Source organism: Thermobia domestica, chromosome 18 (assembly GCF_964235325.1).
Source record: "Thermobia domestica chromosome 18, izTheDome1.hap1.1, whole genome shotgun sequence".
Taxonomy (NCBI): domain Eukaryota; kingdom Metazoa; phylum Arthropoda; class Insecta; order Zygentoma; family Lepismatidae; genus Thermobia; species Thermobia domestica.
The window spans coordinates 173951897-174023985 of record NC_137471.1 but is presented as its reverse complement, the minus strand read 5'-3'; the positions used below and the strand labels follow the sequence as shown (position 1 = coordinate 174023985).

At 36.4% G+C, this 72089-nt stretch overlaps 4 protein-coding genes and 1 long non-coding RNA gene across 7 annotated transcripts; 4 read left to right on the top strand and 1 right to left on the bottom strand.

The window, feature by feature from the left end:
• Positions 1–12839: 12839 nt before the first annotated feature.
• On the top strand, positions 12840–25884 carry LOC145675599 (uncharacterized). Its single transcript, XM_081746132.1, has 2 exons — positions 12840–13744; positions 22529–25884. Exons 1-2 carry the CDS (start codon positions 13380–13382, stop codon positions 23823–23825), a joined length of 1662 nt encoding a protein of 553 aa, XP_081602258.1. The 5' UTR covers positions 12840–13379; the 3' UTR covers positions 23826–25884.
• A 151-nt stretch (positions 25885–26035) lies between these two features.
• LOC145675600 (uncharacterized) lies at positions 26036–39754 on the top strand. Of its 2 annotated transcripts, none has more exons than XM_081746133.1 (2): positions 26036–34762; positions 36287–39754. In XM_081746133.1, the coding sequence occupies exon 2, from the start codon at positions 37316–37318 to the stop codon at positions 37910–37912; it is 597 nt and encodes a 198-aa protein (XP_081602259.1). In that variant the 5' UTR covers positions 26036–34762; positions 36287–37315; the 3' UTR covers positions 37913–39754. Both variants share the same exon structure in this region, with proteins under 2 accessions (XP_081602259.1, XP_081602260.1).
• A 4729-nt stretch (positions 39755–44483) lies between these two features.
• LOC145675402 (uncharacterized) lies at positions 44484–46951 on the top strand. Its single transcript, XM_081745806.1, has 2 exons — positions 44484–44629; positions 45724–46951. The coding sequence occupies exons 1-2, from the start codon at positions 44484–44486 to the stop codon at positions 46949–46951; spliced, it is 1374 nt and encodes a 457-aa protein (XP_081601932.1).
• A 2319-nt stretch (positions 46952–49270) lies between these two features.
• On the bottom strand, positions 49271–49945 carry LOC145675401 (uncharacterized). The gene has a single exon (XM_081745805.1). The coding sequence runs from the start codon at positions 49943–49945 to the stop codon at positions 49271–49273; it is 675 nt and encodes a 224-aa protein (XP_081601931.1).
• Positions 49946–52853: 2908 nt separating this feature from the next.
• Positions 52854–64514, top strand: LOC145674920 (uncharacterized). Of its 2 annotated transcripts, none has more exons than XR_014129073.1 (4): positions 52854–53239; positions 58900–59141; positions 60949–61120; positions 64364–64514. It is a non-coding gene; the product is annotated as an uncharacterized LOC145674920 (long non-coding RNA). The 2 variants fall into 2 exon arrangements; XR_014129072.1 differs by having other exon boundaries at positions 52928–53239.
• The last annotated feature ends 7575 nt before the right edge of the window (positions 64515–72089 follow it).

The following is a 72089-nucleotide window of genomic DNA, read 5'->3' as shown; positions in this document are numbered from 1 at the left end:
CCACAAGAAAGATTATCGTGAATATGAATTGTAATGGCAGCGTATAATGAATGATTCAACGAAAAAAATTGAGTGTGAACAATATATGTGATTATACATTCTGAATGTTCATGATGTACCAATACGGTCCATTAACATAACTAATCTTTTTAGTAAATAACCCTAATATCAATGAAAGTATAGTAAAACATTCGCAGAAACACAAGCATAATGGTGTTAATCTGAATTTATTGGATTATAAGTAATTTGACAGTAAATCCTGCAAAGAGGAAGCGTGAGACAACATAATCCGCATGTAGGGATGAATTCGTAATCGCCGCATTAAGAAGACAAAGCTGCAAGAAATCCTTCTAAACAGAATTATTCCCAGTTCCCCCCCTTGAATCCCCTATAATTGAAGTTTAGTGCACTGATGTATTCACTGAACCAACGTTTGCTAAGCGGTAGTGTATTACCAATCTTAAAATAAGCCAGCAATAATATATTATAGCATTTTCAATTAATCTTACATCATTTTTATATTTTTTTACTATACATATATCGATATGGGCTAAAAGATTTTAAAAATAAATCGAAACAAGTTTATCAACAGAAATATATTTAAAAAGGGTGCACGTAAGTAAATATAGTATGTGAATTAGTTTTGATCAAATAAAATTTATCTTATGTATTTGTTTTGTTTCCAGTTATCTTTTCCGAGTCTCTTGCATGAATCATTACAGGAATTGTTGGTATTATGTACAGGTATTTGTGTGCACTCTGTAAGTATAAAAACTGGCGTGCCAAGGATGGTGGATACGCGCGAGCGCAACCTCAGCTTGAATTTGTTTTGGTTTGTGATTTAATTAGGAGGCTTGCATGATTTTTACTCTAAGAACTACCACCTGCAGAGTGAAGTACTTGTTTGTTCTAACCACTGAGACCCCTTCAAGACGTAAAATTGACACCCCGAAAATTTTAAACCGAACCCAGCCGGTCATAAGAATGGCTTTCCCAAACAGGAACATGCAAACATTGAACCTACTTATTGTTATAAGAATCGCTTCCCGGACAGAAACGCATGAAAATCGAACCCAGTCTGGTTATAAGAATGGCGCCCGAACAGGGACAGAATTCCTGCACCGCTAAATTGAGAGTAGTGATTTATGTTCAGTAACGTAAATACGAAAGGTAAGTCTGACTCGTGTTTAGAATTTTTTAGGCATACAAAATGGATGAAAGTAATGTTAAGTTAGTGCTGGATGCAACTAAAGCAAATAAAGATGAAATGCAAGTTTTCTCGTTGGACAAACTAATAATGTACGCGAATCTCTAGAAAGCTAAATAGAAGAAGTCAATGAATGTTTAGAAAGCAAAATAGAAAAAAGTTAATTAATCTTTAGAAAGCAAAATAGTTGAAGTTAGTGAACAAACTAATAACGTACGCGAATTTTTAGATAATAAAATGGTTGAAATTTCTGAAGCAACAAGAAAACAAATTGACGATACACTCGAGGCAAAATTAGAGTTAGTGAAGAAAGAATTTGGGGATAAATATAAACGAATACATAAGAACGAAAAAATTGAATCGATCGAAGCGCCACTTGAAAATTTTAGTTGTGCAGATGTAGAACAAGGGTTCCAAAAAGATGTACATGATCCAGTTGTTGTTAGCGCTTGCACTGTTAAACATAGTAGTAGTCAGCCAGTGTCAACCAAATGTAAAAGTTTAGTTAGCCAAACTGTTATGTCATGTAGGCCTAATGTTTGTTCGAAGCTTAAACAGCAGATAGATGTGTTGAAAATAAAGTATTTGTCATGTAATGGGAAAATGTGCACTGATAGGTTTTGTGCGTGCAATTGTACTAATGTAGTAATACTAATTAATGGAGGCAAAAAAGTGCGGTCTTTACATATAAGTTACATTCGGAATTCAATGGAGCTTGAATGTGTCCAGAGCACGTTACAAGCAGATAGGTTATCATGTGTTCCAAGTAATTACATTTATTCGTACTTTGTGAACATAGTTTTTATTCATATAGACTATATGTAAAACAGCAGTAACAGTTCCAACTTGGTAGTAACGAATGTACGTGTTACGAACTTCAAGCGCATAAGTTTTCTTTTCTATGTACCCAAGTATGTGTAATGAATGATGAAATAAGTTCAGGCACATGTAACATTAATGAGAATAACGTTCGTGAAACATCTTAGCGCAAATAAATTGAAATTTGTCAAAATAGTTTTGGTAGGCTGGAATACACTTTGGATAAATTTGTTAGGAAGTACAAAAATTGGTCAAGGCGCGGTAAACATAAGCACTGTAAAAAAACAAAAATTGTGTAAACTAAAACGAAAAATAAGAAGCATGCACAGAATTTTGCGATCTTTTGAAGGAATATCAAAATTTGTTCGTAGGAATTTTAAGAAAATTCAAGGTGAGCGCAAAGACAATCTCACGGTCGCGAGCACTAACGAAAAGATCAATGTAATTGTTATAGAGAAACCACAGTCAGAAAAGGTAAGAGAAAAGCAAAGTAAAAAGACAGTATGTAGTAAGTATCGTAAGTTGTTCAAAAAAATAAATGTTAATGCGGAAGGAAACTATATGCTCAAATTTGTCGCTAAAAATCATGATGGTGTCCGTGAGAGATGTAATAATCAGGTGAAAAAACCGTGTTGTAACAAAGCGTCGAAAATTCAAAACAAATGTAACAGGAAAGCTAAAGTTAGGTTAATCAAACGAACTGGCGCTAGATGGTTGAAACATCCGTTTATAGTACCAATGTGTAATCATACAGGGAAAATGAAATACCAGTTCGCTCAGAAAAGTAAATGCTGTGTTTCATTCAAAATCAGGCAGCAAATTTCCTGCAATACAATTTTGAAAGGAAAGAAATACGGTGAACGAAATTACAAAATACGTGGAAATCGCAACTTTGTGAAGCAATGTCGTAAGTCAAAAGTTAAAATTTTTGCTAGTATACAATTTTATGTCATCATTATTGACGGTGAAAAATCATATGCGTATGGAAAGTCAGTGTTTATCAAAGTAAATATTTGTTGCAGAAATCACACAGTTAATTGCGAAGACATGTTTATTAAATGTTTCGGAACAAAATTCAAAATTCTTATTGCGTTCGAGAAACTAGGAATTGGAATAGGATAAAAATATATGTTTGCAACAAAACCGTACTGTGTACATTTTGGAAATTTACCCTTAGCAATATCTAAAATTTCCGAAAATTACAAAAAAAAAGAACTTAAAGTTTATCTTTAGAACCGTATAAGAATTTGAGAAAGTTTTTAAATTGTTAGATCCTTTAACTGGTAAATCGAATGGCTCGCATTCTGCGGACCGACTTAAGGTGTGAGAACCTACGAAACAAACTCGAAAGATTTGGTTAGATTTAGCTGTAAAACATATTTATGAAAAGTATCATGAAGTAATTTCAAGTTAGTTTAAAAATACAGATTTAGAAAGTAGTGTTGAAGCTGTTCTTTGCAATGCATTAACCACAATACCTGTATGTTTGTCTCAAAAGGTTCAGTCAAGAAGTAATAAAAAACGGATAAACAAAATTCTAGAAAAATTATTAAATGTTGATAAATATTTGAATTTTCTGTACTGTAAAAATCTATGTTCATCCGATGTATTGGAATTTGCGTTCGTAAATTTACAAAATCCTTATGTGTTATTGAATGAGCGAGCTCAAGGAATGTAAAAAAGAAGTTGTTTGATATGATGTAAGCAGGCATCTGTGACCAGCGATGCGACTTCCAGATGGCTGTTGATATTTTCTTTTCCATAGTAATGGAAAAAACCAGTAAAGATATATGCCAAGTCATTGAGACGAGGTTCCCCCCATGTATTTTGGGAAATACAATATTTCTTTAAAGCTCTGAGTAAGCAATTTTGGAAAGTCCCATTCTTTATTATTTTAGGTTTTAACCTTATGTTTTATCTTCCGGCCTCATCTCGGGAGAGGAAAACAAATGATTTATTGTGGGTAGGTATCTTCAAAATTTAGTAAGGCAGGCCCTGTCGAGTAGTCAGAGAGAAGCACAACTGAATTATTGTAGTGTAAAAAATTAGCTGTGAATCTTGAATGCGCCGATGAACTTTATTAAATCTCGATAAAAGTATAATACTCAATGCTATGTTGAAAATAAAGTATGTAATGTGTTTTGAAAATGTATTTACTAATAAGAAAATTTATTTCGTATTTTCATGTTACTGTATTATTGCATTATATTTGAAGTTAAATAATAAGTTGATATTAATTCGTTTCAATGATGTATTTTAAATTTTTGAATAATGAAAATAATATTTGATTGAAGGTTATTTTGAAAGTTAGCTATGGGTAAGTGCATAGGCACATAAAAATACTTAATTTGTATGTTGTATTTCATTTTCTTTAAAATGTTGAAAATTAAAAATATTTAGTGTAATATAATAAAAATATTTAGTTTATGATATAATAACACGAGTCAGACACTTCCATATACAATAAAGGAAGGGTAAAATTTTATGATTTATATAATCGTGTACGAGCTATATAAGTCATTTAATATGAATAAATATAATATGAAAATCATATATAGGTTATATAAAATAAAAATATAATATATAATGAATATGTTATTCAATTTGTGTCAAAATATTGTGTTATGAACAAAGATATTATCTTGTGTAAAAAGCCCGTTTAAAATGAATAGCGCATAAAAATAAATAGCCTATCTACGTTTGTGTAAAGTGTTAATGAACCATAATATACCAATAATTCATATTGCAAAAAACACAAAAATAATCATCAGAAAAATGTTTTAGGAAGAGGAATATCTCAAGATTCCAGGATTCTGATAATCTTCGAACAAGATCATCGTCCCTTCCCGCGCCATTTGTGAGCGTGTGTCCTCCCTCAACCCCATTCCATTTGTTTAAATTCCCCAGTCAGCCCCATCTGAAGTGGAATAAGGCTCTTTGCAAAATACGTTAACGGGAACCTTATAATTTGGTGCTGTCTTTTTCAACCTATTGCCAACGCTTTGCCGTGGTGACTTCCATCACGTGCTCAGGAGACAATGGGCTGTGAAGTTGCCGTGATTCTTTGAAAAACTAATTCAGTAATACTAGACGTCATCGACATTCGTTTCTATTGTTTTTGATATTTTAATTGCTTTATTTTAATGGAAAACACATATAAAACTCATTAGTGTGTATATTACATATAAAGGAATATTTTCCCTCAATATTTTGGTGTTGTTCTTCGTGATTAATAGGCGTATGAAGACAGACGCTTTGTCCTAAAAGCGCGAAGATTAGCATTCACGCGGCGCCATGAGGAAAATTAGGAAGCGTTTGGGACGATACTGAAGAAAATCCGTAAAAAGATTGATAATCCTTGACGTTGTGGCGAAATGTATTGAATAAGTAATCTTTCGAGTTAGTGTTGCTCATGGAATTAAAATTTCAGCTTGAATTTGTTTTGGTTTGTGATTTAATTAGGAGGCTTGCATGATTTTTACTCTAAGAACTACCACCTGCAGAGTGAAGTACTTATTTGTTCTAACCACTAAGACCCCTTCAAGATGTAAAATGGTAAACCGAACCTGGCCGGTCATAAGAATGGCTTGCCGAACAGAAACGGACGAGAATCGAACCCAGTCGGGTTATAACGTAATCCAGTTGGTATGCATTACTGAGCAAAATGTGTACGCAGCAGCTGTAGACACCGAACTCAAAACATGTTAGTAAGTATACAGCTAAAGGAAGTTGCTTGCAAGTTTCAGGTAGTCTAAAAATATCGAGGCTTTGTAGGGTAGAATTGAGAGTATGTTAGCTGTGATTAGAAAATATAAACCATATTTGCACCAGTTTAGTCAATGACTTTTTGTCATTTCTTCGGCAACACCGTAATCCCGTTGCTAGAGACATTCTGTAGTTTCTGGTCAAAAATTGTGACACACGGTTTCAACAGATTTCTTTTTAAATCGTAAGTTACACTGCTCTAGGAGTTTTCCAGATATCGAAACAAACAATAGTCTAACAGTGCCATGTCCGTGCTATACGGTAGCAAGACAGCTTTCGGCCAGTTGGTGCGTGTGTGGCTTTAGGCTTTCTACGCTTGCTGTATTATCACGTGCTTTCATACAATTTGCCTTTTGTTGTACTTGCATGCAATATTTTAGATGATACGCAGAGCGTCATAGCATCACTGGCAGTTCATTAGCTTATTGGCTTGCTGCCAGCGTAAAACTCTTGACTCAAGCTTAAATGGAACACTGAATGCAAGGTGTCACCCATGTAACTTTGTTACTGGAAACCAGTTTGTGGTATGCTTGCAGGCTTTCCAGCCAAACCGGATGCAAGCTTACCGATTTCCAATGCAAGTTTACAGTATGCAGTTTGCAAGTTGTCTTTTCTCGTATGGTCATCTATTCTGAACCGAGTTCTCTCAGTTTCTGACAGGTCAAGTATGTAAGCGCAATAATGATGTTAGCCTGGTTTACTACACTCTTGCTGTTGTTAAGTTCCAGCCGTTTAATTTGAATTCCTAGGCACACTCGTATTAAGTGTCGACAATGTCCAAGTCTGTCGTTCTGCCCGAAATCATCAGTTCGTGGTGCAACATACTCTTTCAATTCCACAAAACGCACAGCGTAATCTACCGTGGTGATGTGTAAGCTTTGCCAGAGATTGTAGAACTTCTGGTCTCTTTGACTTCAATCTTTCCCGTATATTGATGTTGTAGGTTATCAGCTTTTCATCACTTGTGATCAACTGTATCAGAAATGGTTCGAATTCGTTACGTTTCAGTAAGATTTTCAGATAAAATTTAATCGTGTATAATTCTTTGAGTCAGCTCATATACCACTAAAGTGTCGTGCTCTTTTTTCTACCTAGCTTTATCCAAATGACTTATTACTATTTGATGATGGATATTAGGTCATTGGTAATGTCATTAGTGCCGATCACATTTCTGGACTTTTCCCAGAATATCATCCACTTTTTCTGTGGTTGGCCGCTCACAGCGAGTTGCATTCTGAACATCAAAATTTCTGAAACGAAAGCGACTGAAGTATGTGTTTATTTTTTTAACGTATCTTGTTCATAAACAACATTAATTTCTTTGCAGGCCTTCGCAGCATTTACATCTTTATCGCAATAAAATCGTAATATGTAATGCAGCTTTGCCGAAAGCACACATACTTTCACGACATATCTTACGTCTGAATGCGAGAATTTCGATACATTTACCATATACCTGCTTCAACCGTCGGCTAACGAATGATGTTAAGCCTTACTCGCTGAGACTCATATACCATGAGATTTGGGATACTCACACCATCTTTTGTGCAAAAGGCTCACTACTTTTGAACTACCTGATAGTGAAAAAATGCCTCTGTTGCATCTTAGGACTTGAGATTCATAACAGCAAATTATTTTACGTCTTCTCTTGGCCCTTTATCAATGCATTTTCTACTACTATACAGCTCAATAAAACGTTTTTTAAAGGAGGAAATGGGAGTACCCCGAGAAAATCCACGGACACGATGTTCTCCACGACAAGGTTACTTGGTCGGGGATGGAACCAAGGACCCTATGCACCAGAGGTATGTGCTCTACCGCTGTGTTTTCCTGTCCCTCATAGCCATGTTCTAATGATCAATGTAGTGGTAGAATATTTTATCAATGTAGTGGTGGATAAAATATGTGGCTCCAGGAGTGCCTGAAGTACATTGCTTAATAAATCTCAAGTGATGTAATGCAAAGTAGATTCAATTTTCTAATACTTAATTTTTTGAAAATATGAAATTCTATGTATCATATTACTTTTGTACTCAAAATGTGAATTATATCTTTTTCATTCCTTTCAGGCAGTGGGGAATTTCGGAATGGATACCATGGACAGTATTGCATGTATCTCAATAACATGCGTGACAGCAGGTTTCCAAAAGAGTACTTTAAAAGAAAGTTGGAAGAAGATTGAATGCGGTGTCCTCTACTCTGTGACTATGGGTATCCGTGTAGAACACTGACGCCAATCGTTAAGTCCGAGAGAGAGAGGCTTAGTGGAGATATAAATAATTATTCACAAGAGGACAACAAATGTAGCCGTGTGATTATTTGGAATGTGAAAAGTAAATCTTCGTATTTTAAGAAGGAGTTGTCTGTATTAGTAGAAACAGTAATTGTAAAGTTTTACATTGTACTAACTTTATAGACTGAAATTGATTTAAACTAGTCGCAGAGTAAACCAATACGCTTATTGAAAGAATATTAACGTGTAACAGATTTGCACTCTTGGCTTCATAGCAAAATATATTATTGTACATTAATTACAACTTGGTAGTGGTGATTATAATGATGAGGCCATGGAAATTGAACGTTTTATGTGAAATATGTTTGGATTGTAAAATAAAAGAGAAATGAAAAATTAGTCTATTGAAATGTATGTAAATGTTATTTTGAATCTTCGAAGTTTGACCTTTTTAAATGGCATTATTTTATTTGATTGTATTGCATTTTTAGTATTCTCATTCTATTCTTCTATCCCGTCGGCTAAGTAAGACGATGGGATATAATGTGAAATAAATGTTCAGAGGCATTACATGATATGCATATTCTATCCTGCAGTTGCTTTAGCTAGCTTTAACATGTTAGACGGCTTTATTTTATTCACACTACTCTTAGGAGAGTGAAATTCTAAATATATATCACAGGCTAACATTAACTACATACAGAACTCTCTGGAATTGTCCATATAGATATCAATATAGGTTTTTTCATATAAATATTTTGAATTTTGGTTGTATGTCATATATGGTGCATTGAGAGCACAAAAGAATCAAGTACTTTGGTTTTTGTTCCTTTTAGATGCAATTCATGTTTGAGATATTTAATTGAAGTTCCTTTCATTGTTTATAGTTTCATATGAAGATATTGTAAATACCTTTTGAATAAAAAAGTTTTGGTTCTAACCATGTACATAAAAGTACCTAGAAACAGGTTTCTCACTTTCTCAGCTTTCTGAAGACTTGATTCCGTTATGCTATGAAAGTCTCATGATATTCGTAAAAGATCACAAAAAACCAATAAATTTATTTGTTCACGAATTATTGTCATAATGATTTGTTTTGGTTAGCGCATGTCCATAACAAAGGTAAATGATGGCACCAGAAAGATCACTGATTATCTTCTGATATATTCTGCTCTCTTATTTTTTTGAGTATTGTGCATCTATTGTGTGCAAATTTATAATATGCATGCATATACACTTAGCTGTATAGCATGAACACTTCAAGAGCGAAAATCACGCACACGACTGCAAGATGCCCAGAAGTGGTTCTTTTTTTATTATTATTATTATTATATCTAGTTCAATTTAAAGCAAAGGGAATTTGACGAACTGAGCTCGGGTGTAATACTAGGAGTAGGCGAGATGAAAATGATAGGTTTATGTGGAAAATAACAAGAGTTTGAGAAACACACCCATACCCAATGGTAGGCGGTCTCAACAAGTAGCTTTGAGTCACAATCGCGTAGGAATGGATCGCACTGCATAAAACCGTTTTTACGATATCAGATGACACATGCTTAAAATGAAGAAGGGGTCCAGTATTTTGAAATTTCCAAGTAAAATCAGTCACGTCACTACAAAAGAGTATGCAGAATAGTTACTTCACTCAGGCGACACAGCTGAAAAGTAATAGTGAAGAACTGACACAGCAAATACGAACACTATGTACAAAGTAATCTTCACAGAAGGAGCAATTGTGGACTGTCAAGGATGAAGTGCTTTTCATTCTTTTCGGAGGTGCTGTTACAGGCTTACAACCTGAAACGTGTCAAGCTAGAAAGGAATAGCAATATTAAGAGAAATTATATAGGTCACTTGAACCATAGAAACGGTTCACTGCTTCTAATTGTAATCAAAACTAGCTTGTAGTGGACACATTTAACAAATTAGTATTTTTTTTCGACATCTTGCACGCGTATACACACCACAGCTAACGTGCCTCTTCTCTATGGACACACACGAGTTGGAGAATAGCACCCTATATATATATATATATATATATATATATATATATATATATATATATATATATATATATATATATAACAGTTCTAAGATATTTGCATCAAATTTTGCCGTTTTTAATAGACGTCAGTCTGTCTCCTCTCTCTGACTCGAATTTCTGAAGAGGAACTCGAACTTACATGTGAATTCACGCATGGAATTTCGAGAAATAGGCAGGAAGAAAAGTCGTGTGTGGCAATGTTACATGCAAAATTAAAAAAAAGGAAAGACATGCAAATATTGTGAACATACATACTTAAGCGCAAATGTTGACAAAATGGTGGGGTATCTGCATTCTGGCAGTTACCCAACCTAAATTTTTTTATAACTAACTAACTCTATGGCCTATGGAACCCGGAGGTTCAGTGCCGCGTTCACAAAAGCTCTCCACTGACTTCTATCCTTAGCTAATTGCATCCAGTTTCTACTTTGTATTCCTATCTCTGCGAGATCCATCTTAATATTATCCTCCCATCTGCGCCTAGGTCTTCCTAATGGTCGTTTTCCTATGGGTCTACCAGTCAAGACTTTGAAAGCGTTTCTACTTTCTTCCATTCTAGCTACATGACCTGCCCACCTAAGCCTCCTAGACTTGATGACCCTCACAATGTTGGGTAAACCGTATAAACTATGTAGTTCCTCGTTATGAAGCTTCCGCCATTCCCCATTCTCGTTCCTCTTGGGCCCGAATATTCTTCTCAGGATCCTGTTCTCAAAAACTTTCAGTCTATGTTCTTCCCTCAGAGTAAGCGACCATGTTTATAACATTTAGAAATTTAATCCGCCTTATGCAAAGTCGTTTTGACAAATGATTAGCGTAATGCTAAACGCCCGACATCTGCAGGAAACATATGTAAGACGAACGCTTTAGTATGGTACTAATCACAAGCCAGAAGGACTCTGCATATGGCCCAGTTTTCTTTATCATCTCTGACGGGTATTATCATTTCTAATTCATTTTCGTACTCATTGATAATTAAATTGCATCAAAGTGTTGCAAATCACTTAACCTTCTGCTCCAACTGATATTTGATTCTTAAATCTGCGCCTTAGTTTGTCTTTTAACAATTCACTTACATGAAGGAGGTTAATGCCAGCAGCCCGCCCCATTTTTTGCACACTGACCTAACACTAATTCGAGCTTACAACGACACACTGACCCGCCAGACTGATCCATCACTCAGCACCTATAACGGGGAATTTAACTGCCAGTGTTTCGAAGGATAGCTGGCGTTGTCGGCGGGGAAGGAGTTTTACACGGGAATGACTTATCATACAGTGTTCAGTACTTAGTCCTGTATAAGTATACCAAGTTTCATGCCGATCATCGCGTTCTAACCGAAGCATGTCCCTTGTTAGAAAAATCATATGACTAGTTATATAAAATACAGTCAACGAATTTTAATTTTTTAAACCTCCAAATTGTTTAAATCCTAGAAGTATATCATAATAAATGAAAATAAAGTAATTTGTCATACTTTTCTTATAATTTGGAAAATAAAATAAAGAAATGGAAATAAATTCCTTCCTGGAAATTGTAATGCAAGAGAACAAAACGGGAATATTCCCGTTTTTTTATTTTCCTTTCCACCGGAAATATTCCCACTGCCTATCACTACTCTTGAATGAGTTGACATTGGTAAAAGTTAACATTTTACAAATACAATAAACGAAAAAAATAACTAGTGCAATTTAATTTACGGTGGAAAACAATAATGATATGAAAACAAAAGTGCAAAGAAAACACCAACCACTTTTCGTTCATTGTTACGCATATTATTATTATTATTATTATTATTATTATTATTAATAATAATATATAAAGTCAGTGGTAGCTCTGCCTTCAACAAGTATACAACAGTGGCTTTAAACACATTATAAATTTCCAATGGTCTATGTCAGGTCGGGCTTTATATTTGTGAAGAAGAAGAAGAAGAACTAATTTTTTTAATAAGCAATTATTCTGTATCATATTAAAACATGATCGTATATTTGAAAGCAAGTACCGTCTATAATTGCCGGGAGAGTATCCTTGAAATATCGAGTAGAGTGGCCGTTATGGCGAGTGCATCGTGCATAGTGTGTCCTGTGATGACGAGAGTTGTGTGGGGTTTTCTATACATATTTAGTAAACTTACACCCTTTTTCTTTCCTTTACACGTTCATACATTCCCTTCTTTTTTCTACACTTTTTCCCAGTCATTTTACACTCCTCACTTTTCTCTACTTCTTGTTCTGTTGAACTTGGTCTTCAGCCCCCTTTGTCTGTTCTAAATTCTCTCCTTATTCTGACCTTTTCCTATTGTACCATACTTCTCTCCAAAAAATCACAGAAGAAACAATTAAAGAGAAAGCGCAGGAAAAGTGGTATGAAGAAGGTGTCAAGAAGAGCAGTTTGAAAGGAATATACACATATAAAAGGCGTTATGAGAAAATAAGTTATATGAAGAATGATTTGCGAAGCATTTTACTTTTCAAAGCCAGGTCAGGGAGCCTTGAAACAGGGGTAAGATTGAAAATTTAAAGAAGTGAACGAAAAATGTCAATTATGTTTTAAAGAAGATGAAACATTAGAACACTTATTGTTAAAATGTGAAGAAACCCTAAAAATCAGGGGAAAATGGAAATGGATCGATGAAATGAAAAAGGAAGGAAATTTGGTTAAATTTGCTTGGAGGCTAGGCTTTAATGTAAATGCAAGGGAACTAAGTGAGAAAGAAATTAGAAAAAACAAAGAACTTCTTGAATTTTGGTGGAAAAAGAAAATGGAAAACTCTAAATGAAAAAGGAGCAGTACTTACTTTCTCTTTTTTTCTCTTTTTCCCGAACCAAACTTCCGAAGAGAAGGAAGGAAAATACCTTGAACCTGAACCTGAACCTGATATTTGACTTTTTCCCGAGTGCGACACTTCTTTTTTCACGTATTTTCGCTTTATCATACTTACTACTTTCTATCTGTTTTATGACTTTGTACACATATTGTTACTTTTTTTTTTATCATTTTTCAACTATTCTAATCTTTACATTTTACACGTTTAATTACCATTCTAAATTGCCGATATTCTTGTTCAATACAGTGATAATGATACTATTCAAAACTTTTGTGATGCTTACTACAAACAAACAATCATCAATCAATTGCCGAGAGAGCAATTGTGGCCAATGAATAAGAATAAGAGGAAGAAGAAAAAGATTGGAAATATAAAGTTGCTTTTGTGAACGTACTTGTAAATGATTTCATTAACACTGGCAACGTAAAATATAAGGGGAGTATAAGAACAGTGTTAAATTCTTATTATATTTTAATTCACAATGGCTGGTAAGGCCTCTGTTAAGTTGGAATTGATGTGCAAAGAAGAAATTGCTTATGACTTACCTCATGATGATCCGCTCGAAGGGAGAGGGTGGACATACGAACTAAAGAATGACAACAAAGAGTTAATATTATCTACAACGGAAGGAGAGGTATCAGTGGACAAACATACTGCTATGTGCTCTTTGGATGTGAAACTAAACGTTGATAGGGTGAAACCAGAATTAGCACTAGAAGAAGATCCTGCATTTGAAAGTAATATAGAAACGCTAAGAAAAATTGTGGTTCAGGAGACTTTTGCGTCGTATTCTAATGACTCCCAACAATTAACAACAAAAAGTTTAAATTCAGTTCGGCCAGAAAGGTAATGTTCAATTTTTCATTAACTAATTTGCTCAGATTGATATTACGGTTACATGGTTTCGGAAATTTTGTTGGTTAAATGCAATACTTCACGACAAATATTTAGATATGGGAGATATCATGAACGTAAAATAGTAGCCTACAATTTGGAAATGACATGAGACACATAGACAAGCTGCATACCAAATAAAAATAATAACAACATAGATACCATCCATACAATTCTTATGTAGTTCATATCTTGATAAAATAATTATTTCTTTATTATTAGTTACACATTTCTCACTAATTGTTTCACATATTTAAAATATGGGTGCTCGACGATATTGTTTTATTTATATAGAGACTTATGTAAAATAACAAATAATGAGAATGGTAATTATCCTAAAATTTTACAAATGTAAACCTGTAATGTATTATATTCGAACATAAACTATGGACGTTTGTGATTTTATTTAGGATTTAGCCCAAATGGGTCTAGCCTCATTTTTCCGGTGGGCTTCGAAAGACATAAGTAAAGTACAAGATAAAGAATATTTTTACCAACAATGGATGTTCATTATTTGTAGAGGTCCATACATCAGTCCAATTCATAGCTGCACTCATTTTTTCAAGGAAGTCGACTTTTTACATTCCCAGGAATCTTTTTTAGGGTATGGACCTGCATTTCTCAATATGGGATCACTTTAAAGGCTTGGTGAACGTACATAATATATAAATTATTGTAAAAACAACGCTAACCAGCATGTGCTAGATGACCGGTAAAAATAAGATTGCTATGCAGATTAGGGCATTACGCAGAATGTGGCTAAACAAGGATAGCGCAAAATTCTGTATTTAGGATGACTTACATGTCTTACGTGTTGAATGTGTTCTTGTACGTTCCTAAGTATTTTACAGGTAACATGCTGAAATGCTTTCTTTGCTTGTATATTTGTGTTCCAAAGTAACACAATACATTAGGGACGTAACTTCTTAATTATATGGATCCCTTCATTCCCAAACATTTTCATAGTTCCATGTTATGATTTGCCACACTAAATTTTGATACTTCATTTCGCTTACAGTGGTTACTAGCTACCTTGACAAGGGGTTACTTTGCACATCGGGCATTACTTCGTACAAAATATGAAGAGAGTTTCACAGTCCTCCGTCAGTAAAACCATGAATTGTATACACGAAGTTTCAACTACCACCTACGATAGAACATGTAACTTTATTTTGGTGTTAATGTTTGGGGTCAGCATCAGTTCTAGTTACAGGGAGAGTTTGTCGTTGTAGTGGTATGGAAAGCAGTCACTGTAAGGACCGCCAAATTTTAAAAGAATATCCGTTAATGTTAAGTCAGTTTCGTTATATTATACAACGTAACTTGCATTATACAACGTAACTAATAACCGTTTGAACATTTTAATACAAATAAATTAGTTAAACGGCGGTTAGGCTTTATGAAGCGCCATTCTGTGCGTAATTATGTTGACAACACAGGTTGTAAGTCATTCATAAAAAATACAGATTAGTGAATTGGATCCTAAAACCAACGGTGCTGACAATCTCTTACAGTTGAGACCTGCAGGGTCCCTGACGATTCGAATGAATCGCTTCTACCCTAAGACCTTACATACCACCCTAGTTGCATGCCTTCGGCATTCAAGTCATGACACATCAGGGTTAATTTCCCAACCCCAATTGGGCTGTCAACATTCAGGCCTTGAGGAGGCATTTTAAGAAAATAAATATAATGAAGAGGACGACAAGAAATACACCCTGGGAGGAGATTTAATGCTACAGCCCCACATTTCAATTCATCAATTTTTTAAGCAATTTTATTACTTCAGGCCCGCTCGTACCTACCAAATTGGTAGGTTTACAAATGTAACCATTTAAAGAGCGCTAGCTAATACTTATGTGTGACTTACTAGCAATTGCATTTATCTTTATCGAGAATAAAGTCACATCCGAGAGCATTTGTCACAATAGTGAAACACAAGATAACAGTAATATTAACTTGTTCATTAAACATTTTTGTTCTTCAGGGCCTTCTCGTACGTAGCAATCTTAATATGTTCTCATAACATAAACCTTGATTTTACCATATACAGTCTAACTGACGTAGGCACTCCGTACTATCGATACATCATATTATCCGGTGTTTATCGTAGTAAAGGGTACCGTGGAATCGTAAACGGGCTTCCCTGTTTCTTTTTCTTTAGATCGGTTTATGATTCCCGGCACAAGAATACAAGAGTTTTTTTCAAACATCAGAAAGAATAACATATGATTTACTTTCTTTAAATCCAAATCAAAACCCTAATTATTTTCTATAAATCCAAATCAAAATTAACTATTATATCAAAATCTAAAATCCGAACATCAATTTTATTACTATTATACTTTTCTCTTATTATGCCAACCTTAAAAGTTAGAACAAAATTTGGAAATTTTAGTCAATTGCCGAATCTGCATATTAGCTGGGACCCAACCAGGCGTCGCACTGGTTTCATCACTTTAATTTTATAACGAAAGTTGGGATGTCCCTAGGGGATGAACTATATTTTAACCTTCAACTCATCTTAACTTATAATATCGCTTTCTCTGAAGTCAATTAACTTCAGTTATCATTAGTCACATTGAATGCACATTGACTTTTCATAGTAGACTGCATATGTATATCGAAACGACGAACAACTCAACGAGCAACTTTATCAAATTCAAGGTTATTGTCAATTACTTTCAATATTATACTAAATTGTGTTTAACTTACAGTATTTTGACGGCCACTTAATCTTACATTACAAATTTCGCATATTTTCTCATTATACAATCACAACATCAGATGAAAAAATTCACTATCTGAAGAGCACATTTTTTTAATTATCCAAAATTTTAACTTTATGATTAATTGTAGTTATTACTAGTACTTCTCTAATTATGTTCGTAATTATCTCTAATTGCCTAACATGTCTCTAAATGCTTGATTGTATGGGGACAGTTAATGTTAATATAAGCATAAAGGAGAATGATTAAAAACTCAAGCAAAATTTGATAATAAAATTTTATTCTGAAGTATGGTTCCCAAAACTGGAAAGACCTGAAAAAAAAATACAAAACTTAAACATCCTAATAAGAATTCGATACTGAAGGTCCGCATCCGAAACGGGACAGCCATACTTTTCAAAACTGGTGCGGTATTATTACAATTTCAAAGTCCGAAATCGCGTTCTAAATCAATTACCTGTTTAAAATTTCCAATGCTGTCTTTCCTCTCCTTTCCACATTCATTCTTCATCTCCAAAAGCTGTAAGGAATCCATAAAACATGACATCTAAGTAAACGTACCTGATTGTAGAGCGATTTTGATGGTTCCTTGGACTGGTGCGTCAGTGGCGGTGGGCACACACTTTGATTCTGAAAAGTAACCTTCGAAATTCGGGGAAATAAACAATAATCCTTTTTTCATAATCTAAAAGTTTAAAAGTTCAAATTCGGTATTTCTGATTTCTCATCTCTTCCGGGGTTTAGCCCGAGTTCGGGTGAAGTTCACGCTTTTTTTGTGCCAAGATTTAAATTTTCCATCTGTGCCGGTTACGCTTGTGAGCTGTAATTTAGCACGGTTACGTGTACTTTTCCAGTTAGTTTGTTTAATTTCGGTACTTTTCTCCTTTTTACAGCGTATTTACTAAACTTCCACGTAATAACACACCATCCTTTACGGCGTTTGGATTTACGCTGCATTGCGATACCTGTCATAAATTTCTTTTTAGGTTTGCTTTTACTATTACTATATTTTGCCATGTAGTTTACTATACAATGTTCGTACGTGTTTTCGCTTAAGCGTTTTAGTGCTCTTCGGAGTCCATATACACTTCTTCCGCATGTTTGACTCGAAATAACCTCGCCTACAGCTCGACTTTAATTTGCATGTAGTTCGTCTTTGACCGAGTTTAGTGCGTTCCGTATTACGCTTACCAAGGCTCTTTCCTTTTATTCTCAACTTATTTCCTACTGCACGCCTAATGTGTGGTTGTGCGTGCTCAGAATACGCTGTACGTGGAGGTCGACGAACATTGTTTTCATCATGAGCTATCAACTTGTCTACATTTTGAGTAGCACTACACTTAAATTTTCGCTCTTTACAATTTCGCAAAAGTGAAGTACTAGCTTGAAAATTCAAACATTTCGGCAACTGAAAATTAATAAATGTTGCATCTGATGTACTGATATGATCACGTCTGATCATTTTAATTCTATTGATTATGCTCCTCGAAATCGAGTTTACGTTAATAATGTATTACGAAAACTCAACTGGGTATCATTGGCAATCTTATTTTCTTCTTAACCTTGCTGTTATATTTCGGTTCTATAACGGAAATATACTTTCGACTACGTGTGCTTTATTGGAAGTGTTACTTTTACGCTTCTTTACGGTAAACATTTCCGACCGATATTTTATATACGAGACCTTCACTACGTAAAACACAATTCGCTTGGCGGGTCTATTGTTAATTTGAAGTCGTTTCCTTATACAATACTCAAAGCTGATAAAGTCGAAATAGATTTACAGCACTAAAATGCAACTTATCTTAGACATACACTGTTACAAAGACAAATTTGAATTTGTTAAGTCGCGCAAAACCATTTGCTGCGACACAAAACCGACAACACTGTAACTTCGTTATCACACAAAATCATCAATTGAACTCTCTAGTCTTCCCTGGCTTTTTCGAGAGGGCGGATACGCGCAACCTGAACGCTACCGCTTATCATGTGTGAAACATCGGTATTCCTTGCCGGCAAAACAATTACATTAGAAACAATTGTCCAGAGGTACGCGTAACGATTCTTCTTTTTTGCTATCTATACACTGCATATTTCCTTTTTCTGACTGTAATCGACTTTCTGGTTTATTTGGCACATATCTTTCCCAACTTGGGCCGCCTTGAATTCAAGAGTATTTACGGTTTCTTTTCGCCGTGCACTCTTTTAATTTGTTGGTTTGCCTACACTCAAACTGTGCCGTTCGCATGTATACATAGAACACAGTGAGACCTTTCTTTCATTCCGCTACACTATTTTTAAACTCAGCAGTTACTGAATCAACATGATTGGCCGCGTTAACTAATTCAGAGCGTACTTCAGTTAAGGAGTTATTTGCTACTTTGATATCATTACGTAAGCTGTCTGCTTTGGCATTCAATTCGCTCTTTCCTATGCTCCCAAATCGTTTCTGTTACGGGGTTTGAAGTTCACCTACTGATTCATGTATTTTTTGTCCTAGACATCCAATATTCATTACCATTTTTGAGCAATGGTTTCTAATTGTTTCTCTAATTCCTCTGTCAACGTTGCTTGAAATTGTTCTAAAACACTAGCCTCCATATTGATATGAATTACGAGCAACTAATTCAAAGTGCAAAAATATAAATGTCTGAGTTTAATACGAAAATAAGAAACATGCACTTAAAACATGAAACACTATGAATTTTGATATTACGACCATTACCAACCAATCCTTCTTTTCACAACTCAGGTTTCACTTTGCGAAGTGCTTCAATATAAAATTAACACAGATATAAACTAGTACCATATATAAAATATTTTCTATAACTATTCTATCAGGCCTTGATTCCATTTTGTACTAATACACAATACCACACTCAGCAAGGCCATGTGATAATATTTGAAAAACAGTATCACGTGACAGTTTGTACACAATAACTGTGTCTTCATCAGACTTCCACTCCTTCTGGCTGCTAGGAGTTGGTCATCACTTATATAGACTGTACGGAGATCAATTTTTATTAGGTTCCGCCCCTTCTTTAAAAAGTAACACTTGTCTGGTTTTACTTTCACTTTTTAGTTGCACACGTGTCCAATTAAAGGTTTACTTTTTTCCGCTGGATGCGTCCTGTCCTCTAATTATCCTTATTTTCCTTGTTATTTTGTTTCTTTTTCTTTCTTCTTCCTTTTTATTCCTTCTTCTTTAAGCAGAATCTTCTCTTACTCCTTATTTATCGAGAATCCTGCATTCCAGTTCATCACTTTGCCTCCTGCTTTCATAATCTCTCTGGCTTCCTTCTATTTTCTCACCAAAGTCGTGTTCTCTACTTTTATGACCTCTGCTCCTTCCCACCCTATCCTGTGGTTTGTTTCTTTCTGATGCTTGTATATCGCATTGTTGTCCATTTTCAATCTTACATCATCCTGGTGCTGTTTAATCCTTTTTTTGCATTTTTTTGTTTCTCCTATGTAAATTTTGTTACACTCCTCGCATCCTACTTTATATATTACTCCCCCTTGATCTTTGTTCGCTATTGCTTTTCTCTTTTTTCTTCTGACTAGTTCAATTATTCTGCTTCTTCTTTTCCTGTACGTCCTAATTCCTGCTTTCCGAAACATTCTCTGTATGTTCTCTGTTTGTTTGCACAGTTATTGTGTTGAAACTGTCACGTGATACTGTTTTCTTTTTACATATTATCAAATAGCCTTGCTCAGTGTGTATTAGTATTAAAACATTTACTGTTATTCATAAATGCACATAAAGGTGCATAGTGTAAAACATGTATTTATGTGTGTATACTCAATCAGCTGTTTGCTATCCACTCACATCTACATAGAATTAAAAATCAACAAGAAAAATTTTTATGAGCTACATTAATCTCTCTGTTGCCCTCAAGGTAAAACATATTTCCTTAACTTACATGAAAAATCTACATTACTCATTTCTTGTTTTTATCTGTCACTCTGCTTTATTTTTAATTAATTGTGTTCGCCGAAGATCTGATGGAAATTGACTGTCGACACTAGGCTAATCAGATTCAAAACTCAACACGTTATCTGTATAACTAATGGTATTGTAAAAGCAGTTGCAGGAAGATTGCTATAATTTAATCCGGAAAACGGTCGCCATGTGCTTGAAATCGTGTTTTTTGGTAGTTGTTAGATTCTTGTAAATATAATCGTAACCTTCACATTGATTTTCGTCTATTTCTCAAGATTTGTCACTTGTTTATTGCATTTATCCCAGCTTTGCTACGGTAGGGGGACGTAATATTGAGGTCTCAAATATTCAGTAATAGTCATAATAATAATAATAGTATAGGTAACAAATTCCGTATGAGGACACATTGTATTAAAGCCTGTAAAATAACCCGTAGCGTAAGGCATAAGTTACAAAATAGTCGGGATTGGAGAGAAGTGTCAGGAGCAACAGCACATACCCTCTCGATACGTTCCTACAACTAGCTACATGTTAAAACGGAAAGTTTCCCTACAACGACCTAAATGTTATAAAGGAAGGTTACATGTTATAACGGAAAGTTTCGAGGTAATTTTCGTGTAGAAAGTAGGGATTCTGAACTCACAAGAGCCGTAATTACAGTTGTTTTTAAGTAATGGTTATGCTGGCTAAGCTACAGAAGATGTCGAAGGGGTTTCGGGAAAGGGGTTACGTACCATCATGAGACACCTCTACAGCTACTCAAATTTAAACGAAAGATTTCCGCTAATATTTCGTGTAGAATATATTCTACTGTACGTTTTCAGGAAAAAAGCTGTAAAAAGAAAGAACTGAATATAATTGAAAACTAAAGCTTGTAATAAACTAACTTGTGAAGTTTGCAGATGTAACTAAAAAAACTTTGCTACAAAAATATATACACAGACCATAATTCAGTGAGCTCTGAAATACAAACTAACAAAATGATGAATAAAACTCTGTCTACAGAGCAATTGTTGCTTACACTATTTCTAGAATCGAGATAAGTTTGAGAAATGTTTACGATAGTTTTGGTCTCGTCTCGATTCTCATCTCCAAAGCATGACTATAGTGTGAGTTAACCTTGTCCCGTTTCGAATGAAAATGTTTCATCCCGATCTTGTTTGGTTTGGTTTAGAATCGAGATGAGAAATTCGTCTTTTCATGGGCAACATTACACAAAACTAAAAATTTTTTTTTTTTTTTTTTTTTGCCTAATATCACGTTTCTGCTTTAATGGTACGACCTGAGCGATAATAAGTTTTTAATTTTTAAATATTCTTCGAGATAAATATTATTATTAGTATTACTCTTGAAAACTTGATATTTCAAGTGCTGAAACAAACGAGTATTCAAATATTTGAATGTAATGAAGCGTGTGTTATCGCCGATCTATTTCCATCAAAATTCCTAAAGTAAAAAAAAAAAAAAAAAAATGCTTGACGTTTATTCGATCGAAGATCCTCGAGATAACTGGTCAAGCTACTAGACCACTGAACCACGATCACAACGCTGTAAATGATTCGTCTTTAGTCTTGTTACTTTAAATTTCTCTGCCTCAGCTTGGAAAGTTGTATGTAATTTTTTAATTGGTTTCAAAACGCCTTTCGTGTTCCTTTTATGATGATATAAGTGAATGATCTTCCGTACAGTTTCTATTAATACGTTGAGTTGTTTTTAAACCTTTGGATCGCAAGTTGTTTTTTTCTCCACACGAAACTACAGATAAGACAGATTTAATTCTCATGCTGTGCATTTGTGTCAAGGCAGCCGACAATACCTGGTCATAGACTTATGTCCGCCATGATATAAATGATAGTTTAATTTGATATAGTGAAACAATCTACAGCAACTTATTTTGAGACAATAGTGATATGGTACTCCATTTCATATTTCTACAATATTTAGTCTAATAAAACATGTAATATAGCGTAACTTTATCATGTAATATAGCGAATGATTACATTTTTTGTTGCTACTTAATCATTATCTCCATTTACATTTCATTGTTTGTTGAATTTGTTACAGGCGCGATAACATCTTTGATTTCCACGGAGAAGGGAATATGTTTACTACATTGAATAAAGCCATCTCTCATTCTTATGGGGAATCTGATACTTCGACGCAGTTTGGCAAAGGATTTCATCGATCACGTTTGACAACAAATATGGTGACGCAGGAGAGTGAAAAGCGTCGTACGTACCATAATAGTGATAAACGCTTTAATCAACGTTCAACTATGTCAAGTGGTGAGTTTGTGCATTCAGGTGAAAAATCTCACATATGTGGAGTATGTGGAAAGGAATTTAGAGTATGTTCAAGTTTGGCCACGCACATGGTGATTCATACAGGAGGGAAACTACACACGTGCCAAGAGTGTGGTAAGACATTTACTCGTCGTTCAGATTTGGCTAGACACATGTTAATCCACACAGGAGAAAGAAGTCACACGTGCCAAGAGTGTGGTAAGGCATTTAAGCATCGTTCACATTTGGCTACACACATGTTAATCCACACAGGAGAAAGAAGTCACACGTGCCAAGAGTGTCGTAAGGCATTTAAGCATAGTTCACATTTGGCTACACACATGTTAATCCACACAGGAGAAAGAAGTCACACGTGCCAAGAGTGTGGTAAGGCATTTAAGCATCGTTCACATTTGGCTACACACATGTTATTCCACACAGGAGAAAAACCTCACACTTGCCAAGAGTGTGGTAAGGCATTTACTCGTCGTTCACATTTGGCTAGACACATGTTAATCCACACCGGAGAAAAACCTCACACTTGCCAAGAGTGTGGTAAGGCATTTCATCTCCGTTCAACTTTAGCTAGACACATGTTAATCCACACAGGAGAAAAACCTCACACTTGCCAAGAGTGTGGTAAGGCATTTACTCGTCGTTCACATTTGGCTATACACATGTTAATCCACACCGGAGAAAAACCTCACACTTGCCAAGAGTGTGGTGAGGCATTTACCTGTCGTTCACATTTGGCTAGACACATGTTAATCCACACAGGAGAAAGAAGTCACATGTGCCAGGAGTGTGGTAAGGCATTTACTCGTCGTTCACATTTGGCTAGACACATGTTAATCCACACCGGAGAAAAACCTCACACTTGCCAAGAGTGTGGTAAGGCATTTACCTGTCGTTCACATTTGGCTAGACACATGTTAATCCACACAGGAGAAAGAAGTCACATGTGCCAGGAGTGTGGTAAGGCATTTACTCAACGTTCACATTTGGCTAAACACATGTTAATCCACACAGGAGAACAACCTGACGCGAGAAAAACATTACACCTTCCAAGAGTGAGGTAAGGCACTTTGTCTTTGTTCATGTTAGTAAACACAGAAGGTACTTACACGTGCCGAGCGTGTGGTAAAGGATTTAGACTACGTTCAATTGTGGCTACATTTATTTAATTCACACAGGAAAAAAAATACACATGCCGAGAGTGTGGTAAGGCATTTAATCGAGGTTCCAGTTTGGCTGCAAACATGTTAATCCAAACACGTGCCAACAGTGTGGTGAAAAATTAATTCAACCTTCAAGTTTGGTTACACACATGTTAATTCTCAGAGGAACAGAATATCACACAATCTACGAGTGTGATGGCGAATTTAAATATCGTTTAAGGTTCGTTACACACATGCTAATTCATACAGGAAAAAAAGGTCACGTTGCTAAGAGTTTGGTTAGAAGTTTAATCGAAGTTCAACTCTGGCTACACATGTTAATATCCATTAGAATATGCATTAATATGCCCTGAGTGTGGTATGTCATTTGATATACGTTGAAGTTTGGCTAGAGACATGTTAATGCACTCAGGAGTAAAACATCATACATGTAAAGAGTGTGGTAAGGCATTTAATCTACGTTCAAAATTGGCTACACATATGTGAATACACACAGTAGCAAAATCTCACCTTGCAAAAATCCTGGAATAGAATTTATTCTACGTTCATACGTGCTGAGCCACACAGGATCAAAACCTCACGCGTGGGAGGTGTGGAAGACGATATAGTCTACGCTCAAAACTTGAAATGCAGTTGAACACAAGGCTGTCACTAAAGAGATGCAAAGTGCTTAGCAAGGCATTTACTCAAGGTTCACATATTGCAAACTAAATGATAATCCACAAAAGACAAAAATCTCACACGTGCGAAGAGTTTATATGAGTTGTCGCACTCTGTTGGAGGAATAGAGATGGTATAATCTAAGCTGTTATTTTTACTCGTGCTATGAAAATTGTACTATTCCAAATTGAGTGCTTGAGTAGAATAGTCGACAAACGGATGTCATTTGTGTCTGACGTTATCCCATGTTTATTGTAGATCCCTATCTAAGCTCAAGTTATAGTCACCAAAATGAGCAACTCTGTCACCTTCTGACAACATCTGGAAATGATTCGTGGCATATTTCAAGTAAACTTTGAGCACTGTTCCTATATGGTCTGCAGAAACACCGGACGGAGATTGTTTTTGGACACACCTCTGCTTTAATAGTTTCACACTCACATACGAGATCATTCTGTGCTCTGCTGCCCCATTAATTTTAATACTACAAACAATCCGCCTCTATGGTCCTGCGGTCTTATTTCTATGTAGAGAATTGGTTGAGAAACGACATTCCACTGTTCCTTATCGATATTTTCAGACATGTTTCGCTCAATACTAAAAAGATATATTTACGGCAGAGTCTGTAAAATTGTTTGTAACACTTTGTACATTTTTGTAGTATAGTTTAAAGGTGGTTTTCTGTTCACTGCACTTTTGAGCAGCATTCTACTGTACATCACCACATTAAACGCAGAATATAAAACATCTGATTTGGCACACTTGTCTAGCGTGGGATCACGTTGTCCTAGTCACTCTCACTCTTTTCTTGCCATCTGAGTTGAACATTGTAAATTATTTTAATTGAGTGTTCTCTACCAATAAATGATAACGATATTTCACTGCATCCCAACTGTCAAACGCAGACTCTAGCCGTTGCCTTACTACTGGGTTCACAATGGAAATGATAAAGTATAGAGATAGCTCAAATATTTTTCGCGAAGCAGTAGCTCGAACTTTAACTTTTCTGCGGTTTGATGCCGTCTTTTTGTATTTTGTGCATAGACGATCCTAAGTACATACAAAGATTTCTTACTGCCAAACTTAACATACAGATTTACAGTGTGGATAGCTTCATTATTCAAAATCTATAAAAAAAACTGTTGACCTTCTAACCAAAAGTATTCCACATACCTTTCATTGTCCGATTACCTAGTCCCACTCTGGAGCTATACCAATGCATAACTTGTCCATATTACAGTAATATATCGAAAAAGTAAATGTCACGTATATCAACAAACGCTTCCAAACTCAGCACCCTTTATTCATGCAATATATACTACCTCATTTTAGACCCCACACCAAATCGCTATCAGCATACTCCTTTTCTCTAATATTTACGCTCTGCCAGTACACTTTACCCTCGTGAGATTCATTGTTTCTTACCGTACCGTAAGGTGAAAAAAATTTTTATGAATGGTAACATTTTGCCTCATGAACCCAGGAACACTTTTGTCTGATAAGATGTGAACTAGGATTTAAATTTGTATTATATTTACAATATTAAATACAAACACCAGACAGTGGATGCGCTTTAGGCGAAACTGTACATTTTTATTGAGGCAATACCTTTCTTGTTAAAATTAAGTTAGATAATTATGTGACTATTTTGTTGCTTAAATACCGGTACTGAAAATAAAATATTTATTAACTAGAAAGATGAAAACCAGGATTTCTCCTAATAGCGGTATATTCACGTTTCAATTCTGCAGCAGTCTCCACACATCATTTTTGCGTGACTTAGGCAAAACCACTTACAGCACTTTTGGCAAGATATCTGGCCTTACTGTGTTTATACATGTAACATCGTCCTCGCTTTCCTACATGAGGAGCTACAGAAGCATCTTCTAGAGTCAGTCCGAAAAACTTGCTGTGTTCGCTGAATGTATAACATTACTATTAGTCGGTTCTACATTTTAGAAGTGATAAAATCACGTTATTTTCCATCGTGTAGTATTTCTTTCTTCGTCATATTCAGTAGGTATCTGGTCTACTATGTCCACCCCACCTTTAGTATCGTTGTAAAATGTGACGATATCTGGCTTTCTGTTATCTCTGGTACTCTTATCTAATTTGACGTCATTGTGCATACTTGAGATCAGCACTAAACACAGATTTTTCTTAGATGCATACGAACCAATGGTGCAGTTCTAATAAAAACCAAATACACTACTGTATTCTTTCCTCCGTTTGGCATTCACAAACGCGGGGGCAACTCTCTTGCTTTTACGAATTGTCCCTATAATAGTTAACTTACTGTCTCATTCCATTTATTTAACCGAATTGCAGCTTGTAAACCGATTATTGTAAAAAGTTTCTTTGCAAGATGAGCCATGAATCTGTTGACATAATCTCTTCACTACTTCTTCAGGTTTGTTATCTATCTGGAACGGGCCTTCTGGTTGTGTTCTCACATACACTTCTATATTTGTTGTGTAGTATAATGTTTCACCAACAAGAATAAAAATTTTAATTCTACATTTTGGAGGTCTTTTAGGCATATAAATATGAAATCCAAATCTTCCCCGGAAACCGACAAGTGTCTCACCCAAAGTTGCTAACATACCAAATAAGAAAACTGATGTTGCAGTTGTTTACAAATAATTCAAAAAAAGTCACGAATTGGGGCTAATCTGGGGCTGAAGGTTATATCTGATTATGTTATTCATTAGCATCTTCCACTTTTTCATCCATCATATCCTGCACAGTAATCACTTTCTGCTCAGTTTGGCTTCTCCGTTTCCCATCGTCACATAGAGATGACCCTACGCAAAAGACACATTCATTTTTCTGATTAACAATACACATGTGTTAACTTGTGCTTCGCACCTCCCCTCATTCTCCGTCCTCGTTATCCCTTTACTCATTTTTTATTTTCTCTAATTGTATTGTATTTATATTGAATCAATCTGTCTATATTAAGTTGTGTTATATATGTTTACTTTCATTATAATGCTAAGGATCAAAGTTCCATACGCCCATTTTTCTTTTTCTTTTTGATTTTTTGTTAGTTTTTATACCGTATAATTGTAAAATTTCGATATAGCACAGATCTCCACTTACGCTTTGTAAATTAATTCTTTTCCATCACTCACGTTAGAGAGGGCGTAACCTTCTCATAGGTTGCTAGCCACTTTGGTTTGCCGGTAAAACGTAGTGCATTCACATACTTTCTCAGCTGGCGCGCATGTAGTGAGGCGTAGCTGCCAAGTCTAGACTCTATTTATTGCACTCATGTGGGCGCACAGTGATGCTAATTCATTAACAGGCGACAGGTTGCAAGAAATTGAGAGTTTTCACGAGCGTACTTGCTGGAGTACACAAGTAGTATAATTTTTGATCATCATTATGATCATTTTCACTCTTATCCTGTTCTCATCTCATAGTTTTGGATACTGTTTCAGTTCGGTTATTAGACCGCATATGATAATTGACGATGGAAAGTCTTTCATACATCCTTTGAAGATAAAATTGCCGGGGTGGCTCAGTTGTAAAGCGTTCACCTCTGATGCATGGGGTCTCGGGTCCAAACCCTGCTCCCGCCAAGTTAACTTTGTGGTGGACAAACACCGTGTGCTTGGGTTTCCTCGGAGTTCTCCAGTTTCCTCCCACTTTCTTCATTACACAATTTCATTCATGCTCAGCATACACTGAACCAAGTTCCCAGAGTTCTCGTTCTCCGATCAGTGGCAACCACCAAGCATTATCAACGAGTTCACCACCATTTAAGAAGCATACAAATGCACATAGCATCTTGAGCTCCGACTCTGACTTCAACCAGCTTATCCTCTGGAGCCTATCTACAGCTTGCTACAGCAAAACTACAATCCAAAGTACTTTAGTTCGAAGGTTTTACTTCTCTAACTTCTCCAGTATCGGCAACGCAAAGATATTTCGGAAATGGTAGAAAGAAAACAATGGATTCATCATTAAATCACAGTCGGCTAACTTCGCAAAATAATTCGTGACAATCCAGTTTCGAAATGTTCAGGAAAACTGAAACTTTAACTTCTCTCAACAACATCCGACACCAGCAACCTCAGCCACATACCATGTCAATAGTATTACGAGGGGTCCCTCTATCTATAACACTTGATATATAGGCTGAACTTCCTGAAGTGGGATACACCTTTAATAATGCATCCGTATTCGGAACAATCAGGGACCAACGTACATAGTTCGAATTCTGAGAACATCACAGGATACTATCAGCGACCTTTTGCATAAACAAATCTTAATTTTCAAGAAGAGACGCCGATTTGAACAATCCTGCTCATTACGACCAATTCCTCTCCCAGGCAGTGTTGACACAGTCCTAGCTCTGGAACGGGCTGAAAAATAGTACCAAATTGGAACAAAAAGGGCTGAATTAATTACTTTATACCAGTGTGATACATGGCTCTATAACACGAAACTAAATGAGGTAAAGTTCTAGAAGACCCCCCCTCTTCCAAGAGTACAAATCAAGACACCTCTTTTTTAAAAATTACTTTTCAAAGGCATCCAAGGAGCTTCTTCGTGGCTAAGCGGTTAGCGTACGCACCTTTTACGTGGGACACCTGGGTTCGATTCCCGGCGGGAGCTCATATGGTTCGAATTCCATGTTAATCAGTAGGTCCATGTCTCATATAGCCTCGCTGCTGAACGGGACGTTAAACTCAAAGTCAACTCAAAGACATCCAAAAAGTAGGGCCCCGAAAAACCGTGGAAGTAAATGAAACTTTTCTCACATGTAGGAAATATAACAGAGGCCGCAAATTAAAAGGGAAAACGCAGTGTCGGATCTACCTAGGTAGAAGGTAAAAATGGGGGCCAGGCAGAACTCAGGCTATGATAAGTAGTTATATGATGAGTTTACTATAAACTTTCAAAAATATATATGTAATAGATTAAATTATTTTTGTCACCTAAAAAAGTGGAGGCTAGGCCCCCGGCATCAGGCTAGATCCGCCACGGTTATCTTCGGTATGTATTGTAAGAAAATCAAACCCGCCTTTGTTTCAAAGTGAAATAAACCAAAGCGGCATTCTGGTCATATATGAAAAATATATATATAAAACGAGGAACAAATTAATCATCTCCGAGTTCGTGTGTAAACAGTACGTTAATATAAAATAATAAAGTATATTTATCCACCGTATTCTCGCTTATGTTAAGACCGAAGGAGGATAATAGACTGTAAGGAGAATATAAGGTAAGTAAACTGACATAATGTAAAACCGGTTAAGGGTCCTAGAACCTTCCCTGAAAGACATCACAACACATTATTAATCATTTTAAGTCACAATGGTATGAGTAACGTGAGCTGTAGGAAAAGTCTTACTGACACTTTTGAAAATGTGACAAGTACTTGTTAAATGGTGCTGAATTGAGTAGAATTGTACCAACTTTTTCACAAAAAGGGCTGAAAATGCCAGCGTGGTACCAACAGGCCGATGAATGAAAAGGGGTTGAATTTGATACAATTGTACCAAGTGTGGCAACACTGCTCTCAGGTAAACGCTGTCAAGAAAACAAAGTACATCCTACTAACAGATGCAACCTATGAACCTGTTATCCTACAAAGAGGTGCACACTTTTCCTTTTCCTATGAAAACTGTCCGAATCTGCAACAAGTTCCAATCTGCAAAACTTGGTATCAATTCCCGCCTCCGAGATAGAGCTACAATTGCAAGTCTCGGCTTGCTCCAGAAGAATTCAGGCCGAAACTTGTAGTACCACTATTGACTCATTATGTTCAAAATCGAAAAGGTGAGACGTGCGTGCACTTTCATGTATCTCCACCCGAAACAACTATTTAACTTCATAGTGATCATGTATCTAGTTATTTGACTATGACTTTTATTTCTATTTCTCAACATTCTCTTGTACTTACCTCATAAACTCATATTTTAACAACTATTACACGAGGAACAATTTGACACATTACTTATCAGTAAAACGCATCTCACTCCCAAACTTAATTGCAAATTTACCGGTTATCAACTCATTCCACACGATATGAAGCTTCCGGCTCGATGCGCCACTAGCGGCGTTACAATACTATTTTATTCTTACACATGTAATATTTTCCATAAGTAGAAGCTTTGCTTTATATATACTTAAACACAAACAAAATATTTGCTGCGCAAAACAGTATATTCACATAAAAATATTACATACGTGTTACAGTTTCGCCAACTAACATTTTGGCTTCATCAGACACTATGAGATACATGAGAAACGTGCAGTCCTATATACACACAAGAGCTGAGATATCTTGCTTCTGATTGGCTCCTAGCAGCAGCCAATCCACTTCAAGTATTCTAATTCGTATTTACCTATACCGAGGCTTCCTATCTGTTGTAAATTACACACACACATCAAAAGGACGATCTTAGCACAAATAATCTAAACTAACAATTAATTGGCATAAATAATTAAATAATATTATAAATATATATAAATACACATAAATAAATAAATATATAAATAAACAGATAAACATACAATTACTCATACGCTTAAAAAGACGACACACACATACAGTATATACTAGTGGTAGGCACAGAAGCCGGTTTTTCGGTTTCCGGTTCCCAAAGAAAACCTAAACCGGTTTTCAAAATTTTCAAAAAACCGGTTTCGGTTTCCGAAAAAACGGTATCGGTTTTCTTCAGAACCCGGTTTCGGTTTTCTTCATTTCCGGCTCGGTTTTCTCCAAAACCGGTTCTTGTATTCTTCAAAAACCGGTACGTTTTTTCTACTGAAACCGATTTCGGTTTTCTTCAAAGCCGGTTCAGTTTTTCATCAAAACCTGTATCAGTTTTTTCAAAACTGGTTCCATTTCTGACCAGAATATTTTTCGTTGTTCTCCGGAGCCCATTTCCTTTCCACAGACAATTTTATGTGTTTTCCAGAACAGTTTTGAGTTTTAGTTTTTACTAAAACCATTGCGATGTTTACCGAATCCAGTATTGGTTCCTTGAGAATCTACATATGTCTTAGATCTTCAAATCGGCTTAGTTTTCAATCAAAATTGGCTTCCGTTTTCATCAAGAACTACCTTTGAGCTTCTACCTTAATCCAGTTTGAACTTTCATCAAAACCCAGTTGGGATTTTTGTTATAACGGTACTTTATTATTATTATTATTATTATTATTATTATTAGTTACGCTTAACAACATGTTTTTCCTTCGATTCAATATTCACTCTTCTGTAAATCTCTAGTTGTTTCAAATACAATTACCTTCCTTATTATCAATAGATTTTCAGAACCTGGATTTATTTTAATTAGACTAGCTTAACCTGCACTCTCTACACAGCGCATCATTCACATATGAGCATGGATCTCCTTGTCATACCTCACAACATCTGTACATGTCCCCTTATAGACACAAATAAAAGACGTCTTGATAAAAATCGGCAAGGGGTACCACAAAGGAGAGATTTTTTCAATATCTCGCACCGTTTGCAAGATTGAGCCTACTTCTGGTTGGAATTTCTAATTCATATATGATCAGTGCTTTCTTTCTTCTTGCATGCAGTATGTAATAAGCAAATATATTACCTACACAATTTATTACAATGCCACTGATATATGGTGTTCATTAGCAAAACATTCTAAATATTAAAGATTCTCCATCACGAGCACGGTGTTTGTCCACCAGAAAGTTCACTTGGCGAGGGCTGGGATCGAACCCGGGACCCCAAGCACCAGAGGTGAACGCTCTACCACTGAGCCACCGCGCCCCCTGGTCATGAAACAAACGCCTGAGAAATATACAACCACTGTATACAAACATGTTGTGTTGGAGTGTATAACTTATAGAATGTGTTATTTTTTAAAATGTCAACACTTCCAGTGTACCCTAAAAAATGTATTAAAGAAATAATGGCCATGCTTTTTAAATATTCAATTGGAACTGGGCCAATCTACACAAAATTTGGAATCGACCAACAAGACTGGCACGATTCTAGCACTTGTGGTTTTCGAGATCTCATTGTCAAAAGGATTGGAGACAAACATATAAACATTTCTTTGCACACAAACATATAAACCTAGCATTTTAATATATAGATATTTATAGTCTCAAGTGATCAATTTAATGGGGAGAATACTGAAATGAAACACTATGCCCTGTATGATAGAGTTGCGTAATATTATGTAGTAGATAGAAGAAATGGTAATACTAGTACAAAGATTGCTTGATTAATGCCTTCACGAATAAAGACAGACGGAGGCATTCCTTTGGAGGCTCATCAACCGCCTTTTCAAAAATTACTGTGTATTGTTTCTTTGAAACAGCTCTTTCTTAGTACCGTTGTTGAATTAATCTACTATAGCGAATTTTTTGCCTTGTTTGAGAACTGGATACCAAAAGTCTGGATAACTATTTACCAGTAAGAAATTGAAATGTATGTAGGTCTATTGGTGTTCATTTCCTGGACTCAGAGTACAAAATTATTGTGTAAATCAATCTTTTCAAGCGCTTTGAGCCCTCATTCACTAGCGGTTTTCGAGCTTGACACAACGTAATATTTGCGTTTAGTTTGCGGTAATGAAAATAAGCATTAATAAATAGCTTTTTCAGTTTTGTATTGTGCTGATGTACGCACATTTTGCTTTGCATGAACACAAATCGCTACCACGCAGTGGTCTCATGCAGTGACACACATCACAAATGGAGTGTTATGTCGAAGCTTCAGATTCTTAAGGATGATCCTATTTCGTTCCTGTACATTTAATGGAGAAATTTTGTCTTCTTTACAGGTCAAGTTGCTATGATAAAAAATACAAGAATTTTAAACCATCTAAAATGTTCTAATTTGGGAGTCATAAAAAGGGGTAAAAGTGGATCTGAAGAGGTAGGAGGACGGTAGGTAGCAGCATGACGTCACGCTTGTTCCCCCTTCCTATATTTCTCCATTGTATTTTTTTTAGGAACTGGGCGACGCCTACATATTTTTTCGAAGTCGGGACGGAGTCCCCCGCGTTTAGAATCTATACCCTAAGTTGCCGTTTATATATATATATATATATATATATATATATATATCAACGCACGAAATATTGATTTAGCCTCTCATCGTCAAACAGTTTTGAACAATGGAATAACAAGGCTCCCTCTACGCGGTATGTTCTTCCTCATATAGGTATTATTTTCTCCCTTAGTGTGATTCTAGGAAAGTGAAGGGCATTTGATTTTAAAAATAGGAAAATTAAAAATAATAAATAAGTAAAATAAAAATATTAGGTTCATTGTAGTTCTAAACTGGCTATGATATGCTATACCACCAGTTACAGTATCAGATTTAATTTCTTGGGGACACAATCGAAGGCTGGATCCATTTTACTTGAGGGAGGTTATACTGAAAAGGTTAATTTCACATTATTTGCGCAATATTAATATATACTACCAGTCTGGGGTGCAGGTATAGCCTACGGGTAGCGCCCGCCTCCTTGGCCCCCTTTGGCAATGTTACTTGTACCAGATTTGATTAACAACTCCAGGTAAGGAAAGTTCTATTAATATTTTATTTTGTTTAAAAGATGTTAGCTTAAAACTAAAATATTGTTGTATTAAAAGATGTTTCGATGTGCACAATAGCTAACATTGTTAAAATATACTGGTAATCAAATGTACGAAAATGTCATTTTCTGTAATATATAAAACAAAATGCTAAACAACGTTTTTGATAACGTATAACGTCCTCAAATGTACTTTATTCTAATTTGAACGTTTTGGAACCTAAAAGTCTTAAGCCTATAATGTGTCGAGCTTTTGATAGTAAACATTTGCAGGTGCATATGGTGCAACGATTGTCAAGGTCAACTGCGCAAACGCACTGAGCAAGCATTTAATATTCATTTCAGTGACCTGCAAGATAAGGGTGAAAGCAGCAATTAAGGTGAAGCAAATCACAATATGTCACGAAGTGAAGTGTGGAAATACTTTGAACGTGCCAAGACTAGAGAAGAAGCTTAATGCTTCTTGTGTAAAAAAGTACTTAGATGCAAAGGAGGATCGACAAGTGCTTTATTATCGCACTTGAGGACTAAACACATGTCTTGTATTAACAAAGTGATTGCACGGAACACTCAATCAGAAGATGATGACGATCCTGGAATCTCTGGTTTTACAAAACACATCACGTTAAGGTAGGAAGATTTAAACACTTTTCTATCTTATGTAATTTGATTCAAGGGATAGATACCGTCGTATGTTTTATCATGTAATATTTCATTTAATATTTAACTTTCGTTATTTTGGACATCCGCTTGGTCTAGTGGCTAACAAGCTTGCCTACGGCACGCGTGGATTCGGTTCCCGGTGGGATACAGTTGAACGGAAAAAGTGGTTCAGATTCCATTATAATCAGTAAGTCCAAGTCTCCTTTAGTCATCATGGCATAACCGTGGGGCGGTAAACTGAAACAAACCAAAACTTTCGTTATTTTATTTTACCTTAAAAGTGGCTTTAAGGGATAGTGTTATGTACAGTAAGGGCAATGTTTAAATTCGTAATATTTCCTTTTTCGAATTCTAACGAGGTTCTTGTAACTTGGACCACGTTCTAAGACTTTTGTTAGTAGAAACATCGTCTTTAGTTTTAGTTAGTTTAATCGTATGTCATTATACTCAACGTTTAATAAAATATCCCAGGATTTCTTCAATTTCTTTGGGGTGACCCTTGCCCCCGCCCTGTACCACATCGAGTTGTGTATTAATGGAAACTACGGCTAAAAATAATAAACATTCTTTTTCCCCCAACTTCGATCCGACATTTCGTTCTCAAGTTATTTATTTATTTTTTTTATTTTATTAATTTTTTTTGCATCTTCCGACAGATTTTTCGCTGGTCATAGTACCGAAAGGAAGTATTTGTACACCCAGGTTGGTCTATACTTTTTGTCTTATCTTGGTGTCAGCAATCTGCTCCCAAACGCTGTCAGTGTTGCTTTGAAACACTGTATATTTCTATCCTGTATATTTCTATCCTTTTTCTGATTAGCTTCTGTCTGCTAAGCACCTTCCAGTTTTCCCAAAACAAACCAAAAGTGAACTACATCCACTTCATCGTCCCCCTCCCCTATGCTTTCTTGTTGTATAATACTTATTAAATATTTATATTGTAGTTGACAGAAATTGAAAATATTGATTAAAATATCTGTTTAAAATGCTAGTAGAGGAACTCTCTCTTTAGTGCAGAAATTCCCTCCTTGTGTCTTACCGCCATTTTAGGCGAGAAGGGATTAGGCAAGATGTGAATTCCCATCTCACCTAAAATAGCTGACATTCTTCTCTTGGAGATATCAGTGACTGATAAATCGTTAGGCGAGATGGAATGGAATCTCCTTTTTTATGGAAGATATTTTTCCTTCTCTGATAACTTACCACAAGGATGCTGGTGACCAGAACGGCATCCAGTTTCCCACCACCCTAATTTCAAGACAGCGGAAGTCCGAACAAATCTCCTGAGGCAAATTTGTCAAAACAACTGTTGCATGCATACCCAATTAGTGGCTTGATGAGTCAAATAGTAATACACTAAAACAAGTTTCAATGCTTATATTCATAATTTCTTTGCTTTTGTCTTTAAAATAAGTTTATATTTAATTTGTTCATAGAATTACATTGTGATTTTTCTTAAACATAATATTGTGTCATTTTCTTTTTCAACAGTACCTTTGTGGAAGCTTCCTATTCGGATAGTTCTGAAGATTCTCCTGGAGAATCAGACTGTGTTGAGGCCACAAATATGTCAGAAGATACTACTGTGAAAGTTTCCTGTCAAACTGTCACCAATGACGAAACGCGTGATGATGTAATTAGAGTTCCTCAAACACAATAAAAAGCGAACGAATGAACGAAGATCAATAGTAAATTATCTTAAAAATAGCCGGCCGTGCACACCGGAACATGAAGAACAGATTGCGTAAAGGATTGCAAACACGATAGTAACAGATCTACTCCCAGGAAAGGGTTTCGGGAGTTAATGTCCTTTCTTGAACCAAATTATAGCGTACCGTCTAGGCGGACACTATGGAGACGCTTGGAGCTTTTTTATTCTGAACTGAAAGAGCAAGTACAACAGAGGCTACAAAAAGCAGAAGTAGTTGTTTTACGACAGATACATGGACGTCTCGAGCAACAGATTCTTACATTACAGTGACATGTCATGCTCTGTATACGAACTTCTGTACAGAAGATTTTGTTCTCAAGACAATTGAACTAGAAGAACGACATACAGCTGCAAATGTAGCTAATGCTATTAAACTGTGTATGGAGGAATGGTGCATCAAAGACAAAGTAGTTGCATTAGTTCACGACAATGCATCGAATATGATTAATGCTGGACGTTTGTTGCCGGTTTACAATGTATCATGTTTGGCACATACATTGCAGCGATCCATACTGACCAGTTTAGAGAAAAGCGAGGTAACAAATATAATTTCAATCTGTAGCAAAGTGGTAGGGCACTTCAAACATAGCACCACTGCTTCAGTCGCGCTTGAAAAGAAAGAAGAAATTCTGAAGTTACCAAAGCATCGCCTTATTCAATATACAAAGACTCGCTGGAACAGTGTATATTGGATGATCGAACGGTTGCTGGAACAAAGAGAAGCAATAAATGCAGTGTTCTCTGATAGAAATGTCACTAAACCTATGGATGCAAGGAATTTACAATGAACTGAAGACAAATGGCAAATCATGGAAGATATCGTTCGAGTACTGAAGCCACTGCAAATGGCTACAGCAGTTATGTGTGATCAAAAGTGTTCCATTTCGTTTGCTTTACCATTAGGCTATGGTCTTATTTCTAACCACCTGAAGGAATGTCCTTCAGATTCTGAAATTGTTAAGAACTTGAAATCTTCAATATCAGTTGACTTAGGAAAGCGTCTTCAGCTCGATGCATTATCCGATTCTGAATCATCAGATTTTTTGTCAAATAGTGTTCTGAAATGTTACCTCTTAGCAACATTCTTGGACCCAAAGTACAAATCATTACCATTTCTGAATTTTAAAATACAAACAAAGATCCATAGATTGGTTCATGATGTCCTCGTAGAATCTGAAGGATCAGAAGATGATTTATCACAGCAATCGTCCGGTGGGTCATCAGCATTAGACTATTTGCTTGGAATATTTCCATCGTGTTCAAAAAGTCCTAATGTAACAGATGAGCTTACTCTTTATAAATCAGATCAGTGTCTTTCGCAAAGTGGCAACAGCCTTGAATGTTGGAAACTTAACGAACATCGGCTTCAAAAATTAGCATGTCTTGCTAAAAAAAATTCATGGTGATCTAGACTTCTCCCTGAAAATGCAGATATATTAATATTTTTGAACAAAAATCTAAAAACTCTCGTTTGCAAACCGCAATAGGTTGGCACAAGTTGCACTGGTGAATTAAATTTTAAATAAAAAACGCTTAAAATGCAATATGCAAACATGATTTCACAATCAAACTCAACTCGTAAAATTTATGTTTAGTGAAAGTGATAGTTTTTCTTAAGCTATATCAATCAATACCATTTTAAGTTTCCTTTCGGCACATTTTTTTATGTTTCTTTTCTTGTTTTGAAATGATAGAATTCACTAGTGTTTATCTAATGTAAGTCGTTGTACTTATTGTTTATTTTATGTAGGTTTAGTTACTGGCGTAAGTAAAGTATTCAATTTTAGGTGAATGAATATAATTATTTGATATCTTTGTTTAGTTTTTGATAACATTCTATCATTTTCCAATTGAGTGTTACTGAACATTTTTGAACTTGCTTCATTAAAAAAAAACTACAACTGTCAGTTAACTTATAACTTTCGCAAAATATGGAAATTTGAAGCATGTAGTTTGATTGATGCTACTTAAGCAGTGTCGCAGATCGAGAAATTTCGTCGATTTCTGCATTGAATTTTAAGTTGACATGGGAAAAGTATGTATAAAATACAGAATGAATACGGTAATTGTCACAAAGTACAAATTAAACCCATAATAAATAATAATATCCATTCATAACGTTTTCTTATTTCAATTAACTGTTTCTATCGCTTTCAATCTCAATGAATCAATGCATATACATACAGTTTGTATTTGTTTTTGTTTGACTAGTATTGGCGGATGGCAAATGCTTCACCTGCAGATAAGTTTAGGGAGCTTATATATCAAACTTTGGTTTAAGCTCAGGGTGAGAACTGCAGCACCTTTTTTTTTCGCTGCGTAAGTAAACGGAAGTGTAGTCCTTGGTTCTATTGATGTATGTGATGCATGTGAAATATTTGCATAGGGCTTTATTATTTCGCCGCACATACGGTATGTTAGTGGATAATGAAGTAAGATAAGAGTAATATTAGTAATGTTACATTGTTATTGAAACTTGTAACAGAGGAGAGGCGCTTTTGCTATTTTTGATCTAATGTCGTTAAGAAGAATAAAGGTATGACATATCCATGAATCTGTGAGATGTCTTTCAGTTTTCTCTTTTGGTGAATTTTGGCAAGTTTATGTAATTTATACATTATTTCAAATAATGACATTCCCAGGCTTGTAATCATAAATTTGCATGCAAACAAAAACATTTGTATATGTAAAGAAGCAGTTCTTGTTTTCATTATCAGTGCATTTTTAGAACAAAACCTCAGTTGTCTAAAAATGACTTTCAGAGCTTCATATTGTATCTTCGTGAGTGACTGTAAAATTTATTAAGAAATCTGGTTGCTGGACACTACTTGTGTATGATTATCAATTTCTTGTAGTGTATTTTTTTCTGTGTTAAGTATTTTTGAAAATAAAATAACTAATTACATAGCACAGCATTAATATTTAGAAAGAAACTTTTTCATAAAATGAAATACCAACTTCATTTCTTTGTAATGAAGAAACTTGATTTATTTCGAGTTCTAGAAACTTGATGTATTTGGAGTTCACAAATTTTGTCAATGTCAACGAGTGAGAGGTTCTTTTATCTTGCTTTGATTCTAGATGTAGAAAGTTTGAATTGAAGTATATATCTATTACGTATGTATCTTCCTAATAAACTTCTAAAGTGTACCAACAGTATATATAAATATTTAAAAACAAAATAATACAACTCTTGTATCTTTCAACACAAAACTCCACAATTTGCAGACAAATAAAACCGGTTTTGAAGCTTCTAAATAGTTTTGTAATTTATTTCGTACTTTCTTTCTACTTGTTTAAGAGCATGTAGGTTAAGAGATAATATGAGCAGCAAATTTAAACGCATAAAGAAGTATGAAGGTACTAGCAAATGGCTCCACGACACCACGTATGGAGGATATCTTAGCGAACCATTCTGACTTTTTTTAATCCATTCTACGTAGCTAAAATCAAAGAACGCTGAAATACGTATTTGTTTGTTGTAAATGAGAGGTTCAAATTACATGTGTGTAACCTCAAAAGTTTACCTCAGATTTAGCGATACTCACCGTATTTTTTATAATTTTATTTATTTATTTTTTGGTGAGGTTTAACTGGATTGTTGACGGAGCTTGCACAATACAATATTTTATGTTTTTGTTTGCAAATAAACCTACATCTGTTTTATTTTCTGGTTATAATCACCATAATTTGCATCGCTGATTTCTTGAGCAATGAAGAATTTGTATTTTCCATTGAACCGATGTTCTACGTAGTAGGACTTTGCTAGTAGTAGCTTGTAATTCCCATCTAAGCGCTTCACATCGTTTGGACTTAACAGTACAAATTCTCAAGACTGCGTTTCGTTCAGTTTGACGAGCTGTCGTGATTGTCTAGTCAAGTTTTCGGCTTTTACTAGAACATCTAAACGATTGGGTTTATTTATCTTTACAAGCAATTTAAAAGGGGGGAATAGAGTTTGATCCCAAGACCTTTGGCATGCAGTACAACTGCGTTTACCACTCGATCATCTGTCTTGTGTGATAAGCAGCCTCTTATTAGGCTTTTATATTTAAAATATCAACTTGGTCCAAATTTGATTATCCGTAGTTCGCTAATGGTATATTTCCACAAGGCGAGTATAGGCTCCTTCTTAAGGTCTTAGTAAATACTATGGAAAAATATAATAAAAACTCAAACATCGTGTTTTTTTAAAGAAAAAAAACAAGTAAATTTTTGCATATTTGCGTACTTTTCCCGTAGAAGATATGTTTATTCCAAATTCAATTTTCGCGCCTCTATTTGCCCATTACCCATAGTAATATATACAGAATTCGCGACGACAAGAGATTTTGATCTGAATAATAACACGTATTCCCTGCTTTTAATCGACATTTAATTTATTCGTGAGTATGTTTTTCGTCTGTTAATATTGATCCCAGATATTTGAAAGTATTCACTTTATCAAAAGTATTATTCCATACTTTTACGAATCCATAAGTTGCAGTATTACGATCCTGACGAACTTCCATGTATTTAGTTTTCTCTGCATTTACTTCTAAACCTATGACCCTGTAAGCGTTTAATAAGACCTCTCCATTTCCTTCTACTGTTTTTATCATCCCCAATTAAATTTACATCATCATACGCCATAACCTGGTGAATCCCATTTAACTCTAGGCCCTGGTTGCTATCTTGCAAAGTTGAATAATAATGGCGACAACGCATCTCCTTGTTTCAGGCCATTCTCGACGTGAAAGCTCGTGGATATAAATTTTCCTACCCGGACTTTACTTTGTTATTCATTTAAACATACCTTAATTAATCTAATTAGCTTCTTCGGTATTTCAAATTATGTAAGAATGTCGTACAATGCTTCTCTTCTAACCGGGTCGTAAGTCTTTCTAAAATCAATATAGAAATGATGTACCGGAATATTTACAGTGAGTTTATGTCCGGTTAACTTTTGTCCGCTTTTGCATTAATATAGGTGAACTTATGCTCGGTGAGGTTATGTCCGCGACCCGCCACTACATGCAAGAAGAACATAAGGATGGAAAACTTGCTAACTTAATTTCAAATATCCATATGTTAATTATAAAAGATCACTTTGGAAGAACTGGGAAATAACGAAACAACCCCTCCCCCCTCAAATCAGACTTCCAGATAGTGGTGTGCAACGAACAAGCGAAAATGTGTCGCCTGGGGCAGAATTCAAGAAATAGGGGTCTCCTTAGGAGAAAGCGAACTTTTCTGTATGTACAGCTTCCGACTTGCCAGACGAACAACAAACACAGTCCCAAAACTCTAGTATTAGTGATCAACTCATAGGTGACTTTCCCTCCTCTCCCTCCATTTATTCATAAGCCCTGTGAGTGAAATCTCCTCGTAGTGTTGATAGAACAACAGCGGAAGGCAAGAATTCATCCCTCTCCCAGCAGTCAACCATGCATCAGTCTTCGGCAACAAATTTCCCAGGAAAATCGATGTACTTGCCAAAATGAAACATCTCATTCCAGTAGAAATGTTGATGACAAACAATGCAAGCAATGCAAAGAATTTGCGGAAACAAGTAAAGGGGGTGGTCATGGTATTGAGGTATATATATATATATATATATATATATATAGAGAGAGAGAGAGAGAGAGAGAGAGAGGGAGAGAGAGAGAGAAGTCTATTTACATGAGCAGTGAATTTTGTTTCGAGAGAGGCTTGAGGAACGGGTAAAAATATTTGTGTTGTAAGTGTAATGCGAAAAAACAATCACAAATTTTTTTCGGGAGGGGGTTGAATCCGATAACCACTCCTAAATACGCTACTGTACATGAGTCAACTGTTCCCATATTATCTAGCAGCAACGAAACAAATTTTGAGTAAAAGCAATTTTAATAGCTATCAATATTCGAGACGATACCGATTTTCCGAGACTGACCTAAGTCTCGTCTCGATTTATAGAGGTTTATCTCGGTCTCTGTCTCGTCTCGGTATATAAAAGTCTTGGTCTCGGTAACATCACTACTTTATTTGCCATAGCATCTGCAAAGCGAATATAATTAAATTTCCTGCCTACTAGCTACTAGAAAATGTCATCTTTGGTGAAACACTTTTTTGGTGTTTCTTCTAAATATACAGGGTGTTTCAAAACAACATCGATAACCTTTGGGAGGTGATTCCTGACACAAAGATGAGACGAAAAGTATAGATCAACCTGGGTGCACAGATGCTTCCTTTCGGAGTTATAGGCTACCGAAAACATGAAAAAATGAACTTTAAAGGTCCATAGGTCCTAAACTATGGGACGTACGGTTGTCGGGTCAAGACTTTACTTAGGCACTAATATGTGCCCTATGCAAAAATGCATGTTTCAAAATCCTAAGGTACTCAACCAATAATTTTTATAGAGAGAGTTTGGCTACAGGCATATAAGTTCAAGTACTCACCAATTACCTCTATAAAAATTGTTGCGGAAATGCCCCAGGATTCTGAAACATGGATATTTGGATAGGCCACATATTAGTTCCTAAGTGAAGTCTTGACACGACTACAGGACGGCCCATAGTTTAGGAGCTATGGGCCTTTAAAGTTCATTTTTTCATGTTTTCGGCAGCATATAACTCCGAAAGGAAGCATTTGTGCACCCAGGTTGGTCTACTATTCGTCTCATCTTGATGTCAGGAGTCATCTCCCAAACGTTGTCGGTGTTGGTTTGAAAACCCTGTAGAAGTTGGTGAAAGGCAATATCTCTGTCAAACTTCCTTCCAACTGTACTTGCCTTCGTCATTTCAACTCTTAGTGTAAAGCATTCTTATATTTTTTTCTAGATAAATGATTTACTTGGCGGAAGCCAACTCAAACCAACATATACTGCATTTTATCTTTCTCTTTACCCGATAACTTGAAGTAACATATTCATGTAGTATGTACTGTCTAATAAATTAAATTCTCTCTCTCTCTCTCTCTCTCTCTCTCTATATATATATATATATATATATATATATATATATATATATATATATATATATATATATATATATATATATAATATTAATTGTATATTTATTTTAGGTAGTGCAATTAATATTCCTGATCAGTGAACTGAAGGCTAAAGCTAGCATACATAACGTCTATCTGTAGCCGCGGGTTGGATTCTAAGGGAAAAGGGGGTACAGTGAGACACTGGGGTACAGTGAGACATACGGATTTTGTGAATAATTTATGGGAAGAAGGTTGCAACAATGAGCCTCAAATAATGGGCACGGCGATCGTACTTTGTTATGCCAGTTGCGTCGTAGTTGCTGAAGGTGGTTTGTGAGCAGTTGCGTTTCATCAGTTTTCAGGTAAGAAAAGTAAATTATTTGTGTTCTCTTACACAGCATAGAAAACATAATCTTTTGACGAATCAGACTTTAAACCATAAGATTATTTTGCATTGGAGGATAAAGTATTTTATTGTCCAAGTTACTTCGAAAATCTTCCTTTCTGTAAGCACTGGAATAAGAAAAATAACTGCAGGTAGCTATAGGGGTACAATGAGACAAACTGAAAAAGGGTACAGTGAGACGTGTCTCACTGTACCCCAATTAATACAGTTTATTCTTTCTTTGTTAACTGGCCTTTTTCTTTCTAATAAGGAAAAGCTTACTTCTGTTTTGGATGCTATATTTACTCTAAAAGTGAATAAAACTTACATATCTAATTTGAAATTAAATTGCTGTTGCGTAATTTAGGTTCCACGTCGTTTAGTTCGATAAGAAAATACGTCCCCAAATATTTCACTTCTATTTCGTTATTATACTTCCTGGATGCAGTATTTGTCGCAGGGTCACCGAAAATATAGGTAATCCAAAAAAGAAGTCGATCCAAACAAAGCCTAATTTTATCTTTAGAGGAAGTAAAATGTTACGTACACTTACAATAAAATTAATGTTTTAGAAAAAATATGTATTAACCGCATAAAATCATTACATTCTAATGATTTCTTTCGCATTGCATTTCAGAATGCCTCGACATCAGCCAAGGAAAACAAATATTGGTACCTTTACGGAAGAACAAATGTCTGAAGCTGTTAATCTTGTATTGAATGATAATATCAGCATTCGCCAAGCTGCTAAGATCAAGAGAGTAGCTTTCCAAACATTGTTCAGGTAACTTACACTTATACATATGTTTCTTTATTTATTTGTATTCTGGGATTAATGCAAGTCGATTGCGATAACTTAAGAATATTTCTATGATATTGTTTTTCACTAGTCTGCTAGAGCCACAAAGGACAGGTAGATTTTCAAAAGTTCAAACAGACATCATTTTATAGGCTTTCGTTGAATCGTGTTAATATTCACACTCAACTAAGCTATTGTAAATAACAAGTTTGTACTAAGTTTGGTTCCGATTGGTTCATAATTGCGCAAATTATTTATTTTTGAAATTTATTGACGGATCATTCTGATTTTCACAGTCAAGCAACATATTGTATTGCAAATAGCCACTTTTGGGCGAACTTTCATTCCGATTCGTAATCAAGGAAGTCATGATTTTCAGGGAGACAGAACAGCAGATTATTATTATAATAATTGAAATTGAGCTCCTTCGTGGTTAAGCGGTTAGCGTACGCGCCTTTAGCGTGCGAGACGCGGGTTCGATTCCCGGCGGGAGCTTATTCGGTTCGGATTCCACGTTAATCAGTAGATCCTCGTCTCATATAGCCTTGTTGCTGAAAGGGACATTAAACTCAACTCAATAAATGAATTTTAAATTATGAAACGTAATTTCATATAAAGGGTATTTCAAAACAACATTAACAATGTTTGGAAGATGATTCCTGACACCAAGATAAGACAAAAGGTATAGATCAACCTGAGTGCACAAATGCTTCCTTTCGATCTTATAGGCTGTCGAAAACATGAAAAAATGAATTTTAGAGGTCATGGCTCCAAAACTATGGAATCTACTGTAGTCAGTCAAGACTTCACTTAAGAACTAGTGAGACTCCTATCCAAATATCCATGTTCCAGAATCCTGTGGTATTTTCGCAACAATTTGTATAGATGTAGTTGGTGAATACTTCAAATTATATGCCCGTAGCTCCGAAAGGAAGCAATTGTGAACTCAGATCGGTCTATACCTTTTGTCTTATCTTTGTGTCAGGAATTATCTCCCAAACGTTGTCGGTGTTGTTTTGAAATACCCTGTATATCAGAAAGCTTATTCTAATGGAAACGTAGTTTTCGTATATTTACAGGTATGTCCGAAAGAAGCGTCAACATCCAACATCAGAGATTCTAATGCGACCTCACTATGACGTTAGGAGGGTGTTCACGGATGAAGAAGAACGTGTTCTAGTTGATTACATTGTTATGTGCTCGAAAATGTGCTATGGACTTTCAACGATTCAATGTAGATCGTTGGCATTTCAAATGGCTGTTAGAAATAATGTAAAAGTACCTTCCAACTGGACTGAACGAAAGAAGGCAGGACTAGATTGGTTACAGGGATTTCTCAAGCGGCACAAGAATTTAAGCCTGAGATCACCTGAAGGCTGTAACTTGTCGCGAGCTTCATCTTTTAATCGAGAAAACGTTGACAAATTTTTTGATAACTTAGAAGAGATCTATAAAAGACATCCTAATTTCTCCGACGGCACTAGGATATTCAACCTCGATGAAACAGCAACAAGTCTTCCGAGACACCAAAAAGTGATAACCGAGAAAGGCATCAAACAGGTTAACCAAGTGCAAAGTTCAGAGAAAGGGACACTGGTTACAACTTGCTGTATTGTAAGTGCGAGTGGAAACTCTCTGCCTCCGGTTATGGTATTTCCAAGAGTTCATTTTCAAGAACATATGATTCATGGTGCTCCGACAGGAACTCTTGGTTTGGCAGCGAAAGGTGGTTGGATGAACACTGAACTGTTTGTGCAGGTGATTGAACACTTTGTTAAACATTCCGGTAGTTCTCCTGAAAACCCTTCCCTCCTAATTTATGACAATCATGAAGGTCATTTATCAGTTGAAGCCCTAGATATAGCAAAACAATCTGGGGTTACTATTCTCACAATTCCTCCTCACACTTCTCACCGTCTCCAGCCTTTAGACGTGGGTGTTTTCAAACCTTTTCATTCCTATTATACTGCTGCTGTCGAGAGCTGGATGATGCGACATCCAGGCAATACTCTGAAAATCTATGAAGTCGCATCATGTGTTGGAACTGCTTTCGAGAAAGCTATGTCTATCTCAAATATTACCTCTGCATTTCGTAAAACTGGGATTTATCGGTTCGACAGGCATGTTTTCAGCAACGAAGATTTTCTTCCTAGTTCAGTAATGGATTCATCACCTTCAGCTTCTACTGAAAGAGCAAATATAATATTGCTAACAGAAGAAGATCCCCCAGAAACTCAGGAGAAGACACTGCACAAACGGTGTCTAAGTTACTCTCTGGAAAGTCGAGTAATCACCCCCAAATTGTAAGCCCTCAAGAATTTCTAGGGTATCCGAGACGGCAATAAAAATCGAAAACAGTGGGTAGCTCCAGAAAAAAAGGCAGAAGTATCATAGCAACTGACACACCAGAGAAGCAAATCCTGGAGCTCAGGAGAAGCAAAAGTAGAAACAAAATAAATCCTAATAAACCCAACAAGCGTCTATTTGATGAGTCCACTGAAGAAACAGATGATGATGATGATGTGGATTTACTTTCTTCTGACGAAGATATTCCAATTATTGATCCAGACTGTTTTCCAGATATTCATCATATTAGTGATAATAGTTTCGTACTTGTCGAATTTAGTGGAAAAAAGAAAGTTTACTATGTTGGAAAAGTTCTCCAAAGTACCGAAGGAAAGACTTACGAGGTCTCTTTCTTAAGAAAAAGTGAAAAGGTAGCTGGTAAATTTGTTTTTCCAAGTGTACCTGATTTAGCGAGTGTAATTGAAGAAGATATCAAAATGGTACTTCCTGAGCCCAGCATGCATGGGCAAACAAAAAGACAACAGCCCTACTTGAACTTTAATGTGGACTTCAGTTTGTTAGATGTAAGATAGATTTAAGTGTCATTGGTGATATTCATTATATGTGAGGTGTCTCATTGTTCCCCATGGTTGGGGTACAGTGAGACAAAACACTTTGCCAGGCTTTTGTGACACTCACTCACTTACATATAGATGTATCGAACCAATTGTAGTCTTGATGTATGCTAGAAATACCAATAAAGTTCAACACTTTTTTTGAAAATGTTTGCGTAAATATTAAGCAGGTTACAACGATCTAAAAATTTTGTGTCTCACTGTACCCCACTTTCCCTTACTCGTAGTAACACTGATTTCAAACCTCATGCCATTTTGAGGCATGGCTTTTTAACATAACTTGAAGAACACAGAAAAGGCTTAAAAACCAATATCTTAAAAAAAACTGCTTTTGTTGTAAACGGATCCGGTTTACGGAGAACAACGAAACTCCACTCTGGAGAGAAACGAAACTGGGTTTGAAGAAACTTGAGACCAGTTTCGCTTAAATCCGAACCGTTTTTTTAGAAATTCGAACCGCTTTTGGAGAAAAAACCGAACCGATATTTGGAAAAAACCGAAACAGATTTCTAAAAAACGAACCGGTTTTGTAGAAAACCGAAGCCGGTTTCGGTGAAAAGCCGTAATGTCGGTTTTTCGGATTTCGGTTTTTTAGAAACCGGTTTCCGGTTTTTATTAAAACCGGTTTTGCCTATCTCTAGAATATACTCGTATACTATACAACCACATATATATCTATATATAAATATATATACTATAACATATATACATATACACACACACGTATATAGAAATAACTAATATGGCCTATAAATACATAAACACGTGTAAGACAATCAATATATATACCACAATATAATAGATATGTGTATTCATATCTTATACTTTAAGCTTTTTCAAAAACCTATTCCACTGTTGGTCGATAATCAGTCCTGAGTTCCAGTTCATAGCTTTATTACCCTCCATTTCTATAAACTGTGCCTCCTTCCATTTCCTAACTATGCCTCTTTCTTCCTGGCCTAAAATTTTTACTTCATTTTAATTAACTGAATGTCTCGTGTCCCTTACGTGTTTGTAGACCGCATTTTTGTACCTTTCTAGCCTAACGTCATCCTTATGTTGTCTTATACGCTCTCTTAGTCTCTTTCCAGCTTCCCCAATATAACACATATCACACTCACCGCACTGAATTTTAAAAATCAAGCCTTTTTTCTCCATCATTACCCCTTGTTCTTCTTCTGTCTTCTTCCTTCTTTTTTCCCTTATTACATCCAGAAGCCTCTTGCTCCCTTTTCTATAAGTTGAGATGCCCCCATCTTCTTAAGCATTCTTTTAATGATTTCTGTTTCTTCTCCCAAACTTTCTATCCCCCACCACATTTTTCTTCTTTCTTCTATTCCTCCTTCACTTTGCTCTCCTTCTCGGCTTATTTCTTTTTCTTAGTTTATCTTCTCCCATCTCCTTCTGTATTTTAGCCTCTTTCTATCGTATCCATTACTCTCCACCTGCTTATGGAATGACTGTATACTCTGTTCCGCCTTGTCTCTTTCACTGGTTATTTGCTTAATTCTATTCTAAATGTTAATGATGAAATTCCTGTTGGTCGAGTAATCTACATCAGTTCGGGCGTGGCAATAGTTTCCCGACGCGCAACTTTTTTGATACCATTCTGTGTATATCACTCCCTGTTCCCTCCTTATTCTCATATGCAGGAAAACTATAGCCTCTTCCTTTTCTACCTCTAGCTCCAGTTGTATGCCTTTCTCTATATCCTCAATTTCTTTACAAACTTTTCCAATTGCCTTACAGTTCCTTTCCGAATCCCCAAGCAATCGTCCATATATCTAGCAAAAAACACTAATCTGTCACTTCCTTTCATCCTTACTTTCTTCTCCCAGTCGTTCATAGTAATTTCTGCTAGCACTGGACTCAACCTGGAACCTATGCTTAGTCCTTCCTTGATTTTCAATAAATAATCACCTATAACACAATAACTGTTATTCCATATAGTCTTCAGGGCCTCCTTCAGTCCTTCTCCACTCCAACCATTGATCTTTCTATCCTTCATCAATTCAGTGATGACTTTAACAACGTTGTTTCTTCTTAGACTTGGAAACATAGCCTTCACATCGACACTGAAAATGATTGTTTTAGCTTTGCTCTGTCCTACTTCCTCCAACCTTCTTCTAAACTCAACCGAGTTTTTCACACTGCTACTGTCTTGTTGCTTCCTTAACATTTCCACAACCTTCTTTAACTCCTCCTTGAATGGTTCAAATATATTTCCTCGGCAATCTAATACTGGTCTCAGTTTTACCTCCTCCTTATGTACTTTTGAAAAACCTTTCATTACCGGTATCCTACCTTCTTTATTAAGATCTCTTTCAAAACCTGCTTTTGTTAGTGATACTAAAACTTTTTCTTTAATTTCCTCACACATAGATCTTTCACCTATCACCTCGTAAGTATCATCACAGATATCATTCAATGTTTCTTTGTATCATTGTTTTTCCATCACCACATTGGCACCACCTTTGTCCACTTGTTGCACACATATGTCTTTTCGCTTCTTTATATCCTTCAACACACTGTACTCGTGTTTTGAAAGGTTCCCCTTTGGCTTCTTTATGTTCCTTTCCACAATCACCTTAGCCTTTCTCCTTATCTTATCCCTTATCTCCTTGTCCTGAACTTGAACTATGGCTTGCTGTACCGAGTATAGAACCTCTTCTGCGTCCAATCTTTGTTCTTTCACTTTAAACTTATAGCCTAAACTTAACACTTTCTTCTCATCATCCGGCAACGTCACATCACCTATTACTACCACATTTTTGTCAATGTCCTCCTCCTGATTTGACTTCCACCCTAACCGCCTTCCCTTTTCCATTAATATTTTCTTCACTTTCATATTAAATTCCTCTTCCCACACTTCAAGCCTCTTCATAACTATATCCCCAGTAAATATCAACAAACTATCACTAATGTCACTTTTTAACAGGTATACACATGGTAGAGTATTGACTCTCCATCTAATATTCCAGAGCATCTAATCACAACTATTTATTACAAATCTTTATGTGTTACAGTGACATTCATGTATGTTCTACCAGGTCGTCCTATTCCCCTCCCATTCCAATATATTTCTAATAATTTCCGACATTACCTGATCTCTTCCAATATTAACATCCATAGCCGCTCAGACCAAGAGAAATTGCTTTTAACAATTGTATCACTGCCTCCACTACAGGCTTGATTCACCCATTACCAAAACCAATCCGTTCCTGATCTAACACTACTCCCACTACTCCTGACATAGTGATCACATGATCTCCCGCCCACAGATTTTTCATCTACATTCTAGATCCTCTGGAATGTAGATCGCTACTAAACTTACTAATCTCATACAATGTCAGCGACCTATCCTCCTTTTACTGAAAATTAATTTAACCCTTCGAATACCAAGACTGGATCAATTTGGCCCAGATGATGTTTTATAAAGAAATACTACAATATCAAAGAGAGGTAGTGGGCTAATGTTTTAGGTATTCCTCCATTAACCATTCCGCAAGCTACGTGATTCTTTACTCCTCAAAAGTATGTAATCTGTCACATGCTTGCTTTCAAAGCGCACTGCACCAGCAAACCGCTCTGCAAGGACTGTCAGGTGTAATCAAAATACAATGTGTGACAGAATTTATTCCTAACAAAGACAGCGTATTTCTATGTATAAATTTCTAATGTTACCGTACTATAATTCAAGTATTGTTTATCACGAGCCACCACTGACAGTGTATACTGCGCATAAAATGTACTGTAATATAAAGAACGATCAGGTACATTGCCCTTTCCATTGTACGTTAGAAATTTTAACTCCCTGAATGAAACTTCATATATATTTTTTACAAGAGGCAGGAATGGGTCAAAATAACTCACTTTACCTAACATTGTAAGCTTGGTATTCTAAGAGTTAATCCACTCTAATCTTTACCACCAATCATTCAACACGCAATTGAGCAGTTCATCTCTCAAACCGCATATATATCACCTCATCATCCTAAAATTCCTCCGCGATACTTTCGTCTAGTTAAACACTCACGTCAAATCTATACAGAATATGTTTGCACTGGCAACCACGAAGCTCTTTAGCATCATAGGGCCCTCCACCGAACAGTGTTTAATTATCTTAACGTATACGACAATGGATTAAAATTTGATACACAATTTCTGCCATATCATACCCTTCGCAATATTAGATGCGTTTCAACGCATTAGCTGGCAAATTTATCCAAAACTTTTATCCTCTCTTACATCACGATCAGGAATTGCACAGAGACCAAGAAGAAGCTAAAACCTTTGCTTCCTAATTATAGGAGATTTTCATACCTCTATCATTCACTTAGCATTTTAATTATCATCCTGTAGACCATTTCAACTTCAATTCACCACATATTCATCTTCAACCCAATATACCTACTCACAAAGCACTCACTACCTTCATTTCTACCACGCAAATGACTAATGTCATCTATCATAAATGTTATAATGACCCTGAAATCAATAACATCTATCGACATGTAAGACAAAGTCCACCAATACTGCTCAATCTTAGAAATCAGCCAAATTTCTCTTGTTTTTTTAAAATCAAGAATACCGTCCAATACAGCTCAACAGAATCTTCACCAAAATTTTAGGAAAAAAAATATCGTCAAATGACTTTATGTTCATCTTTCTCATTACCATCTTTACCACACCATCAAGCAGGCTCCCGCCGACAAATTAGCATCAACGATCAGGTTCTGCATCTCCTCAACTGCAACCATAAGCAGTATAATACCACCAAGTCATCCTGTCTGGTACTCTTTAATTTAGAGAAGGCATTTTTTGACGTGTAGCGTTAGGATTTGCTTTCAAAACTGCTACATTTTTGCCTTCTAATCGCATATATCCGTTTTGTTTACAATTTCTTGTTTGGCCACCGAACTTACGAATACATTAATCAACAGTCATATCAAACAATATTTATGCACTCAGGCATATCTAAGGCTCTTTACTTTCACCCTCTTTATATCTACTTTATGTTGTTGACATGCCTCTTCCCCCACAAACTATTGTTATATCCATACGCTGATGATACAGCTTTTCTTGCAATTTGCCTTATTATTCACTAAGTAAACAAAGCCTTACAACAAATAATACACACGTTTGTTCTGTGGTGCAATAAACGTCAACAGAAATCCAATGCTGCTAAAACCGAAACTATAGTAATTCTGGCTCCTAAGAAGCGCTCCAGATTTCACAGTAATTCACACTTACTTCCATCGCTGTTAACGACAATCGTCTTAGAATCTCCAAAACTGTTAATACTTAAGACACACCATAGATAGATACCTCAGATGGAAGACTATGTCCAGGACATCAACAAAAAGGCATATACCCTAATAGCATGTTGGTTTGCAGCAAGTCTTTCATTATATTTGATTTTAACTTGCTAGACTTTCCGTGCACTGTACACCTGCTGCAGGCTTTTTGAAAGAGTTACCCGCAAATGTCGTAATTTGATTTTCACTTGCTACATTTTACTAGCCTCGGAGGTTTGATGGAACTTTGTAGCAAATGTATCAGTTCTAGTTTCTACCAAGAGGTGGCACAAAATCTAATCTTAGAAATCTGCCCGCCAGGTCGCCATTTGTACAGGTGCTAAGTGAAGGTAGAAGTGAATAATTAAGATAATTACGTAAGTATCCAGATGTAGAGATAATTTATATTTTAAACGTGTAATGTTTGACTAAGTTGTTGAGAAAAATATACTGAGTGTATTTTCGTATACAGTGAATGATGGGTTTGTAAATGGCATACAAAATTAATCAGTTTGTACAGCAGAATATGTCTTTATATGCGTAAAAACACACACGCATATCTTAATTATCTGATATGAGCCGTAATTCCTACTGTCTATTTTCAGTTGTTACTATGAACTGGACAGTCAGGACAAAAAAAAAAAAAAAAAAATTCAAAATAACTTATCACTGGTCCATCTCTATCATTCGATGTTACTATATATTGGTTAATAAAACCAATGTAAAAATATGTTTTGTAACATTGGCCGCAATGTGAATTGTGTTCGAACTGATGTTTAAATACTGTGCTACTGCAATTTCGTGCTACTGCAGTCAAGATTTGCTGTGAAGTTTAATTGCATAATACCCTTGTGTACATTGATAGTTAATTGAATACTTATGTAATTGTAGCTTTTTGATCCTGATTTCCACTCCATTAAAATCGAGAACGGGGGAGAGATACCGATGGTAATTGCAAATAATGGCTCAACTTTAATTATTCTCCTCCACTATCAAACCTAGAAAAAAAATCGAAATACATAATTCACAGAGTGTGTGCTACTGCAAGTGAAGATTTGATGTGAAGTTTACTTGTGTACGGGAGGGTTCTAGATTACTGGTCCCCCATGTAGATTAGTAGCTGGGTAGGATTTTTCTGTACTAAAGTTTATACATTTAACTTATACAGTAGGCTATTGCCGAGCGAGCGTTAGCGAGTGAAGGCGGGTTAGAGTCCCGCAGGGCACGTTGTTTTCTGTCTTTATTACTGCTCAATGGGAAGGGGGAGCAGTAATCTAGAACCTTGCCCTTGTGTACATTGATAGTTAATTGAATACTTATGTAATTGTAGCTTTTTGATCCTTATTTCCACTCCATTAAAATCGAGAACGGGGGAGAGATAACGACGGTAATTGCAAATAATGGCTTAATTTTAACTATTCCCCTCCACTATCAAAAAATCGAAATACTTAATTCACAGAGTACTATTACCTTTTAGATGTATCCCTGATCTATCAAACCTACGAAAAACTTCAATAGCCTACTTAATTCACAGAATATTGCCGAGCGAACGAAGGTGGGTTAGTAGCCCCGCAACGCTCGTTGTGTTCTTTAAATTCATTACCATGGTAGTAGTAGTAGTAGTAGGGTTAGTACTAGTAGTAGTAGCAGTAGTAAGAACTCGAAATTACCATTCCTTACCTCATTTCTCCTACAAATTTTGCAGATGTCTTGTCAAAACGGAGGGGAGTAACTAAAGTTAATCCAAAATAATGGAGAAGTCTAGGAACGCCCCTCCAGTTTCACTGTGCAAAAATGCGGCATTACTCGAGCAGACGGCTCTACCAAATTTTCACATATTTATTGCGTTTTCTGATTTCTTCTTGCAGAGCATGCACTAAACGAGGAGCTAATGCATAAACCATGAACTAATTTGTGCTAGGTGGCCACTAAAAGCACGAATGCTATCTATCCGAGTCAGGGCAAGAACGCAGCAGGGGGACCGAGGGGTGCGTCCGTAGGGAGCAGGCGCGTCAGCGACGGGGGCATACGCATAAACAAGGATAGTGGAAAAATACATAAGACATCCGCAATAATTTTCATCTTCAAAAACAAATAATTGTAATAATTCTTACTTTCAAAATGGCTTCACTGGTTTCCCGGATACAAATGGTCCGCTGCGAGGAGAAATTCGTTTGTTTTGAATTTTTACTTCTTTTCCACACGTCACATAGTTGATTTTACGTTTTAACACACCATGGCGCTCCAAAAACTTTATAATATGACACTCCTTATCCCCCAAACGACATAAGTGTATTAACCGCTTGCCCGGAACACCGACATATATTGCCACAAAAGTGCCGAAGCCCCCCTTGCCCATCCTGCTTGCTCTGGGACGAGGAGCAAGGTTCTAGAACACACTCCTTCTTCATTGAGTTAAAATAAACGTAGAAGCAACGTACCCTGCGGGGCTCCAAACGCGCTTTCACTCGCTCGGCAATAGTGCGTGTGGATTAAGTATTGATTTTTCTACAGAAAGCAGTGAATCTGACTCACGTGAGAGGACCAGTGTTCTAAAACCTCCCCCGAACTAAGCTAACTGAAGCTCGTAATTTGTTTGGGAACCATGGATCCGCTTCCAAATTACCCGAGGGCAAACAGAGGCACAAGATGATCGAGTCACCATAGGAAACCAGGAAAGGGGGCGTGTGTTAATTTTAGTCAAATTTTTGAGAAAATTACCGTGCGAAATGGAGAATTTGTCGTTTGTATGCTTAATAATACGTGAAGTTGTATTTCTTTCATAAGTGATGATGGAATTACTTAGCGGAATGTTACAGCATCGTTGGATTGTGGAAAGTTTCCGAGCGGTACGTGCTAATATTTAAGAACGACACCGCGTTTGCTAAATCTAACAGATATTGAACGAGGTCCAGCAAAAGGTGAACTATTTGTATTTTCCAAAATACAGGGAAAATAATCATAGTGAGTTTTTTTTTTTTTTTTAGCTACAATAACTCTTGTCACATCTGTTTACACATCTGTTTAAATAAATAAATAATATGCTATGTATTAGCAGGATTGAAAAAACCCGGGCTTTTTTGAAAAAGCCCAACCCACCTGGGCCCATATGTTTTTTTTCGGGTTTAGTTGTTTTTTCTCGAAATTTTTCAATGTCTTTGGGCTAAAAGTGTTAAAATGTGATTTATATTTCAAGATTGTCATTGTCATAACTTGCAACAATTTTCTACTTAGTGCTCTTTTGAAAAAATGCCGCCATTTTGAAATTTTACATTCGATTGCCGAGAAAATCTGTACAGCAAATTTAGCGTAACTCGTGCTTTTACCATCGAAATTTCAACTTAAAAGACTGAAAATTGCGCTTCGTACCATGGATACTCGCTGTTTTGAAAAAATGGCCGCCATTTTGATATTTTACCTTGGTATCTTTTTTTTTTTTTTTAATGTTCCGGAAATTATCCGAGTTTCCATTAAATGCAATGGAAAAAGTAGCATTGCAAATTTCGCTCGCTATCAAGTCGGATTTCGCCTGCTATTAGGGTGGTGTAATAACTTCCTCGAAACTGTTACCTGCAACAGCCCACTGTTCATTCACTAATTACAGGATTTCCAGCCAGTCAGAATTTTTTTTTTTCACTTTTCGAATAAGCTGATATTGATAGCAGAAATGGAACGGAGTTAAAATACAGGACATTTCCTCTCACGACTAAATTTACGGGGACGCGAGACACTCGGGCCCAAAAACGGTACTGTCCCGTTTTTTATGGGACGTATGGCAGGCTTAAGCGTAAAATAAATAGTTTTATTGTTGAAGTATTCATTTCCGATCCTTCTGCGTTTAATTTCCCGAGCACTTCTTTCACGGCGTGTACATCAAAACTTCCATTAGTACGGAAATTTGAACTCAGCACTTGAAATAGTAAGCGGTACATAGTCTTCGAAACCCCGAGCATTAAGCTTCTTAAATTTGACAAGAATTTTTACGCTATTGCTGGTGTTGATTCTACAGAATGCTTATTTGAAGAGTAGCAACAAATGACTTAACTAAACTGTTATTGTTGGAGAACCAAATTTTAGTTGAACAAACTTGTGTTTTACATCAAAAGTAAGAAATAATACTAGTAGTTTTACTAATGTATTTACATGTGTACTAATAGTACCGGCACCTATGACCGTAAACCCGTCAAACGTATGAGTGATAATGTCCCTCGGTGTCGCCAAGTCGACGAGCATACTATTCACGGAAAATATTTTTGAAAGTACAAAATCGCTTATTTTACTTCAAATAGGCTATAAGCATAACCCATACATTAATTTGTTGTATAACTATCTCAAGTTAAGGTAAGTTTGGAAAAAACATCATTTAGTGCATTCAAAAATTTTATAAAGGTCTTATGTTGAAGGTTATTGTATACCTTAACGTGAAAGCCTCTAATTCGCCCAAGGAAGGTCTAAAATCTGATGAAAATCACTTACAATGTGATCACCTTAGTTGTACCAATAATATACTAACAAACAGGTCAAAAACCCAGGTGGGTTTTAAAGTGGGTTTTTTCAGGTGGGCCCAACCCGAAAGAATCCACCGGGTTTTTTCGGGCTGCGCCCACTTGGGCAAACCCTGTGTATTAGTTACAAGTTTTCATCTATTTTGTCGCATAGGGTGACCCTGTCTTTCCGCCATCAATTCGATGGCATTCCTGATACTGATAATCGATTTGTTACTTTCATTCTTATTAAAAGTTCGTTTCATTCGTATTTAAAGTTATATAGCCTGATCTCTTTCATTATTACTACTACTCAGCTGATGATGTAGGGATAGTGTGTCTGGTTCCCAAACATCGTTCGGTAGGTTGAGCGTGGGCACCAAGCTTGCTCCGGGCAGCCGTCTTGACTGAAGTTTTCCTAGTTTCTCAGTGCCACCAGGCAAATGCCAAAATAGTACCTTTTATAAGGCCATGGCTGCTGCATCTCACGATCCTTGACCTTCCCCTTTCCCTAAGGATTGTATGCGTAAAGGACTAGAGAATTTTTATTCAATTTATTATTACTATCTCAATTATTTATATATTGGGACCAGAGGAGATGTGGGAAAAAAAATTGTCGGAGCTGATCTTTGATTTGTAATCTTTAGTTGGGCCGAATGACTTCTTGATATGTCTTCAAGTTCCCAGGTGTGGCAAAACCAAGATGTCAACTAAATCTAATATGGCCATCACTCTGTCACTCAGGTTTAGTGTTTCTCTCTGTAACTTGGAGATTTAAAACACATACAGTGGCTAAATCTCAACAGAACACATTACATATTATGCTGGGTCAACCAAAGAACGTTTGTTTGTTTTTCGTATAGTGTAAAAATTGAACTGTTACATTGTGTTGGGGAATTCTGCTGGACTTCAGTTGGTCGAATTCGACCCTTAATTGGTAATCTCTAACGGGCAAGTTTGGCTGACATATTTCTGAAGGGCCCAATTGTGTTTGCCTGGCTACAGTATATTTATTAGCTGTTGTCACTCGGATGGTTAAGCCATTTTCCTGTCAGCTCCATTAAAATAGGCGTGGTAAAATGTGGGTGAATAAGAGCCATAATGTTTTTTTTCTCGTAATAACGGTTAGCCTTCCGATTTTGATATGCCAAATCCCTGTAGGTGCAAATTATTTTTTTAAGGAGTGTAAGTTACGTGATGAACCGGGGATCAAACCTGGGACCTTCGAGCATACGTCCGATGTGCTGCCATCTGCGCAGCCAATCGATCCACTTCTCAACCACATAAATTCCACTCTATAAAAAGTTGTATACATTCTCTTTATTGTTAGTTCCCTTTTTTCTCAACGTAATTACATTCACCAAGCTTTTTGTTGCTGGTGTAACTTTTATTGTAAACTAAGATTATTCTATATATACAGTATATATATACCTTAGAAATCTAAAAAGGAAAAGGGTAGTGGTAGCTCATATAATTTCACGGAATGTATACGCTTTGTGAACGTTACAATTTATTCAACTTTACACTGACGTAAATGAAATTACCTGTTGCAGTACATGAATCGTTTTCGAATCGACAGTGGAGTATTCTACAACAGTGGATGATAGATTTATCAAACAGTGTAAACAATCTGGATAAAAAGGTGAATAATATTCTAGGCAGTAAGGATGTATCAGAAGAAGACGAGAATGACGACCATTTTGCTTCTTTGGGCGTGCTACCGTTGAAAACATTGGAAGACTTCCATAAGTTTGAACAACAGTTGAAGGACAACTCTAAATTCAGATTGAAATTGGTAAGCAACATTTTTCTTTGAATGTAGCTGTGTGCATATTATATTGTAGTTGGAGTTTACTCTGAGATCCTAATTCTACAGGTATTCACCTGTTCATCGATATGTCAGGCGTTACTTTTTATTTTATATTTATAGGTTATACCTTTCTAGCTTGTAGTGAATGCTACTTTCTTTGATCTGTTTTTTTATTCACTGATAGAAGTCATGGGGAACCTCCCCGATATTTCGTTCTCTCATACAGTTTGAAACTACTTGGCACATACATTATGTGCTTCCCATCTAATGCTGTATGGTAAACCGTATTCCTCAAGGTACTGTTTACGTGGGCCTGTTCGAACCAGTTGCGCATGGTGGCTCAGTAGTAGAGTGCTCACTTCTAGTTTCAAGGATCCGTGTTCGATCGCAGCCCCTGCCAACGTCGTGCTCGTGGGATTTATCGGGGCTTTCCCATTTCCTTCTACTTTCTCATTCCACCATTTCTTTCATAAATCCTTTGTCGTCTCCTTCACCCTAAGCTGGCACAACCATGGGGAGCTAAACTAAATATTTCGTTTCATTTCGCTTAATTTCTTTTTGAAGCAATGTTAGCCTTAAACAGTCGACGGAATCGATTGAAAGTTAATTTTAGAAGGTGTGGAGCGTTGGGTAATCATTCGCTAGGTTGTGAGTTCTAATTACGTTTATAGTCATCCTGATTTTTTTAAAAGTTTTTATATAGTTCCACGTAGACATTTCCTAAGTGCATCATTGAGGAGAGACGGGGGTTAGTAAACTCAAGATTTTTTTGAGTTCGACAGTTTCCTCTATAGCTTGAAAAACAGAAGGGCAAAGATTGGCACGTGGGAATTATCCAATCAAATTTATTAGTGCCTAATACATTATGGAATACTTCTATCTTTCTTTGGTAGATGCTAGTGATATCATGAGCAACAAGCACCATATTGTTGACATAAGTATTGTATATTATGATGATGATGATTGTTTGAAAGTTTGGTCATGTCATGTAAGCTGCGTACTAGATTTTTACGAATAGAATTGGATCATGCTTATTTTTAGGCAAATACGATATTTTATTTCTGTAGATATTTTTAGTTTACTAGAAAAGTGAAAAGATAACTAATAGTTGAAATCTCTGTATAGTCTTTCTTAAATAGGTTATTGATCTAGCTGCTTCTGTTGCATGCTTGCAAAACCTGCAGAAGCTTATTCGGAAATAAGCTCTATTGAAAATTTTTATTACATTACCGAGCTCCAGTTCCTTTACTGTTGCTTGAAAAGGGCAAGGAACTATCTCCGATTTTCAGTTTCTGCTGATGGCCTTCACTCGTAATGATTTTATTTCTGCACCAAAAAAGAGAGAGCTTATATACCAGATGGCTCTACGAATAGATGACAGAAACCTCTCTGTATTTTTTTTAACTTGGTTCAAAATTTCAGAGAAGGAAGCTCATAACCATGTAAAGGGTTCTATTTATTTTCCATATTCTCCATTGTTAAAATCAGTTGACTGATTCGTGATTAGCAAATAATTCAACAGTGAAATTGTTGCAGGAATGAACAAAATAGAAAATCACAATGCGCCACGCATGAAATCGTTTATGTGAATAGGAACAGCCTTCTTTGCAAGCTTATACTCTCTATGTTTTAATTTGTAATAGCCACTTTTGTTTAACGTGAGTGGGAAAAACACGTTTTAGAGGAAAAAGATAGTTCTTAATAAGACAACTTTAGTCTCTTACATGTAATATGTAAGCTTGTAGTTGCTTATTGTGAAAAATAGAATCATTAAATATCTGCATTTTTTCAGGTTTAAATGTTAATCAGTACTGGTGGTCGTGATGAGAAGACGCTCATCAATAATATGCTCCGACGCCTCTTACATGATGAATTGGCCCAGATGTTCACGTTAAGTGGGAGATCGACGAAGAAATTGGATAAGAAAGCGTTCATTGGGACACAAATTGGGAATATTGTATTACGTAAGTACTTTATATAAAATTTTCTTTATACTGATACCTATAAATCTCACTGCTCCGATCGGACTACCTGATGAGGTTTCCCCTTATGTCTTTACTTCCAGCAGACGAATGATTGGATGGTAGATTCTGGGACTCTGCCTGTCCACATCCTTCCCTTCCCTTATCCCGGCCTGACCCGTAGATGCCCAAGAGGTAGAAATACATTCTTTCAAGTTTAGTTTGTGAATATGTCTAAGATTTTAAAAGGTGAGTTCAGTAAGCTATAAATAATATGCATTTTAAAATTTTTGAAAGATTTTGCAACTTTGTTATGCTATCACCCACATCGTATATTGCACCAAGACACCAACATAGCAATTCTTCATTAAGATGTCAGGTAGGTGTTGCTGAAAGAAACTGAAATAATTGCTGGGAGTAAATTAACTTTGGAACATCGGTGATTTTTGACGCTACATTCGAATTATTGAATTAGGCAGCTGTTTATCGTGATTCTATTTTAAATAAATATTGAAATAGTTGTCATGACTTATGACTTAACCCTAGTATGAAAAGAGGTTCCTTAAAAATATTAAATGTAGTTTTAAAATATTTATATAGGATTGCGCTTTACTCACCAGAAGGAAGACATTTTTCAGTTTTACCTATATATTGTCTGTTTACCAGAAATGTGGAAATCTCTGCAAATTTGTGTAGCTATCAATATCGGGCCTGATTTTTTAGTCGTAATTTTTAACAAATGACAAACCTGTAAGACGAGTCCGAGTTTCTTTCAACAAAATGTGTCGTTGGAAGTTTACATTTTTCCTATTCTTTTTTGTTACTTTATACGTAAGACGACCTTTGGCTCTTAGAAGTTGTCTGTTGCCGTTTAAATAAGTTTTCGAGGCTAATTTACTGCTGAAATATTCGCTTGTCGCCTGCGGTGACGTTAGGGTTGGGAAGTGCTTTCTCCCATGTACAACAATGATCCGGTAACTTACCTTGATTCGAGGCTTTGTTTGCCTTTAGGGGCGCTTCAATATTGTCACTAACGAAGACGTAAACACATCCGCTTCTAACTCGAAAATACGAATTTGAGAGAAAAATCTATATATATATATATATATATATATATATATATATATATATATATATATATATATATATATAAAAGAAGGTCCGATTATCGAAATTCGAGAAAAAACTTGCGAGTTTTTCTCGCTTTTAGAATTTCAAATTTGATCTTTCTTTGAAAGATAGAATCGTGGGAGGCGCTCTCATATAAATCAAATAATAAATATTTATATACTAATGATAATGCTCTCCACGCTTTTCCCTTCGAAAGTTTTTTTTTAATTTTTATTTTATTTTTAAACTTGTTTTGCATAGTTGTTTGTAAGAATTTAGATTTTAATTCTCACAGCCAATAGAACTACATATTGTATGAATAAATTTTATATATATATTTTTTTTCGCGCTATAGTTTACAGTTTGTAAACTCTGCAGCAATGTCCGTGGTGTTTACCTTGTATTTTTCATTTAAAATGAGAAAAACAAAGAATGGAATTAACTCCATGTCCAAGCTGCTTTTTACAATATGAATAAATAATTGCAGATCTTTCTGTCCTTACGAAAAAATGTGAATATATTGATGTAGACTTGTTCATAAAACTTCGTCCTTACCAGTGTCTTGCATTGCTGTGTATACTCAAATACAATTTTATAAAATTAATTATTTCTGTTTTGACATGCGTGTAAGAAAGTGTACATTAGTACTACTGATGAGAAAGTGAAAGAAAACACAGGCGATTGGCTGCACCAAGCTAAAACTAGGTTGATTAGGCTGTAAGTAGTATGCAATTTTATAATTGATGGGTTTGTAAATGAAAAGTAGATTTTGAGTTTCGTAAAAGGAAACTAGACTGGATATTTAATAGATTTCTTAATCGCGTCAGCGAATGATAGATCCATGTATTATAACGCAAATGCCACTATAATGCAGCCCTTTATTACACACTTAAATAAATCTTTAATAATTGTCAAATATCATATAAGGGTAATACGTACTTCTGCTTTGTAGTAAAAGTTATGCGTTTCGCTTCTTTAAGCTGATTCGTTGAATGGCTCGAGGGCTGATTAGATACCCAGTAAATCTGTTTAAAATATTGTCGAGGACCCAAGTTTTGTCCTCGAGTGTACCAGCTAGATTCAGAAAGATGATGAAGTCGGAGTGTAGTACTGAAGTACAAGATGGTCATACAGGTGTCTTATTTAGAATTGAATTTAGAAACAAAAGTAACAAACAGGACCTCTTCTATCAATTTGTAAGAATGAAACGGAAACACACTTGAGAATAGGTGATTGTTTGAAGACAAAGAATATAGTAAGCTGACTGGACATTCATGAAGTCACGTTTAGGTTTCTTAAACTGAACATTTCAAGAATACAAGACTCGGAGAAGTAACAATAGGTGACGAAGATAACACGCGACAGTGTTGTCCACCACAAAGAAATTATTAAAATCCCTGAAAAGGACACACAGGGACTCATTCTGGTTCATTTTGCTCACACTGACTCATTCTGTTCATTCGCGCTTATTTCCCTCATTCGGATTCTTAAGATCTCAGTCTCTACACCAAACTCAGCCTCTCCATATCCATTTATAACCTGTAGCAGTACAGTAAACAACTCTATTGAACCGAGTACCTCAGGGAGCGGATTCAACGTCTTTACCGCCGATGCAATGGGACAGCAGACGTAGAAGGTACAAAAGATGCCAGTGTTTATTAACCCTCAAGAAACCTAAACTGTGTACTGAATGTCTCATTCCTTTAAACAATTACACGTTCTAAGTCTCAGTTATTGGAAACAATCACAGTGTTTAATCACTCACTTCTCAAACAAATCACTAGAATTTAGAGAAAAAATATCTAGCCAGAGAAAGAAAAAAGGTTTAGTTTGTATATAATATATTAGATTCGGGATAGCGTTGATAGATACTACTTATATAAGATTTAAGATATAAGGTAAAACGCTGAGATAGTGATGAAGATATTGCACAAGCTGCGTGGGTGGACAATATATCGTAGTAGGCAGTACTTCTAGTAGAACACTCGAAACATAAAAGTAAACTCCAGTAGACACCTTGATTACAGACATTGTGGAATTAATAAAGCGAAAACTACTTTAAAATTAATTTAATGAAATATGTAATGAATTTATAATATAAAAAATTGATGGTTTGCATTTCCTTTTATATTTCAGTAAGGAGAAGCAGCAAAAAGAGGAAGCAGCTGCAGTTGGTGGGGAACAAGTGGAAGAATTAACGTAGTACTTTGAAAAGCAAATTTTGTATTACATATTTAGCCCATGGACGAAAAAAAAGTTAACTAACAAGGGCAAAATATAATTAATGAAACTAAATTAGGTGTTGTTCATTTATATTATTTAGAATGCTTTCCTTATAATATTGAAGTATTAATTTCTTTTATGTTTTTATTTAATTTCCTTTAGAATATGAACACGAGCCTATAAAAGTCGAAATATTTTTAAATAGACATGAAAAGAGCTAAAATCACCGGAAAGCATTCCAGTTTTCACCCTCCGACGTGTGCTATTAAGTTAAAAAAGTATTTCTTGCTGTAACGTAAGTCTAGGGTGAGCTTTCTCAATTGATATCAAAGGTATAAAAAAAGGGGGAGGTATTCTAGAGTCTTATTGATGCATCCATTCTCAGAAGATCAAGGTTTACGCACTAGCGTTTAGTTATAGTTTTGTCGAGGAATTCCATGTGGTTGGATTATAACTGCAATAATCAGGAAGCTTACACAAATGTTAAAACTGTTTTAATGAACCACAATGCAGATACAAATAATAACTTTATTTTTCACGGTTACAGCAAAAGAATTTTTAGATTATTTTGTCACATTTTGCTGTTGCAGAATTTTAGGCCATATTGTCATTTTCTTTGATATCAATTGGATTTTTGTATGAGTGTAAGTTTGCATGCAGTACCTTCTGCAAGCGTTTCACTTCCATAAGTCATGTGTAAGTTAGCAGGCAGTGGCGAGATGAGCTCGCGGCCTAGACTTTCCATTGTCGAAGAAAAATGCATGTTTTACTATTTCTTTTACAAGTACATCACTTGGTCTCGCCAAGTGGTATATTTGTATTATAGCAAAATAATGCACTTTTCTTCTGCAATGAACGTGCAAGCTGTACTCGCTAATGCATCCTTCAATGTGCTATTACTAGCAGAAGACTTGCAGAAGAAGTAAAGTCCTTGCTATGCTAAGTTCCACACACTTGCAGTAGACTTGCAATACAAGTATATACCTGCAGAAGACTTACTACACTCACTTGAAGAAAACCTGCTGTAGCCTTGAAATGTAAGTATATACTTGCAGAAGACTTACTACAAACTTGCTGTAGACTCTTTAGGGACTTGCAGTGCAAGTCGTATCCTTGCAGAGACTTGCTTTTAACCTACACAAATTTGCTGCTAACTTGTTGTGCACTTGCAGTGCACGTGATATACTTCCTGAGACTTGCGTCAAACCTGGACTAGCTTGCTGCCAACTTGCTGTGCACTGGCAGTGCAAGTAGAAACTTGCTTTGCAAACTTACCATACATTTGCACTGCAGGCGTGTTGCATGTTCAAAGAGCGTCAACTAGGAAGTTTGCATTAAACTTGCAGACTTGCATCACAAGTCTGCTGCAAGTTTGCCAGACTTGAATTGCAAATCTGCTGCAAGTTTGTTGCAAGTCATTTTTGCTATTTGGGGAACGACGTTTTGGATTTCGGTAAAAATGACTGAAACCGTGATATGTTGTAGCTATGGTGATTCCGAGAAAAAGTCTTAATGGGCACAACTACCAATCACTGATAGTTTGACCACTACGAGGCCACTTTTTCGAAAGCACCCGAAGATAGTGATATTTTGGATTTCGATGAAAATTACTGAAACTGTGATATGTTGTAGATATCGTGATTAGGGATGCGCACGAGTCGAGTCGGGTGGAGATTTAAGTCTGTCTCGAGAAAATATTGTCTCGACTCGAAAATGATTCTGTCTTGACTGTTTCTGTCTCAATTGTTTCTGTCTCGACTGTTTCTGTCTCGACTCGGCCCCGAACTCGAGAGGAGACGCCTCCAATTTCGACTCCAGACAAAATATACTAGTTGAAATATACGTAAACATTAGCCAGAACATTATGACTACCTAGCTAATCGTCAGTATGTCCACCTTTGGCACGGATAACAACGGCGACGCGTCTTGGCATGGACCCAATGATCCTTGTAGGTCGCTGGAGAGAGTTGACACCATATGCGCACACACAGGTCACCTAATTCCCGTTAATTCTAGGGAGGGAGCAATGCGCTCTGACGTTACGTTAAATTACCTACCAGATGTGTTTGATTGGGTGCAGATCCGGCTAGTTGGGAGGCCTAGCACAAAGGTCCGTATCCACGGGGGTTAGGGGGTTGCGCCCCTCTAAACTTTGGCTGCCCCCCCTAAAATTTTCACGGTAGGCTTGCAAATGAACTATAATATGGTGATAAAGTATAATATGATTGGGTCGGCCCCCCTAACTTCTACCGGCGCCCCCTAAATTTTTGGGCTGGCAACGAGTCTGCAAGCACATCACTTGGAACTCGCCCTTGTGTTTCTCGAACCATTTCATCACACTCCTACCATTGTGACATGGTGCATTATCTTGTCCAAAAATGCCACTACCATTGGGAAACATGGTCGTCATGAAGGGGTGTACGTAGTCTGCAATCAGTGTGCGATACTCCTCGGCCATCATGGTGCCTTGTTCAAGCTCCACTAGAGCGTGGATGCTCATGTGAATGTTCCGTAGAGCATAATTAAGCCCACGCTAGGTTCTCTCCGTCCCGCAGTATCCACCCTCCATTGTCATAATAAAGGTATTGGGATTCATCAGACAATACAACACTCTGCCACTGCGCCAAGGTCCAGTGGCGATGGTCACGTGTTCATTTCAGTCGTAGCTGCCTATGTCGTGGCGAGGCGATAACATTCGCTCATGGATGGATCGTCGATTGAGGCCCATCGTTAGGAGTATTCGACGCACTGTGTGTTCAGACACACTTGTACTTTGCTCCGTATTAAAGTTTTATGTTCGTTCCACCACAGTTCGCTGTCTGTCCTGTTTTCCTAGTCTGTTCAGCCTGCGACCTTCTACATCTGTAAAGAGGTGGGGGCGCCCAACCCCTCGACCTTTGGACGTTGTTTCCTCTTGGTTTCGCCAATTTTTGATGACACTCACCACAGCACTCCTCGAACATTCGACAAGTCCTGCAGTTTACGAAATTATCGTCCCGAGTCTTCGGGTCATTACAACCTTATTACAGATCTGACCTCGGTCAAACTCAGATAGATCGGGCGCTTTCCCAATTCTACACACGATCAGCACTCTCACTCATACTACATGCACCGTACGTGTGTCTGACTTGCAGGCATTCCTCTGCTATCGCCTGGACGGGTTTATATGGATAGTAGGTAGGTGGTCATAATGTTCTTTCTGATCAACTCGAATTCAAAATTATAGAAAGATTTTCAAGATATTCGAGTCGAGTCGAGATTTTTACGAGCAGTTTCGACTCGACTCGAAAATTCGAGAAATACGTTTGTATCGACTCGTCTGGAATTTTACAAAGTGTGTCTCGACTTGAATCTCGAGTCGAATTCGAGTAGAGATTCGAGACACGTCTGGAATCGTGCGCATCCCTAATTGTGATCCTGAGGAAAAGTCTTAATACGCACAACCACCATCATTGACCGTTTGGCCACTACGGGGCATTTTTTTAGAACAGCAGAAGGTAACGTTATTCTGGATTTCGGTGGAATTGCTTGAAACCGTCACATGTTGTAGATATTCTGACAATGAGAAAAAGTTTCAATTTGCACAACCATCCATCGCTGACCGTTTGGCAGCTACAGGACCACTTGTTTTCTTTTTCTTTTTTAAAAACCAGAAGGTAACGGTATTCTGGATTTCGGTTTAATTGATATGACACTGTCATATTGTAGACATTGTGATCCTGCAAAATAGTCTCAATGGACACAACCACCAATCGGTGACTCTTTGGCAACTACGGGCCACATTTTTTTTAAAACAGCAGAAGGTAAGGATACTCTGGAATTTTGGTATAATTCTTTGAAACCCTGAAATGTCCTATCCCTCAACCCGGAAAAGGAATGGGTAGAGTAGCGGCCAACATCATTAAAGCATAGACAACACTCAGATGTTGATCTAGAGGGAAAAAGGAAAACCCTGGAAAGCCTAGACAATTTTTCAAAGAATCACTACATCTACAATGTATCAGTTTCGTTCATTTACACCGAGATCAAAAATATTGTTATACCCGGGTGTTTTAAAAAGTCGGGACCTGTAGTGGCCAAACGCTCATAACTCGATTATTCGATGGTCGTGTCCATTAAGACTTTTTCTCATGATGAGAAGATCTCCAACACAACTTAGTTTTACTCAATCGTACCGAAATCCAGAACATCATTGTACTCGGCTGTTTGTAAGAAAGTAGCCCTGTAGTGACCAAACGATTAGTGATTTGAGGTTTTGTCCATTCAGACGTTTTCTCAGGATAACAATATCTACAACATATCAAAATTTCTGTCATTTTGACGGAAATCCAGAATATCAGTATCTTCGGCTGGGCTGCTTTCAAAAAAGCGGTCTTGTAGTGGCTAGAGGATCAGTGATTGGTGGTTACGCCCATTAAGACTTTTCTCAGGATCACAATAGCTACAACATATCACGGTTTCAGTCATTTTACCGAAATCTAGAATGTCGTTGTCTTCGGCTGTTTTCAAAACAGTGGTCCTGTGGTGGCCAAACAGTCAGTGATGACGGTGGCCAAACGGTTTGCCTACTGAGACTTGTTCTTAGAAACACAATATCTACAACATATCACGGTTTTAAGCAATTCCACCGAAATCCAATTTCCGTTAGGATTGTGCGGAGTCCTTTGTGACTTAGAAGGGGCCCATTGCCCCCGCAACCCTTTTCTCGCAAAAACGACAAAACTTGTATTTCCTTCTTTGAAGTCATCCTTGCGTCGACAGTTTCGTTTCTTTAATGTGTCCTTTTTAATCAAGGGCACCCTTTTTACAAAAGGGGTCCCTTGGCCCCCTTAACCTTTTTTCCGAAAGAAACAAAAAAAATACGTGTCGGTTTGTTTTCGGTCTAGTATATAGGTGCTAAGTTTGAAGAAAATCGGATGAAGAGAAACCCTTTAGAAGCTATCTCCTTTACACTTTTAATTTTTGGACTTGAATTTTGTTCCAAAGTCTTCAATTTCAGTAACTCTCAGGATGAATCTAAATAGACGATATATTTCTGAGAATCGGATACGAAGTGTTTCAACCTCTCTAGTTTTAAACTAGAGAACATGCCAGTATCGGGATAGCAGCTTAAGCAATGCACACGAAAGCACATGCACTAACACCAGGGCCGGATTAAGGGGGGGTTTAGGGGGTCTATAGCCCCGGGCCTCCACGTGGATATGGGCTTCCAATCTGATCTAAATCTCAACTGGCTTTCTAAAAAGAATTACGAAGATACAATCATCATCATGAAATAAAATATGACGAAAAATATCAAACATATTTCATTAACTTTCCTACTGTATTTTGAGAGAAATGTATTAGGTGAAGTCAGCAGGGGCCACATATTTTTTCTAGCTCCGGGCCCCCAGATAGGTTAATCTTGCCTTGACTAGCACCTTACGTAGTACTGAAAAGCATTAGAAAAATTAAAATATTCCTTTTCTTTTCACAGTAAATCTATCTGCAACCAGAATCTTAAAGTGCTACCTTGAAATACGAAAACTGATATGACGTTCTCCTAAGACAAAGATTCTTCTTCTCTTGTAAACTTTAAAATTTCTTTCACATAGCACGAGTGCGCAAAAGTCCGAACAGTGGAGAGAGTGCATTAAAATGATTTGCCTGTGTATTCTTATGGTTGTGTGGAATCTGGGTACATCATTGCGGTCCAGAGTTCAATCAACATAGCATGCAGTGGTGGCACCATGATCCCCACCCCTCAAGAAATTCAAGATAATGTAATCAGCTGGTAAGATTATGGCAACATTTTTTTCTGGGAGGCAGGCAGGTAGTAAAGACATACTGTTCATTGAGTATCTCCAGGGTCCAAAGACAATTACAAGTGACTATTATTCCAAAAGTTAGGCAGAGAATCAAAGGAAAACCTAGAGGGATGCTACACATGAAAGCCCTGCTGCTGCAAGACGATGCTTCTACTCACAAAAATCGCCTTACCTCCACCGCTATTGCCGAAGCCGGGTGCCCGCGAAGAACAAAGTTTGCCAACGATGAGCATCTTATGCAGGCTGTCGAAGAATGGCTTCCAGCACAGCTGTCAAGTTATTAAAAAAACTGGTATTTATGCTCTAGAACACTGTTGGAAGACATGCATTATAGTAGGAGGGGACTATGTGTGAAAATTGAAGATCTTATATATCAGGAATTATTGAGCACTCCTCGTAATATACAACACTGCCTACATTGTCTAATTCACCTAAATATACCGATTTTCCGCCCTATAGAACGCGACGGATCGGTTGACAACTCCTATCCATGAAATTTTGTCACTGTCGTCTCCCTCTCTGTACGGAGAATATCTTACGAGGATACAGTGTCGTTAGACTTATTTAGGATGTATTTTTCTAAAAAAAAAAAAAAAAAAAAATCATTCAACACGTCACAAAGTTTGGCAATATTATTCGTGAACTTTTGGTGTTTGACGTTTTCTCAAGCGTGCGTTCAAAAGACGGCTCAACGAATCGTATTTCGAAATCTTTCGATGTATCAGATGTAAAGCAAAAGTTTTCTCTGATTGGTATACAGCCCGGGCTTCGCGAGTCGTTCTGCTCACTACAGTTAAAGAATGAAAAGATTGTATGATCCAAGAGCGCAATCAATAGGAGTGCAGACATAACAACAAATTACAAAAAAATAAACAAAAATTTCCAGTACATCGCTAAGGTCTGGCGCTGATATTAATTATACAGCAACTTGGCACAGTGGTGACTGAACCGCTTTTGTTTTCTCCATCTGTAGACTAGAACAATGATGGGCAAACTACGGCCCACGGGCCAGATGCCACCAGCTGAAGCGTTCTATCAGGTTCGCAACATGACTCCTGATCTCCAGAATTTAACTTCACTTCTGAAAATCCGTGAATCTCACTTTAATCAATATTGTGAGAAACTTGTAGAAATGCTGTAGAAATTTCATTTAACACTTCAACTTTGTAGTCTTCCAATCATAGAGATTAGTATTGTAAGAAGTTTTTTTTAAGAAAATGCATAATTGTAGTTTTTCTTTAAATATTGGACCAACAAAGCCTTTTTTTTCTTTTGGCCCCTTCCTAAAATAAGTTTTCCCATCACCGGAATAAAACCCAAACCCTGTGCAAAACAGTTTCGAGGTTCACTCCTCCTCCAGGGGTCTGCAGGATCGTTGCTACCACCTGCTTGCTTGATAGTATTATTAGCACTGTGGATTTACCTAATAATATGCAAGCTTGTGATAGAACAACACAAATTTACCGAATTAAAAAAGTTTGTGATTTAAAAAAAAATGTTTGATCATTATATAAGTGTTAAGAAGCAGTTCTTATCAACAAATGGAACAAGGAACCATTATGGCAGCCAAGTTTTGCTTCTCATCGTTCTCTCTAACTAGACCCGATGAAAAGAATGTATTCATTTTATTATATTTAAGTCAGATATACGAGGAGTGTTCAAATGGGAGGTAAAAGATGACACTGTGGGTATAATGGAAGTCTTTATTCAAAAGTAATTACCAGACGCCTGAGCACAACTATCCCACTGTATTACGAGCCGAAGGATTCCCTGTTCCCAGAATTCCTGTGGCTGTGATAGCAGCCAGTCCTCCAGTGTCCTTCAGTTCGTCG

Excerpts from the sequence above, each read along its gene's own strand:
- LOC145675599 (XM_081746132.1), top strand. The coding sequence starts at position 13,380 with ATGGCTGGTAAGGCCTCTGTTAAGTTGGAATTGATGTGCAAAGAAGAA. Across the intron at positions 13,745-22,528 it reads AATTCAGTTCGGCCAGAAAG|GCGCGATAACATCTTTGATT; the intron begins GTAATGTTCAAT and ends AATTTGTTACAG.
- LOC145675600 (XM_081746133.1), top strand. The coding sequence starts at position 37,316 with ATGGAAGATATCGTTCGAGTACTGAAGCCACTGCAAATGGCTACAGCA.
- LOC145675402 (XM_081745806.1), top strand. The coding sequence starts at position 44,484 with ATGCCTCGACATCAGCCAAGGAAAACAAATATTGGTACCTTTACGGAA. Across the intron at positions 44,630-45,723 it reads GCTTTCCAAACATTGTTCAG|GTATGTCCGAAAGAAGCGTC; the intron begins GTAACTTACACT and ends GTATATTTACAG.
- LOC145675401 (XM_081745805.1), bottom strand. The coding sequence starts at position 49,945 with ATGTGTGAGGAAATTAAAGAAAAAGTTTTAGTATCACTAACAAAAGCA.